The sequence below is a fragment of the Paramacrobiotus metropolitanus genome, unplaced genomic scaffold (assembly GCF_019649055.1).
Source record: "Paramacrobiotus metropolitanus isolate TYO unplaced genomic scaffold, Prichtersi_v1.0 Parri_scaffold0000001, whole genome shotgun sequence".
In the NCBI taxonomy this organism is placed as follows: Eukaryota; Metazoa; Tardigrada; class Eutardigrada; order Parachela; family Macrobiotidae; genus Paramacrobiotus; species Paramacrobiotus metropolitanus.
In genome coordinates, this window is record NW_026570221.1 from 1,357,412 (window position 1) to 1,428,896 (window position 71,485).

The 71,485-nt window shown below is 47.0% G+C and overlaps 2 protein-coding genes and 1 long non-coding RNA gene across 3 annotated transcripts; 2 read left to right on the forward strand and 1 right to left on the reverse strand.

Moving 5' to 3' along the window:
* Window positions 1-14,996: 14,996 nt before the first annotated feature.
* On the forward strand, window positions 14,997-20,389 carry LOC129584475 (uncharacterized). The gene is made up of 5 exons (XR_008689898.1): window positions 14,997-16,958; window positions 17,129-17,275; window positions 17,342-17,608; window positions 17,669-17,848; window positions 17,946-20,389. It is a non-coding gene; the product is annotated as an uncharacterized LOC129584475 (long non-coding RNA).
* Window positions 20,390-29,142: 8,753 nt separating this feature from the next.
* LOC129581046 (uncharacterized) lies at window positions 29,143-48,028 on the forward strand. Its single transcript, XM_055471898.1, has 4 exons — window positions 29,143-29,763; window positions 36,297-36,393; window positions 45,000-45,674; window positions 47,629-48,028. Exons 1-4 carry the CDS (start codon window positions 29,736-29,738, stop codon window positions 47,786-47,788), a joined length of 960 nt encoding a protein of 319 aa, XP_055327873.1. The 5' UTR covers window positions 29,143-29,735; the 3' UTR covers window positions 47,789-48,028.
* Window positions 48,029-68,509: 20,481 nt separating this feature from the next.
* Window positions 68,510-70,753, reverse strand: LOC129592328 (tyrosine-protein phosphatase non-receptor type 23-like). The gene has a single exon (XM_055488375.1). It carries the CDS (start codon window positions 70,751-70,753, stop codon window positions 68,510-68,512), a length of 2,244 nt encoding a protein of 747 aa, XP_055344350.1.
* Between the last annotated feature and the right edge of the window lie 732 nt (window positions 70,754-71,485).

A 71,485-nucleotide genomic window follows, 5' to 3' on the forward strand; every position in this document is an offset into this window, starting at 1 on the left:
CATAGTTCCAAAAACGGACACCGCATTTCCCCGTTGAATTTCGATAGACAGACGCTGGCGTAGAAATTCATGTGATCGCGGTTCACCAGTGTGCTGCTGCAGTCGCTTGCCGATTTCCTTCACTAGAGCGGATGCCGACTTTCCCCATGGCCCGAGTGTTTCGAAGGCCAAGGGCGCGAAAATGTATCTGCCGTCAAGGTACGCGTAAAGACTGGTCTTCCTGTCTTCGGCATGGGCAGCGGCGGATCCAGCGGTTGCCGAAGTGGACTTGATGTGCGATGGGGCGACAGTGTCGACGCAAGTGACGTCCCAGGCTAAACACATGCCACGTTTCCAGGCGAACGTCGTGCACCCGTCCGGGCGACGATCGGACGTGTGGGATGTGCCGCGGGGCTCGAGCTTCGCTGGGATACCCGCCGAAACTAATGATCGGCAGACAATACTGTTTAACCCGCCATGGCGAGCGTGTCTACCGGCAGAGAAGGAGCATGACAGCCCGTGGTGGCCATAAACGTCAACTGGTTTGCGGCATTTTGCACATGAGTGTGCTTCACAGATTACTGCGCCCAGCCTTAGACCGACTGAAATCTTTAAAGTATCGTCATCGAGGAGGTTTCCAATGTGTGCCGAAGGCAGCGCATTCAACCAAATGCCGGCTTCTGGTTTAGACTGGGCAAGCAGGCGGGCTCTGTTAATTTCGTCGTCGCGAAAAACGTTCAACAATGTTGACAGCGACGCATTGCAGAGCGGTAGGTCCCATGGTCTCTGAGACTTTTGGAAGTTGAGTTCGGGGGGATCTGTCTGGCCACTCTTCACTTTCCACTGTTCCCGTGCAACAGTAGTGTCCACTGCAGCGTGATTGGGAAGAAGCAATGACATTAGCGCAGATGCGGAATGAATCGAAGCCAAGTAGGCTGGGAGAGCTAATTCTTCCGCTCGACGAATGCCAATACCACCTCTGCTCACGGGGAGAGACGCTTGCCGCCAACACGGATAATCATTCTTGTTGGTGCGCACATTGCACAAGGTCTGAAAACACTCGCGCGTAACTTCGTCAAGCTGGTAGAGCTGTTGCGGTTGCTTCCACGCGTTGCAGCACCGTAACATGTACACAATCTTAGGGACGCCAAGGCAATTCTTCAGCAGGAACAACGCGACATGGGCGGGTAGAAGCTGCAGTCGCTCGCATGCCGACTTCAACAGGGTGGATTTCTCAACAATTGCTGGGCCGATAGCATCATCCAAAACTGGCGCGCCTAGTAATGAAAATGTTGACCTAGTTAAAATCCGCAGTTTTGGATGTCTTTCAACAAAATATTCCACGACTTCGTTCTGTTGTTCCACCGTTCCCCCACCGACAAAAAGTTCACATTTCGCCTCGTTGACAACCAAACCAATAGCCTGCGCGCGTTCAATCACTTGATCAAAGGCTTGGGCCACTGTCGCTGGCTTGCCGCCCATGGTTCCGTCGTCCAAAACCAAGCGTTCAGCTCTGCCTTGAGATTGGTCACAACCGGGAGAAAAGCAAGACAAAATAATAGTGGGCCCAATGGATCTCCTTGCTGTACGCCGGATTCCGACGACAGGAGAAAATCTTCTAGGAAAAGCGACGAGTGGTGTCCGTATGCTAACTGGAGAAACTTACTGTACTCCGGGAGGTGTTGCTTCCCAGCATTGAGCACGGCCTCCCTAGATACCGTATTGAAGGCGTTTCTGAAGTCCACTTTCAAAATTACCGTAGGTTCAGCTGTACATGATTCCAAAAAAATTCTGGTCGCGTGTACTATGGCTTCTGCCCCGCCTCGAACATTGAAGCCGAGCTGCTGTGGCGATAGGATGGCTGTTACACGATCGGCCACTCTGGAACAGATGATTCTGGCTGTCAACCTGCGCAGCGTTAGTCCAACCGCAATCGGGCGCAGGCCTCCATCCTTCTTTCGTAAAGCGAGTAACTTTCCACCAAAGAAATTAGGACGGACATCGTCAGGTAAAGTTCCATCGACAACCAGGTTAAGTACAGCGGCTAGCGCACGTCAGAATGTATGTACGGCAGCAAAAACCTCGGCCGCAGTAATAGGTGGCGCTGCATCTAGTGGCGGACCGAGCTGAGGCGGTAATGGCGGGGGTGGGCATTCTGGATGTTTCTCCCTTAACTCTTGTAGCACATCAGGAGAAGCGGGAGCGATGGCATCCGTCGACAAATGAGACGCATGGCCCCGAGATGCAGCCGTCATCTATCTTTTGACCAACTCTTCGAGCCAGGTCTTCACTGTGAGGCCGTTTCTTTGCGGTGTCAGGGGGTGGGGTAGGGGAGAGTTCGGCGTCCCGGTCGTACAACTCCAGGTTTCTCTTTACCACAGCTACCAGGGATTCGCTTCGCTCAGACTTTGCCTTCGTCGGGACACGAAGCGTAGATGGGGCGAAGGAGAGCAGCTTTAGCCAGCAGGATTTGTCATTCTTTGTGGCGACCCGCTGGAGAACCTTCTGGAACGACGTTCTGGCGGCAGGCCGTGCACCGTGTGGTATGCGCCGCATAACACGTTCTCTCGACGGCTTGAAAGGCTTGTCCGACGGGGGCGGAGTCGGTGCAGCTCCTGCGGCGTTACCGGAGGATGCAGTTAGGACGGGAAGACCAGATGAGCGAGACTAGCAGGCCTTCATGTGGTTTTTGATGCCAGCCCCTTTCGAAAAAAACTCTTGACAGTGGGGGCATGGTTGATCACGTGGGAGAACCATAGTCAAATGCCAAATGGGAGCGACTAACCTGATGGGTTACAGAGGACGCGGGATGCCAGGAGGATCAGGCCCGCCGGACCCGTAATGCGGTGCGATCATGAATTGAATATCGTTAAGTATTCGTCAAAAGTGAGACAGTCAGAAAATGGCAAGTGTGCGAATTTATTTCACCTTGGGTCACATCTGCTGGCAATCTCCGCGATGCTTGAAATGCCCAACCAAGTTTTGCTTAAATTATGAAATCGTTTACGCCCGGACCTTGCATTATGGGCAAGAACAACAAACAGGACATAAAAAAAAGGCTATTGTCACGCGGGTACAGGATATAAAATTGTACAATACGGCACGCTACGTGCCGCTGAAATAGACTGTTTTGCCTTGCACTCCAGCCAGTCGTGGCGTCTTTGAAAGCAGCTTTAAACGCCTGGTTTCTGGATGACGGAACCATGGGCGGTAAGCCAGCGACAGTAGCACATGCCTTTGCGGAGATCATTCTGAAAGCCCGTGAAATCGGCCTAGTTGTGAACGAAGCAAAGTGCGAGCTTCATATTTCCGGCGGAACCGAAGAAGCCCGAAACGATGCTGTAGCATATTTCCAGGAGATGTACTCGAAACTACGCATCCTGACAAATGCCGACTTCCTGTTGTTAGGTGCACCGGTTTTGGACGATGCCATCAGTCCAGCTGTAGCCGAAAAGTGCGCAACAGTTAAAATGGCGTGTGATCGGTTAGAGTTTTTGCCACGTCACCAATCACTCTTCCTACTCAAAAACTGTCTAGGGGTCCCAAAAATCATTTATATGCTGCGCTGTTGCAATGCATGGAAACAACCGCAACAACTCTATCAACTGGATGAAGCAGTGCGGGTGTGTTTTCAGTCATTGTGCAACGTACGCACGTCGCACGACGACTATCCGTGTTGGCGGCAGGCGACACTACCAGTGAGCAGAGGCGGTATTGGCATACGCCGGGCGGAAGAATTAGCTCTCCTGCCTTTTGGCATCGATTCACTCCGTATCCGGCTTAATATCACTATTGCTTCCTGATCACCCTACTGTAAATGTTTCGGCCGATTCTGAGTTGTGGAAAGTCAACGCGCGACTGGCAGAATGGCAGGACTCCCGGAGCAAAATGTCAGAAAGGTACAACGATCATGGGACCTTCCGCTATGTAACACATCACTATCCACACTGTTGGACATCTTTCGCGATGACGAAGTTAACCGGGCCCGCCTCCTCGCACAGTCGACACCGGAAGCCGGCATATGGTTAAATGCCTTGCCCTCGGCACACATCGGCAACCTCCTGGACGATGACACCGTGAAGATATCAGTCGGCCTGAGACTGTGAATATCTGTGAAGCGCACTCATGTTCTAAGTGCCACAAGCCCGTTGATGTGTATGGCCACCACGGACTGTCCTGTGCTTTCTCAGCCGGAAGACATCCACGCCACGGCGGCTTGAATAGTATTTTGTGCAGATCGTTAGTATCAGCCGGCATCCCTGCAAAATTGGAGCCGCGAGGTACATCCCACACATCGGACCGTCGCCCAGATGGCTGCACCACGTTTGCGTGGCAACGCGGTATGTGTTTGGCGTGGGACGTGACCTGCGTGGATACTGTTGCTATGTCTCACCGGAAAGCCACATCAGTCACTGCGGGATCCGCCGCCGCGCAGGCGGAGGATAGAAAGGCGGGACTGTACTTGTACCTACAGGGCAGATACATCTTCGTACCGCTGGCTTTTGAAACTCTCGGACCATGGGGACAATCAGCTAGCCGTTTAGTGAAGGAAATTGGCAAGCGACTTCAACAGCATACGGGTGAGCCTCGCTCCCATGAGTACCTCCGTCAACGTCTGTCGCTGGAAATTCAGCGAGGCAACGCTGCTTCCGTTCTCGGTACAATGGAAGGAGCGGCAGCATTAAATGAAATTTTGTTATTTTGATTTACTGTTTCAAAACTGTGATGTTACCGCATTTTGTGAAATAAAAATCCAAGACGAGAAGAGACTGGCACAATGCTCGCCATTATTTTTTATGCCTCATCCAACAGTCTTATTAGTAGTTATTACTACTTTAGACTATTATAACTTTGATTAGTGTCAATAAGTTATAATGCACATAGTACTACATGTTAAAATGCACATACTGTTATGATATTGATGACAGTAAACAATCGCAAACAGGATCAACAAAGCATCCTACAGGTATGAGGAAAACTTACGTGATTCTACTTTTTGCTGTACTGTAAATATTCCGATTACATTGCACTATCGTACTCTTCTGCAATGGTTAATAAGCGCTTCTATGTGGAAATATCTGTAATGTGCCAGAGCGAAAGGCATCTAAAGTGGGACTCGGGATGAATCCAAGGGCGAAGATTTCGACGGAAAAGATCCCGCTTAGTGAGCGATGCTATAAGAATTGCGAACAGTACTACAACACACGACGTCCGATAGCTACTGCAAACTTTACTCTCTGTTGACAAGTGAAGACTCTCAGCTAGCGGACTGCACTCATATCCGCATTCACATCCGCATTCGCCACGTAGTGAGCGACTGACAGACAGAATCGGCTCTAAAGCCGAGAACAAAAGACCAGCTAGAGACAGCACAGACAGAATCCCAAGCGAAGCCGCAGCCGCCATGGTGTACGGAGTACAGCCATCGCTCACATGCCTCTGGGTGGGATGCCGAGCTCCGTTGAGGCTCAACATCCGCCCGAACCACGATGAATCCAAATCGTTGGCTGTCTGTGTGCTCTGCTGCTAATAAAGACATCAGATTCTCTTACTTCATTTTATCACATCAAGTCTATAAAAGACAGTTCCAAGTGTACCATGTGAAATAAAAGATTCTTTATAAAAATACTATCCAATCAACAGTTAAAAACAGAAAAACAATAAGAGATCAACAAAAGCAGTAATCAAATGTAGACTAGGATCCTCCATTAAACTCGCATAGGTCACCGGTCCTGTCCACCGTTTCCAGCATCTTTGGCCAGTTCCGCTCCATTGAGCAATCCCGCTCCGCTTGAGCACTTCTGCGCATATGTAATGCGACTTCCGTCACATGAGATCCGCTTGAGATTAGATGCGTATCGAATGGGCCAGGGTCAAAAAGAGGGAGGAATTTTGTGAGGGAGGAATTTCACTGTGGTCAAAAAGAGGGAGGAATTTTGCTGTGGTCGAAAAGAGGGAGGAATTTTTCGAAGTCGAACTAAAGTACTCGGAGACCTCGTACCCGGCTCTCCGAGGTCGCCAATGCGATTTTAACTGTAAATATACAGTTTGACATGCTGAGTCGAACTGAAGTATTGGGGGACCTCGTACCCGGGTCCACGAGGTCGCCACTGAGATTTTCACGATATATATGCAGTCACAAGTGCTAAATCGAACTGAAGTATCGGGAACTTCCGACCATGTTCCTGACCATGCTAACAAAACCAACATTACTAGCATGCTCCGACGAGTGATGTCCGGTAGCAGCAAGTATATTTCCTCACACAAAAGAGTGCTGAACTTTTCTGGCATTTTATTACTTGATTCGGGGAACAACGCAAATTTAAAAATTGTTTTTGCGAACAGAATACGTTTCTATTGTGGGAACTGGTGAGGTGCTCATCGCCTTCGTCATGGATGAATAGCTGGTTAACGCAGTTGAGTTGACCCTTGCCTTATTGTTCGGATTGCAAAATTAAAGAAAGTGCTGTGCAATTCGACAGACTTTATAGCGGCTTCATTGTTGCTGCCGTAGCCCTGTATACAAAATCTTAAGAAACATAAGAGTCGTACGAAAATCTAGAAAAATATAATTTAATTTATATATAAAAACATTAAAACATAAGAAAACAAGCAAACCAAAGGCAATAAAAATATAGGAGTATATTTTGCTATGAACTTTAGAACCTTTTCTTGCCAAAAGGCGATCCCCGTCCGACTCAGTATAAGCACCATATGGGATGAGGTCATCCGGATCACACCGCCTAATATGATTATACCGAGAACTCGTCACTGGTAACTTTCCAAAAATGTAGTGGAATAAGTTCGATGAAAAAACGGCATTGAAATTTTGAAACGTTGCGGTTGAAAGTGACCCTCAGAGTGTGGGTCTTGGAACGGGCATTGCAGTTTAGTTGGCATACAAGTTCACTTTGCCGAGATTTTGTAATAATATCGTAACTATTGTTTACTTCTTTTAAAAAAGATTTTAAAAAAGTATGAGCCATTTTTTCATGCGAAATCTCAAATTTATTGTAGAACGAAAAGAAAAGAAACAAAAATGTTCGCAAATTTTTTGCATTTGCATCGAGGGTAAGCAGTTATTATCGAGTTCGCTTATTCTTGAAGCATGCAAAAAATTGCTCTTTTGTGGTAGATACTGGGCATGCTGCGATGCTGAATCTGTGACTGAACAGAAGGCGGGCATTTAATTACGGTTAGACTCTTCGTTTATGTTAAATAGGGGCAAATTGGCATTATAAACTTGTACATCACATGAAGTCAAGGGCGAAGGCTTAAGTTACTAACGTAATGAAGAAGCATCGGAATCGGACACGGGATTTGGCTACGGTCATTTACATCTTCACTATAACATACAGAAATCACTGCTCTGCTGTTGCTTTGTGCTTTTTCTTCAAAATTGTTCCACTGCATAAATTTTGAAATTACTCAGTAACAAAATTTACCCGTCAAATATCCACCAACACATAAATCGCAACGTCTTTATTACAAATCAAGTAACTCTAAGTTCAATCTTTGAAGCGATTATCCTTTTTAAAAACTGTGATATAAAAAATTGTGATATAAGTGTTTTTGAAAATTTTTGAACTGCATGAGATTCAAAAAAGTTTTTTAAATTTAGTGCTGTGACATTGCAGAAAGTTTTAAAAATTTCTGTAGCGGTCCAGAATAACAGCAAATTCCTTTTTTATTTGCGTTGTGAGTTCAAGGTACCGGGTGGCTGGACTAAATGGCCGTCACCGTTTTTCGTTTGACTTTAGCGAACTACTTGCCGCTCCTGAAAGTGTTCACACCCATTCGACAGACAGTTTTATCGACTCCTAGGAAGGCTACAGTTTTCTTTTTAAAATTCACACACTTTTGTTATACCCTGTATCGAATAAAATTGTGAAAAAAGTTTTCGTGTCCCAGTTCGGAAGATTCGAACTCTCGTGGCCTTTCGTCGCCGTCTTCGTTTACAATTTTCGTTAAAAAAAACAGTTTGCGCGAGATCCTTTCGCAAATGTCGGTAAAAAAGTTTCTTACAACAAAGATAGTTTGCGGATTATTAGAGAATTCAGGGAGCGCGGTCGGCGTTCTACAATTTTTTTGCCAACCGACGTCGCTAAAATTTTGTTCCTGCAGTAAAGAATCAAGGAACATTAACCCTGCTCGGAGTAACATGACATTAAAAACTCGGCTTGGCTGATAAACAGTTATTTTTATTTGGCAAGGGTGAATTCGAATTCTTGCATTCGGATCATCGTTCAACTATTAGGTGTTACGACTAGTTTCGCAAAGCAGTTCATAAAAAAAGTAAAGATTTTTCAAAACGTCGAACTAACTGAACTTGTATATGCAATAAACATTCCTTTTCGAGTAAAACTAATATGGAGCCCTTCAGCGAGGTCGATCACTTCGGCCGCGTTACGTTTCGGCCGAAGCTCACGTCTGACAACACTCATTTCGGCCTCCGCTCATTTTGGCAACGGCACATTTTACCGCCTTCGGTTTCCCAAGTTTTCCCTGTTTATGTTATTTTCTTAGCTTTTCTTGGGTTTTTAGGTTTTTTTGGGCCATATTTCTTAGGTTACTTAGGTTTTCTTAGGATTTCCTAGGTTTTCTTGTGTTTGTAAGGTTTCTAAGGTTTTCCTGGGTTTTTTTAGGTTTCTTAAGTTCTCAGCTTTCTTAGACTTTCTTGGGTTTCAGAGGTTTCTCAGGTTTCTTATGTTTCTTAGGTTTTCTTGGGTTTCTTAAGTTTCAGAGGTTGCTTAGGTTTTTTTTTAATTTCCGGTGTGTTTTCAGGATTTTTAGCCTTCTCTCCCGCGATGGTAGGCTTCATTTGATCTCGTACGTGTCTAAGAAACCTGAGAAAGCTTAAGACCTAGGAACCCAAAGAAACCTAACCTAAGAAACCTAACAAAACTAAATTTATCATAAAGAATCTTAACAAAACTAAGAAGCCTAACAATAAGAACAATCTAGGAAAATCCTAAGAAACCTAAACAAAACCGAAGCAACATAACGAAAGCTTGGGAAATTGAAGATGACCAAATGTCCTTTGCCGAAATGGGAAGTGGCCGAAATGACTGCTGCCCTAAGTGAACCCCGGCTGAAATGAACGTCGGTCGAAGTGATCGCATGCGGCCGAAATGTATCGCAACCGAAGTGATCGGAAGCGCTGGTGGCGTGCTAGCGCGACCGAATTTTGTATACATGAACCACGAATTCTGAAGCTTTTTAGTTTTTAATAATCATTTCGAGGTTATGTGGAACATATTTATAAATGTTTTAATAAAATTGAACCGCTAACGTGATAATTAAGCGGATTAGTTTCGGTCACTGCCGGATACGACTGCGAAACTGCCGAAATCTGTCATGAAAATCAAGAAAATTAAAATAAGTTTAGAAACACAATTCGGAAAACAAATTCAGAAATCAGTTTGACAAATGAAAATGAGTCAGCTGACTTGAGGAACTGAAGATTAAAGATTACAAAACCTATTGGAAACTACTTTAAAAACTGAACTTAACATTTCAAAATGACTCGGAGATCACAGGGAAACAAATGGTGACATTTACGAGACAAATCTAGTGACTTCAGAGTCAATGTCCACAAGCTTTGATGCCGTCCTCATGAACCCGGGTTCGAGGTCCCCGAGTACTTCGGTTCGACTCAGCACGTCAAACTGTATATATATAGTTAAAATCGCACAATGAAGCAGCTATAAATTCTGTCGAATTGCACAGCACTTTCTTTAATTTTGCAATCCGAACAATAAGGCAAGGGTCAACTCAACTGCGTTAACCAGCTATTCATCCATGACGAAGGCGATGAGCACCTCACCAGTTCCCACAATAGAAACGTATTCTGTTCGCAAAAACAATTTTTAAATTTGCGTTGTTCCCCGAATCAAGTAATAAAATGCCAGAAAAGTTCAGCACTCTTTTGTGTGAGGAAATATACTTGCTGCTACCGGACATCACTCGTCGGAGCATGCTAGTAATGTTGGTTTTGTTAGCATGGTCAGGAACATGGTCGGAAGTTCCCGATACTTCAGTTCGATTTAGCACTTGTGACTGCATATATATCGTGAAAATCTCAGTGGCGACCTCGTGGACCCGGGTACGAGGTCCCCCAATACTTCAGTTCGACTCAGCATGTCAAACTGTATATTTACAGTTAAAATCGCATTGGCGACCTCGGAGAGCCGGGTACGAGGTCTCCGAGTACTTTAGTTCGACTTCGAAAAATTCCTCCCTCTTTTCGACCACAGCAAAATTCCTCCCTCTAAAAATTCCTCCCTCTTTTTGACCACAGTGAAATTCCTCCCTCACAAAATTCCTCCCTCTTTTTGACCCTGGCCTATCGAATGTGCGTCTTCCGAATACGGCTTCAGCTTCGGAATGGGTGCGTATGAATTGTGCGACTTCGTAATACTGAATTCCGTAAAGGTCATGGAGGGACGACCGAAGACAAACATGATTCGCTTCCTCCCTGGTAAGATCATCTTTTGACGAGATGCGACGCCTTTATCAATCCAATTTTTTCTAGTTTTGTGACTCTGTTGGGCAGTGATGATCCCAAAGGTCATCCAACTTCTCTTCGTTACTTCAATTCAACTTCCATTAAAGGTCATGGAGGAACTTAGCCGTTTTTGCGTTGGCTTCCAAGCACTTTCCGCTTGACTCCATGGTAAAGTCCATCTCATCGCACATCCCATTTCAACATGCCTCGAGCGGCCATAGTGCCGGCAAAGTTCACCGTCGCATCTGCGATGGGGCCGGCTGACTACCGAATTAATTTTACCCCATATATCATTTCCACATGAAATCTTTCTCTTTTTCGCCGCTTATGGCCCACGTTCGTAACAAGAGATCCGGTTGATTACCGTAGTTTCTCTCGTCTGATTTTTTGAACACTGAATCGCTGAAACAGGGGAGCCGACTGTAATGCCGTGACAACTCCGCTGGGACCGACTATTAGACCGAATCAATTTTATCCCACATATTAATTCCACATAATCTTTTCCTCTATTTCTGTCAATTGTGACCTTCAACATTCTTCGTGAGAGTTTGCCGACTAATCCGCTGTAGTATCTCTCTTCAATTTGACTTTTCCTGCAATACAAATGCTGCAAACAACAAAACACAAACGACAGTTTTCGATGATATTTCACGTGACCTTTATACTTAACCATCATATTCGCTTCTGATGAACTTTCGTTACTTTAACCTGATGAATTTCCAGTCACATTATTAAGCTCATTCGCCTCATTCTGACGTAGTGACCTTTCAGGTTTTGACATTTGCTCCAGTTCAAGTGCTCCGTCGATAGTCAAGCTTTCAATATAGCTTCTTATCCGTTCCCCATTTTTTCGATATTCCGTTCTCCCAACTCGTACTGAACTGCCATAGTATTAGAAAGGCCATCCCATGACACTCCCTTTGTTCCACCAATGCCAGGTATTGCCGCGTCGGTGATGGCTATCGTTGAATTCAAACCCATCTTTAATCGTGACGTACGCAGCAGTGCTGGAAGATCCGAGCATGTAATCTGGTACGTCGGTATCTGACGGCTTCTGGGTGGGTGGCGAGTCCGACGTTTCCATACTATTATCCTAGTTTCGACGATCGTTTCCATACTATTATACTAGTTTCGACGATCGTGAGTTTTGCCAATGAACTCGATGACGACAGATCCGATGGCGAATCTTCGCGCTATGCTTTTCCCTTCGGGGTCACTAAACGTTTCGGTTCTAGTGTCACTTGACCTTCCGGTGCTTTCATTAGGACATGGTCTGGAGTCTGATGACCTTTGGCTGTTTCTGCTTTCTCGAAACTCTTGACCTTTCGATTTTTCGTATGGACTTCAGTCGGAGTTAGTTGACCTCTCTGTTTTTCCAAACTCTCCAAAATCTCATGACCCTCAGTTGACTCACGCTTTTCTGCTGTTTCTGTATTGTTTTTTTGTGAGTTGATGTGGCCTTTCTTTCCTTGAATAGGCGCTTCGCTCTGATACGGGTGACCTTTCTTAATCGCAAGCAGACACATTGCCGCAATATCAAGAGTGTTTCTTTCTTCGTTCTTTTCATGGCAGCGGTGACCTTTCTTCCCTCTTTCCGTTATGTACACGTACGCTGTCGGTGACCTTTTATGCTGGTTCTGTAAGCTTTTTCCGTTTCTAGATCTTTTTGGCTCTGGCTGGGAGTCGAGTCCGTCGAGGTGACCTTTCTGATTTCACTGCATGGTCTGTACTGATCTTCCGTGGTGGTCGAAAATCTGTGTCCAGACCACGTCACCTAACGAGATCGTCAGCTTTACGTTTGCTCCCAAGTCTTCTGATCTTTCTGTAAGGACTTCTGCGAGCATTTTTCCCATCGTTGGGACATCGTTCCCTTCTGCTTCGGGTATCAACTGAATCAAACGCTGCAAGTCTCTTTTTGATTTTTCGGCTATGTCTGCCATCTGTTTCTCTGTCAAAGGTTCAATGTCGACGGCGTCCGGTACAATTTCTCCAGTAACGGAAAAGGATAGAGCCGGTTCCAGTTCGCAGTGGCATTTCGAAATGGCAACTCTTCCCCTGCTCTTGTACGTTACTGTAGCTGAGGGAGGGGTGTCAATTGTGTCCCTTCTCACGCCGTACTGCAAAAGTTGCTTGTTTTTGTGCTTATTTGTCGTCTGGAGAGCCTTGTTCTCATCTTCGAGGCGCTTATTCTTTACGGCGAGGTCATCCTTCTCTTTCCTTAACTGTTGATTATCCTGATTGACCTTTTGCATATGATCATGCATTTCGAAAGTTCGTTCCTTCACGACTTTTTCCTTTTTAGTCTGCATCTTATTGATGTGTTAGGCCAGCTGAGTCATGTTCAAGTTGCTGATACTGTTCAGCTTCAGATTTCAGCTGAGTTCGGACCTCAGCCAACTCATCATCTTTGATCATTGCGGTTCTCGTCATTTCGTAGATTTCGTTGTTAAATCTTGCGTTTTCCTGCTTCTGTTGAGCCACTTGTTGCTGCCATTCTTTACCTTCAGCTCCGATGCCGTAACCATTGTATCCAAAAGGCGTGCTTCCTTCTCCCACTTTAGGCCTTCCTTTGTGACCTTTTGCATGTCTTCTATGATCTTCGTATTTTCTTCAGTGACCTTTTTGATCTCATCTTTCAATCGTTCGCCTTCAGTGGCTGTGAGATCTTTCAAGTCCCGTGCCACTCGAACCGCTTCATCTCGTTTCAGCTCAGCCTCATCTGCACGTTTTTGATGACCTTTTGATTCGTCCTGCAGAGTTCTAATGTTTTCCATCTCGCAGCTTTTTTTTAGATCGTTCCTGAGCTTAAACGTCTCCGTTGCTAACGTCGTTAATCACTGTGTTACTTCTGCGAAGTTGGCCGCATACTCATCTCGTTTAGCCTCAGCTTCGGTGACCTTTCGACGCAGTTGATCACATTCATCTTTCAGTTTGGCTAAGTGTCGTGACCTTTCAACTGATTCTTCGGACATGCTGTCGTTAAGATCACTGACTGGGAGATGACCTTCTATCTCTCTGTCATCTGCCATTTTCAGGTAATCTTCCGCAACTTCTTTTAGTCGCTCATATTTGATTTTCCACTCATCCGCGTTGCTTTTTAGGTCACCCTGTTGCTGTTCCAGTTCGTATAAGCGGGTTTCAAATGTCAGCAGTTTGTCTCGATATTCCTGTTTCTTTTTCGTCGCCTGGCTTTCTTTGGCGCCACGTTCGTTTTTCAGTTCTGTACGCGTCTCCTCAAAGTTGACGTGGGACTGTTCGGTGACGGAGATCGTACATTGATGAACTTTCCCGTCCGGGTTCGTTCTATTAAATCTTCAGGTATTTCTTTGAATGGTGTTCTTTCTTCTGCTCGGTCAGCATCCTTCATCGCGGTTCGGAATGACATGTTTATCGTTGTGTCATCTTCGGTGAGGTACGACTCGTTATCTCTGCGGTTGAACATCCTTTCTTCCATTGTTTCGTCTAGCGACATCGGACTTTCCCAGATGTCGTCTCCTGTGACCTTATCATGACTGAAAGTTCACTCACTTCAGCTCATTGATATCCTCCTGTGTGACCTTTGGATTATCGTCGTGTTCCGATTTAATTAGACTAACGTTTTTATCCTGCTGAGTTATAGCAGGGCTAGCTATTCCATCCTTTTGCGATGTCCCAGCTGCTTCCGTTGTTCGTACAGTGGCCGTTCCTTTTTTGGTGACCTTTGATTGGTACACCTCGTTATCTCCCGCCGCAGACGCTTTGCTTTGGTCCGCGGGATCCTTTGCTTCCCTGACTGCTGTTAGATGTCAGTTCCGCATTATCTTTGTCCATGATGATCGGATAACTTGGACGCTCCTGTCAATGTATCTCACACACACGTTATAATTTAATCGTTCAAATTTGTAAAGGTCACTTTTCGATTGACAAATTTCGTCTAAGTCCCGTTCTAAAAGTCACTTTTTCGTTAAAAAGTTCGAGAGATTTGCCCGTTCAGCAATGGAATCCTTCAGTTACTGATGTTACTGTGCTGATAAAAACCTCAACTTCAACAAAGGAGTTCAATAAAGTTCAATAGAGTTCAATAAAGGTTACCGTTTGGTCAATTTTGATCTTAAAGGTTACTTTTTGGATAACTCGCTTCGATTGAAGTTGGCTGTTGCAGGTCAGTTTCAATGGAAAATTCCTAATTGCACTGTTTACTGCCTTACTATTAGACAGATAGCTCAATTAAATCAATTTAGATTTCAACCAGTCACAGCTTAGATAACCGACCAACCAGGTTCTTTCGTTAAATATTCTGATCAGCCTGACGTCACGGTCAACGAATAGACGAGCGCACCGTGTGCAAATACTCCGCCTCTAGCTACGCTCAGCTCAGTACGGACCAATGGAAATTGCGCTTTGTACACTTTAACCAATCCGTTAATTAATTACGGTATTTTACCTGTTTACCGTCCGTTCCACGAAAAATGATCCAAATAATCCAGGTGATCCAAATTACGATTTCTTCTTCCGATGAACACACCCAATGTGTCGATGGCGCCTTCCTCAACGACTATTCAGCCTTCTGCTATGCTTGTCAGACAGCAGCAGATCGCTTTACACCTAATTTGGTGGAGCGCGTAAAAACTGATCCGGGCACCTCTTTCGGTGCTGCCACTTGTGGCTTCTCCGCGCTGGTGCCCCACGGCCTCGATCCCTTTGTGGGATTCTAGTCGCGTAACAGGGGAAACAGCTCAAGCTCTCCGTTTTGAGAAACCTGCGCCGCAGCCACCTGTCTTCTGAGACTCTTGTACAGCAAGGGTTACAGCACAGGAGCAAGTTCTCCGTTTCGAGATACCGGACTCTGTACCGCCGCCAATGCTGGATCCGATCGATGAAGGAAATCACACCGCTTATGGTGTGTACAATGGAAAACCAGTGCGTTACTGGTGCAAACTAATCGATAATGATCCAGATCGATCACAGGCCGTTTCGCCTGACAGATAAACAAATCAAATTCAGAAACCGTAGGTACGGCTCTGCTATCATTCAAAGTGCGATTCGCGGTGAATCCAAGGGCGAAGATCTCGGCGGACAAGATCCCGCTTAGTGAGCAATGCTATAAGTATTGCGAACGGTGCTACAACACACGACATACGATAGCTATTGCAAACTTTACTGACTGTTGACAAGTGAAAACTCTCAGCTAGCGGACTGTTCTCATATCAGCATTCACATCCGCATTCGCCACGTGGTGAGCACCTGACAGACAGAATCGGCTCTAAGAGTGTGCACAGAAACGGAAACTGGGATTTTGGACATGCATCCATGCATTCTAATAAATACGAGCGTATTCCTGGCCGGCCGGAATGGAAACAACTGCTTTTCAGTGAATCTTTTGTAATGTTTGGACGCATCCGTGTGGTATCTCCGGCGACAATTGAAGTGGTAGCCGACGTCGTAGTTGTTCGTAAGACTACTCCGCTTAGTTCAGACTGGATAATAAAACCATGCCTAAAGAAACGGTTACGCGTTTAATGGGTTTGGATAAATTCGATACCACCTTTGCTTTACAAAAGTTGTGGGACACAGATCCAGCGATGTGTCACTCTGCTACAGAGAAGATGGAAGCCCGATATCAGTCTATCGTTGCAGAATGCAAAAAAGTCATTGGAGATTTGGAAGCGGAACAGGATGCTGCATTTGTATTTTGTGGATACGGACAACTGGTTTGATGAGAACGGAGACTAAAGCACTCAGCGACAAAAGTAATTGCTGGGTATTTTCCGATTTGTAACAGAACTGGTGGAACACACACTAGTCAAGCGGGAAAAAGCTATGCGCCATTCTGACGGCTTGCTGAGATTTTGCGGAGTTTTTAAGAATATCTCTACGGCTGCGTATACTTACTCTCGGAGCTTCTTGTTTGAAATTTTACCTCACATCAGTCACTTGCGGGACTGTGCTTCGGCTAACTCCATGAGTGAAGGTATTCAAGAAGAAAATATGCTGAAACTTAAGACAATTTCCGAATCCCTCGACGACAAGCACCTGGATGTCGAGCTGATTAGTGGCCAGACATTCACAGTTGAAAAACTGGAGTACCGAGGAGGGGAAATAGTCGGAGTTGCAGAGAATCAACAGGATGTTGTTGCAGCTAAATATGGGCTGCTATTGGTTTTGCAAAGCTTCACAGGCAAAGTCAGAAAGATTTTGACATACTATTTTGTGAAAAATTTTGAAGGCTCGGAAATGGCAGAAATTCTTGAAAATTTGCTGATCCTGCGTACAAGAAGAACGAAATTTCGGCCTTTGGTTTGCTCATCTGACAACGGCGCCGAAAACATGGGATGCCATTCTCTTTTTATCAGTAACAAAAATTAGTTTCCTTGGAGATTTCCAAATCCTTGCATAGAAGGCGCATACATTTATATCCTGTTGTACATAATTCATTTGTTGAAGCGGATTTGGACAAACTGTGTTTCGAAAAAATAACTCTTTTGTCATCGAAGTAAGTAATATAGAAGTGTAAAAATTGTGCAACATAATGTGTAATTGTGTAACGTAAAGTGTAATAATAAATATAAATAATATACAGGGGCAATAATTTTCGGTTCTTTTGCAACGTATATTAAAATAGAGTAAAATTTAGCACTCTTGAAAATTTGCTTTATTTTTCAGGCTGGCATTCATCGGGTGGATTTGACGCTGCTTTTCCAGATTTACGAAATAGAACGCGGTTCCGTGATTAAGAATGCTCCAAACCTCACAGCAAAGCTGTTCTTCCCAAACGGATTTGAGAAGATGGATGTTTCTAACGCCAGAAAGGTGATAACCGATAACGGTTATGCGGCTCAAACTGATAATTTCTTTATCAGTAAAATTGAATTGCAGATATTCTGTTCGCACCGTACTCTGGGTACATTAAGGATGTTAACTGATAATACGGATCACGGTTTGCTCACAGAGCTATCCAGGATATGTGGAAAAAATCAGGAACAATGTGCTAATGATTTTAACGTGCTGGTGTGGTTCATCGAAACCGTGCGGAAAATTGTTATGCCCCTTACGGTGTTGAGCCCTCGCCAAGCGGCACGGTTAAAACAGCCACTGTACGAGGCAATTACGAGTACTATGGAAAATATCGATACCGTATTTTCTGTAAGTTTTATATCATGCTGATTCAAAAATTGCAAATAATACATTTTAAATAATTTTCAGAATATGAAAGCAGCTCTTGCTGAACTTTGCTTTTCCGCTAACTGGAGGAAATCACTACCTAAACCGACGTGGACTGGTCTGCACGTTACTGTATACGGCTTTAAAGTTGTAGCAAGGCACTTGCTGAATTCTCGGTTCGATTTCATCCTACCCGGGAAAATGACTAGCGATCCAGTTGAGGTAGTAGCAGGTGCAGCATTTCCCAGTTTAATTATAAGTTAGTTTACCTGGTCAAAACTCTAACTGATTATCGATTCCAACATGTTTCAATTTTCAGAGAATATATTTTAAACATTTAAGTATGGTTCCGGTAAAGTGACTGTCGTGAAAGTCAAGGAAGAAGTGAGAAAACTGGAGTCGCTGCAAAATTTGACGGGTACGACAAACGTGAGCCGATTGGGGCGTCAAAAACGGAAAAACAATGGTCTTTCTTTCCATACGTCTCCGCTGGAAAAGAGGCGCACGACTGGCCGATCGCTACGCAGAGCGGTATTTGATTTTGGAGCAGATCTTGAGAGTTGAGCTTGTGCGGAACTTCGGAGATGTATTGTTGGCTTTGCGTTCAGAAAATTTTTTGGAGCTGCAGAAAGAAATCCCTACGTTATGGAGCTCACCAGAAATAGTTGAATTGGTTTGTAAGAGCCCGCAGAGCGTCCGTAGTACGTAATAAATTAGGTATACCTTGCATTTGCTTATATGTACGCTACGAGGACACGCTAAGTACGAGGAGAAAGCTAATATCTTCGGTAGCGCGTTCAAATTCCTGAGACTCTTCGAACACTGTGGCACTGACTGTGCGCATGCACGATTTGACTAAACAGTCAACCGTAGGAGGTTGCCAGTCTCCGTTTAGCTAGAACGGTGTTGATTGGCGCACCTATCCACGGCGGACGGTCAAGTTAAGAGGATTGACAGCCTTCTTCGGTTGGCTGTTAAAGTCAAATGTGCATGGGCCAAGTGTTCGAAATGACTCGGGATTTTGACTGCGCTACCGAAGATATTAGCTTTCTCCTCGTATACGTGATAGACAGCGAGAATGGAGTGATTGGTTTAAGCCCTCGCCCTCTATCCCCCCGGACGCAAACTACGCACTACGGACTTAACTAGTGCTAACAAGTACCACTTTGGTACACTGCGCATGGTCAAGATATTGGGTTTTTTCACTTCGCGAATGCATCAAAATGTATGGCAAATATATCTCTTTTATACTCCAATGATGGCGTACTAGGTGTTTAATATAAAAGTTTCGTGAAATGTTCGCCATAACTTTGCTCTTACTTGACTACAACGCCTCAGATTCTATGATACTGGGTTGGCTTGGCTCAAGCCATGTTTACCCAGTAAGCGCTATGGCAAAGTTCACCGTAAAGGCGTAAACTGCCGCACTTTAGCCACGCCCCAGCCTTTAGCCCCGCCCCAACGCGTTAGACCAATTACTCCATTAATGATAACCATGCCCTGCTCGTGCAACGCGGGCAACCACCCAGGTTTGCAGTTGCTTGTAAACACATAAAAAATAACTGACTGAAAATTATGCAAACTTCCAGCGCTCATTTCTCGTGCACTCTGGAATAGGACTACTCAACCAATATACCAGAAGACGCAGCAAAAAATAACGCGATTTTTGATACCAAATAAGTGAGAATATACGCCGATCCAAACAGATTACAGCTAGTTTCGTTTTCTCATAGCCTTAGCATAGAATCCACGCTCAAGGGTTCCCCACACAGAATCCTGTGCTATGTCTACGAGAAACTCAAAAAGGCTATCATCTGTCTTAATCGCTATGAATTGCAACTTGTTGGGTATCAAAAATCTTCTAGATTTTTTCTGCATCTTTTGCTACATTGGTCAAATAGTTTCGTTCCATAGTACACGAAGAATAAGAGCTGGAAGTTAGCATACGAGTCTATGAAGACGAGATGTTTTCTACACAGTACGTGGACCGCCAACCCTTGGTGGCTGGGTGTGCTGCACAACACGTGATTGGTTATCATTAAATCTCGCTGGTTTTTTTGTCTATCACGTATACTTAGCGTGTCCTCTTAAGTTTTTGTTCTTGTCCTTCTAAGTTTTCTTAGAAATCGTGGCATTCGGTTTGACCGACGTGGGTGGATATATTGTTTCCAAAGTCCAGAAACGAAAGTTTCCTCGTCCTTCATGCAAATCTGGTGTCGGGAACGTATTTGGGGTTAGCTTCGCGGACAACGATGACTGGTTGTAGCAAGATCGCGTGTTGACTTCGGCGGCTTAAGTGTACCCTCACAGCAGATTAACATGCTGTTGCAGTATGGATTAGGATTTTTTGAACAATTACAAAACATCAGCGGTTTTTACAATGGAGGTCGGCATTTGGAAAGAACATTGAAATTGATTTTGTCGTCAATGGAAATTCATGGCTTTCATCCTTTGAGTTATATCTGTGTTTGTGGGTTTGTGGTTCTTTAGCTATTTAGAATACGAGTGTCTCAAGAGATTTTTTAATACTGCCTTTAAGAACGATGTTAGAGAGTGACGAGCCGAAGCGCTGAAGCGAAAATATAGGGCTTGGAAGGCTGTACCGATGATATCAGATCCTGGTAAACTTGAAAAACTGAAGCAGCTCCAGAAATTTTCCAAGTTGTTTCCACAGATATATATGTAAATTCGTACTCTCGTAAAAGTGAGTAACCTTGCAGTAATAATGTGCACCTTAAAATCACATAAAAAATCGGAGGCAGTGATCACAGTCCATCCAGTAATACAATTTTAACTAAAGCAACGAAAGTATAAATCAGACCTGGGCAGTTATGAGATTTCGACTCATAGTTAGAATTAAGAGTTAATCGCAGCTCGCGAGTTACGCTACGAGTTAAGTTAGCCGCAATAACTAGAGTTAACTGGAGTTAACTTCTAATAAAAGAAATCATGATTTTATTAATCAACTTCAAGTAGTCTTTTATGCATACCGATATCACTTTTACCAGATTTGAGACACAGACCAATTATTAATTTTTTTCTTAAAACTGATTTTTAAAATTCATGCTTTTTCTAATGTTCCTTTTTCATGTTTTTCCTGAGGGAGAGAGCGAGAGACACATTTTTCTTGAGGGAGGAAGATAAAATATAAATGAAACATAAGAAAGAATAAGAATGAAACAAAAGAATGAAACATATAAAGAAAACATGCTTGTGTTTTTTGTGTTTTGTTCTTATTGTGTTTCCTGCCTGTTTTCTCTCACCCTCAAGAAAAAATCAAACATAAGAAGTTCTTATCTGACAAAATTCCTCCCTCTTTTTAACCACATAAAAATTCCTGCCTCTCAAAATTCCTCCCTCTTTTTGACCCTGGCTTTTGGGGCCGAGCGCCGGCAACGCTGAACTTTTTTACTAATATTTCGCTTCACATGGCTACCGAAGTTAGTGTAGCTGTTTGACAGCGTTGACCGCATTATTACGCTTCTTTAATGGGCAGGTAGCGAACAATTACAGGTAGCAGGTAGCAGGTAGCGCACAGACGATCAGTTCCCGTGTGATTTTTGTGCGGAACATGATTTGTCCTCTCGTTGACAAAATTTTGCTCCGCAAAAAATTACGTTCTCTGCACGCTGTTAATTGAGCTCAAATTGAACGACCACACTCACCGTCAGCATGGACTCTCCGATGCATATTCATCGACCGAAGCGTAGCGAAGGCAGATTAATACATACTTTCGTTGATTTGTGTCCGTTACGAAAGGTCGTTACGAAAGGTTGTCACGAAAGCCATTTCCAACGAGTAACTGGAAGTCTATGCTTATGTTCCTAAGTCGTTTTGCAAAATAATATAAAATTTCATTATTCAACATATACAAATAGTATTAAAATACTTAAATAGTTTGTAATATAAAATGTAGTATACTGTACTCAAAGGAAATGCTGCGCTCAGGGCTTTCAAATGCACATTTTTCTTAGTCTAGTCAATGCCTTGGACGGTGGTAGTGTACGTCTGCTCGAGAAATTTTGTACACACATACTTTTGTAATTATGGCAATTTATGCGATCCACGGTTAAAATAACATTTTTTCTGATATTTTCTATTTTTTAATTTCATTTTTGCTTTCAACTGAAACCCCCAGAGTTACGTTAAACTCGAGTTGCGCTATATTATTTTTGAGTTGCGCTAGAGTTAAGTTTTCGTCCCGGCGAGTTAAGCTTCAAAGTTAAGTTATAAATCGTTAACTCGAAAAAAACTCGCGTTAAGTTAAATAGTTAAAATTAACTGCCCAGGTCTGGTATAAATTATAGAATTTTATCAAGAAAGAAGGCGAAAAAAACCCTATCGTACAATTTTACAAAATGCAAATTTGAATTTAAACGGGTAGTCGGGTACTGAAAACTGAAAAGTGATGAAGCAAAAGTGTCAACGATACGTTTATGGCACGCCAAAATTGTTACGTACGGCTTAACAAAACTTTGCCAGCATGAGAATAAATTCAAGAAATAAGAATGGACTGATCTGTAAATTCACTAATTAAATTCCCATTATTTAGCTGAATGAGAGCAATACTATTGCTCTCATTCAGCTAAATATTGGGACCATTCGGCGTCATCGAATGCCGGTTCCGGTGTGAAACCGGTGCAAAATGCAAAGAGCCTTTACCATAATTATGGCCATGGAGGATATGACCATAAAGTATCCGCGACTATACCGGAAGACGGAATTATACTAAATAGATCTGCAAATTAAAGACTGGGAATGGACTTTACCTTCAAATGTTTCCTTCTGCATGGTACGGAAGTGACCATTTTGACAAGCCTGGACTTACCATTATATTGACATCAAGTGAGAGTTTTTTTAAGTCATAAAGAAGGTACTGTCGAACTGAAAATTGTCTTGAATTAAGATTTTTTCTTGACGTTAAAAGCTATAACCAGCCGCTGATCTTCAACTAACCAAAATACGAGTATTTACATTTATTCAGTAGTTATGTCTTATGTGGCACTTGTATGTAGGCTAATGTAGCTAAGACGTCTACGCAATAAAGGTAAATATTAGGCCAGGTGCTTATGGCGGGCACCCCCCTTGGCGGGTGCGATGAGGCGGGTTTTAACCATAAGGCGGGCATTGCAGAAATGCATTTCCACAGCGCACTTTCCCACTAGAGCGCATCCTTGCCGCCAGTGCAAGTCATATACACTATATTTGCTCACGCTGCTGCATGCTTTATAACTTTGAGACCTTCAAAAATCACCCCTTGCAACAGTGTTTACAAAAAAATACGCAGATCTTTCTAAATCGTTTTGTTGGGCAACTTGGTTGTAATTTGAACAAATGCTTAATGCAAGATGCAGGTCATGTCCCAGTGATTGCTACTTTGGTAAACCACTTATTTTAATGGCTTCGAGAGACTCACTTAAGTTGCCAGAGAAATTTTATGCCTCTAATTTCAGAAAACCTATTTCTTTTGCACGATTGTTGCCGTAAAAGGTATAGTCGCAAAATATTTAAATACATATAGTTTGCCTACATAAGTTACCAGCCGTGTGTGAAAGCGATTAAATCTATGACATTAAAACAAGTAGTGCAAAACTACTAAATAAATTCAAAGCCCGCATTTAAAAGAGAAAGCAACTTCAGCTGACTTGACCACACAAACCAATATCCGACTATTGTTTGCAACGACATCCTGTTAATTTTGCCTTCTAATATAGTTGTCCACAGTGCTGTCAATTTTCAGCATTTACGCACTGGTGAAAATCATTATTACCATATAGCAAACCATAACACATGCTCTTATGTTTGCAGTTTGTCTTGTAATTTAGTGTCTAACGCTGAGCCCACTAAGGACCGATTTTTAATTTATTATAAGTCTCAATAACATGCAAAATGAAAAAACAAGCAAATGACATGGTTTTTTTAGCATATAATTTTAGCATGTTTTTAACATGCAGCATTCATCGCTAAAGAACAACAAAACTATTGTACCGGTATTTGGCTAAAAAAAAGAAGCGATAAAAGCAACAATTAAAAAATGGCAACAGTTTTCGATAAAGCCGAAGAAAGAAGTACGTCGACAGTTCGACTCACAAAGGGTATCTTACTTCAGCTTAAAGGTAGTCTCACCGTTGAAAATTACATATGCGGAAGAAAATAAGTCGTAGCTTCTATTGACACAGAAAAGGAAAAGCTTGTAGTATACCGCAATAAAATAGGCTGCAACCTAAATTCAAAAGATTGTTTTGGAAAACAATAAAATAGCAACTTAGGCTACAGCCTAAATCAATAATTATGTTTTGATATCAAGGAATGCATACCAAATAATTCTTTCTTATTTCGCTTGTACTCTGAGATAGAATCAGTTGGGAGAAAGGTTTTGTGAAAGAAGTGAACGGAAGTCAGAAAACTTAGGCTGTAGCCTCAGTCAATAAAAAAATCGGAAAGTTACAGCGACAAATCGCGCTTTACTCACCTCATCTAATTCATACAGATGGAACCTTCTTTTATTTGTGTTTCGAAACCATTTTGGGTGTAATCCGAGTTGTATGGGGACTATTGGGTATCGCAAAAACTACATATTATATATAAACTGTTAATAGATCGATTTGCGTTTTTGGTTTGCATATCACTGACTGTTCGATTGACTGTCCCGCAGATTTTTACGGCATGGTTAGAAGACCTCTTAAAGTTTTCCTATTAGCAATAGAAAACTGAGATTATTAGAGAAAGAACTCCTTAACTCCGGCATTACGATATTGACGAGATTCGAAGAAAATACGGTCAGTAGCTTTTTGAGCATTTAAATGCATTATGCTTGATAAATTGCTAACATCTATAATATCGTGCTGTACGTATTGCGGTTAATTTACGGTACCTACTGTTATGTTTAAATGTGGTCACTTTTTCTGATCTGCGTGACTTACTATTTTTAATTTACCGTTAATTTTTCACAAATGTTCTTTTATTTTGTTAGGTGCTTTGGAACAGATAAAAACGGCTGCTTCAAAAAACTGGGATGATGTCAGGATATGGTGTCCTTCGTGCTAACTTTTTGAAATCTTATTTAAAAATCTGAAAGTGTAAAGCGATCTATGTCAAATAGCTTTACATCATTTTCCGCCTTTAATCGGTCTTCTGCGTTAACGTAAAACGTGTATGAACCTGCTCCCTAGATGTGTGAATGTCAAGAAATGTGTAAACGTTCGTTTTTATGACTTAAAAATTGAAAAAAACTGTACAGCCACGAAAACCAAAAGGCGAATACACAAAGCTGTTCAAATCAAAAAGGCTCGTGACACAGTAGAAGTGCACTAGCGATTAGGCAAGTGCAGCGCAACTGATGCCTCAGTGCAGTGTGCAATTCGTGTGTGCCCGCCACTGATATTGAAGCCCGCCTTATCGCACCCGCCAAGGCGGGGGCCCGCCATAAGCACCTGGCCAAATATGGCCAGGTGCAAATAATTATACAAATAATAATTATACGTTAACGTTATAAATAATTATACGTTAACGCATGGCGGTACTAAAGAGAAGGCGTACGCGCGCCGTTTGTGACGTCACAGTAAGGCAAGCAGCCCGCTAGCGCAGTGCTTTAAGGCTCGTAGGCTCCATAGACTGCTATGGTGAACGCATTTCACTTCCCGTGCTGTGGAACCACCGAGTTATAGCTCGAAAGAAAGAGAAAAAAATTTCATAAGATGCAAACGTCTTCAGTAATAAAAGCTAGGTGAGATTTTTGGAACGTCTCGAAAGTAAGACGAGTTAGCGTAAAAAGTTCGGTCCAGGTCGGTCCAGACCGCGCGACCGTTGTGTGCTAATTGCATACAATTTTATACCTTTTTACAACATGTAATCGAAAATCTGAAAATTTTTTTCTCTTTCTTTCAAGCTATTGCCCGCTCATTTTAGACTTTTAAAACTTAAAATCGCTCAACATGGCAACCAATGGAGCCTACGAGCCATAAAGCAATGTGCAGATGGCTGGCTTGCCTTCTCATGACGTAGCACCGGGAGTAGGCAAGTCGCGCTAATGTCTTCTATTTAGTACTGCCATGGTTAACGTTATCTGTAGGAAAAGTGTTTCGAACTTCAACGGTGGTGCTGCTGGAGCTGTAGTATCCTCTTTATTCACCTGTGGTACATCGTATTGTTGCATGATAAAAAAACATCACAATTTTACAACATTAAAACTTCGTTTAACTTTTCTGCTTCTTCCATTGTTCCCAAAACTGAGGCCGCGTTCCCCCGTTGTATCGCCAACGACAATCTTTGACGTAGAAATTCATGGGAACGCTTCTCCCCAGTCTGCTGTTCTAGTCGTTTGCCCAATTCTTTGATAATGGCGATGGCGGCCGGTCCCCAAGGGCCCATTGTTTCAAAAGCTATCGGAGCAAAGATATACCTGCCGAACAAGTACGCATACAGCTGCGCCTTTTTTTATTCCGCTTCCAACGCAGCTGCGCCTGCATTTGCCGCCGTAGATTTAATGTGGGAAGGCGCAACAGTATCCACACAAGTGACATCCCATGCTAAACTGCCTAAACACATCTCTCTCTGCCAGGCAAAGGTCGTGCAGCCGTCAGGGCGCCGTTCGGAAGTATGTGACGTTCCGCGGGGCTCTATCTTCGCAGGGATTCCAGCTGACACTAACGAGCGGCACACGATGCTGTTCAGTTCGCCATGTCGCGGGTGTCTACTGCGGAAAATGCGCACGAAAGGCCGTGGTGTCCGTACTTATCAACGTGCTTATGACACTTCAAACATTCATGGGGTTCAAATATCGCCACTCCCAATCTCAGGCCAACTGAGATTTTAAAAGTGTCATCGTCCACGAGGTTGCCAATATGAGCGGAGGGCAATGCGTTTAACCAGATGCCAGCTTCTGGTTTAGACTGAGCAAGAAGGCGGGCTTTGTTAAGGTCATCGTTGCGGAAAACATCTACAGTAGCAGCGTGGACAACGACACGTTACACAAAGGCAAGCAAAGGAGCTGTAGTTATGCATTTTATGGTTTTCAATACAAATACTATAGTAGTTTGTTTTTATGCAATACTTCACAATATGAAATCTTGTGGCATCTTACTGTATATTTGAGAATTTGCTCGAAGTGAAAAAAGTGGGTAAAATTTGTCTGTACAAGTTTGTCTCGTAATTTCTAATGCATAAGAATACAGCGATGATGCATGCCAAATGCCGATATTACAAATAATAAAATATTAACTTTTCTCCGTTGTAATAAAGAAGTAAATTTGTCCTTTGTCAGAAAATGATGCCAGTTCGATTTTTTTACACTTAACACTGTACAAACAAATGGCTATTTCTCTATGTTATTCAATAGGACCTTTTTTTAATTACAATGGACGACAAAATTTACTTTACTCGGGACCGTGAGCCGTTGTCGGCTAACAGCGCATCAGATGAATGAGCGCCGTATATCCGTCGCTAAAATTTCCGTATATCCGTCGGTAAAGTAAATTTTGTCGTCCATTGTATTTTGTACAGACTGTGCTTACCTGTACATGCAATATTTTATTGTGTTGGCGTAATTTGTAATATAAACTATGAACGCAGGTTCAGAAAAGCAAAAAATTATGACGATCAAGCATGCATGGCTTATTGAAGATCCCATCATCATCCCCATAAGGCAGCCGACAGCTTGGCTACTAACACGGATAACCTCATATATTCCGAAAAAAATTTCTCGATCGCCTCAGCCGATCTTGCTGAGAAATGGGCATTTGGCGTTTGAGCAGCCACTGGAATGGAATCTCATGTCGAAATTGGTTATGTTCAGAAAGCTGATAAATAGCTAAGCCAAGTAAGTCGCATTGTTTAAGCAGTGTTGAGTAGTTACGTTAATGTTGCACAATACTTCTGTTGTGCACGATACTAAATATACCACGTTGAACTACGTACATTATTTTCTGTTGCGTTGAATTGTTTAGTCCCAGAGAGCGGCACTGGTCAAGCACGTTTCGTCAGTGAACTGCTGCTTAAATTTCAGTGCTTGCATGATTTGACTTAGGTTACTCTGGGCTTGACCTTTATTCACCAATCCCTAATTTAATGCTACGGGAGTCTCAAAATGAGTTGTGATGCGCTTTTTATGCCGAGGATAATAGATCACGCCCACGAGAAGTTGTTCAGCTTTACTCCTCGGCAAAGAGATTCAGCGAAAGCCGCTTTCTTCCCAAGTCATCCATGGATGGCGGTATTCGGTAGTTATTAGAACCCGGTACCCGGTAGTTATTATTATTATTAGTTATCACTATATTAAATTTTTGTAAAGATTCGGAATCGAAGTTGTTACTCAAATGATTCTTGTTGGTAAAATTTAAACTCATCTAATATCGAACGTTTATCAAGATTTATGTGTATCAAGGGTCAGACCTGTGATCTCCTAAAAATTTTACTGCTGGTGTACGAATAAATGGCTACGAATAGAAAAATTTGATCTTTCGATGATGAGGCAGGACAATATTATACTGTTCTTGAACAGGTGCATAGCTGTCAGGGCTGTGAGTAATGAAATTATGCTTGGCTACCTCCGAGCATTCCTTTCTCTAAGCTTACGAAGCATGAATATGTGCCTCCAAGGATCGAAATTTCTTCTCTGAGTCTCTGACCCTGATCTATCTGCTTTCACACTTATATTGAACACCTATAACACTCATCATGCGCCGCGTGGAACAGCCTATTCTGTCCATTTCATCTGTGCCTGCCCTTTAATCCACTTAACTACGGCTACGGCTTAATGTAGTCCTTAATGGATTCTTGTGAACGATGGGCAATTTAGGCTGTATACTGTTTTGCCATGTACATACATGTACAGTACTCGTACAAGTCCAATGCTATCGAAGAAAAAGTTTGCCATGCTGCATAAGAATTTACCACAGTTTCTGATACTGCAGTCAGCAAGCTAAGACAATGCGGTTGCGTAGTGCGCTGTCTGCCTGTCGTAATTCGCAGGAGAAACCGTTCAATTGAATCTTTGAAGCTGCTCATTATATCATCTCCTCAACTCCATTTCGTTAGAGGTAATTACACTTTTGTCCTTTAACATCGACAAGTTACAGATAGAGCGGCATACAGAAGAAGGCAGACTACAGCCACAGAAAGGGAAAAGCTACAGCAGCAGACTAAGGCGCTAGTTAAGAACGGTTACGTTATGCACTGTATGTGCATATACATGTATAATGTATTCCGAGTTTTACTGGTGCTTCAAGACCGTATCGCTGTGCTTCAAGACCGGCGCTATCCCTGTGGTTTTAATAACGTTCAGTAATTTCTCGGAGACTTTATATCATTCAGCATGGCGGTCCAAAGCAAATATTTTTCGCGAGGACTTTGCTCTGGCAAGCATTATAATCTGGCAAACACGGTACTGGTGAAGCTGGAAGAAGATGTGTTCTGCTTAGGATACCTTCAGGATATCCAAGGGGAAGACGTTTTTATTGATTTTGATTGTACCGGAATGCGGCCTTCATGGATACACACACGTTTCGTATGGTTGCATAATCTTGTTGAGGAGAACCATGGTTCAGATGTCCTGGTTGCTCTACGGAGCACAATCGAGCAATGGAAAGGTGCGTATATATTCCAACGCGCCAGAGAAGCCGGAAAGTGTGGATTTTCTAACCTATACGTGTGCTACATTACAACGGATGCACAAGTATTTGTCAAACGAAAAGCAAAATTTCAAGTCGTGCACCGCTGGCAGATCGTGTCAGAACTGCCAGACAGAAATCACCCATCGATTTTTGACCAACGAAATCAAATCCATCTCGTAAAGCATATTATTCCTTTAGCCAATTCGCATACAGTGCCGGCATTCAACGAAACAGATGTCGTAGATTTTTTGGACACCGCATTCGGGAAATACGACGACAGCAACACACAATTTCCTGACACCCGCGATCGGTTATTTGTAGGACTTGGGGCAGAAACAATCACCGTTATAATTTTAGACATTTCGAAATTACGGCAAGGTCAACACAATGCAACGTGGTGGACGGGTGGAATTCACGAAAAACTGGTAGCTGCGGAGAAATGTTTACTGAAAAGAGGCATCTCGTTTTATTCATATGGACCCTCACCCTGTGAGATACAGATGTTCGACGGCAACCCTATAGAAAACGGTAAGCGCTTTTACTGCCCAAGACTCTACCGCGATATCCTTTTGATACGGGGCGGCGCAGGGTTAAACTTTGCGAAAAGTATAGCGCGAGGTCCCCGGCGCATATTCATTTTGGGGATTTATAGCTATTCGTAACATGCATGGAAGCCTCCTCCACTACTTAGAATATGGCGCTACTGTTATTTACAAAGTACGCGAAAATTTTGGGGGACGCAGTGCACCGTAGACTGTATGCTTTAACAAAAACCGCGCCTACCCAATCCTGCTTACTACAATCCAACCAATCCGAATTGCGCACAGGTTGTCAGTACTCTAGAATCCAGATTATTAATTGCTAACGTAGCCTAAATCCTACTCGGGTTAAGTCGGGTAGCGTTTATTGCTTGCGACATTAAACTAAAATAAAATCGAAATAATACATTTTTTGGATAAGTACCTAATATTTCACTAGCAGAGATGAAATATCAGCATAACTGCTTTCACATTTTCTAACAGCTGAAAAGCGGCGCGATGAAATAATTTATGCGAAATATGCGTATTAATTGAAAATGTTTTTATCTACATCCGTAACCACGTATACACGATTGATAATGTAGCCCATGTTTGGGCGAACGGCTGAACCGATTTCGACGCGGCCAAGTGCGTTAAATTCGTCTCAACGGCGCGAATGTTCTTACGCTATTGCGCCATCGATACGCCCCAAAAGGGAAGGAGTAGCCCCAAAAACAAATTGTTGCCATGGGCCCCCATAGACATACATGGTAAATACATTGTCTGTTTGCGGACCTTTCGAAAAAACCGAGACAGACCGCGGCCTTCGGCATCGGCACGTTACAAAGTATTGAAAATTTAAGAAACATGTGCAAAAATTAATCGCAGTCAATCCCACCAGCGTGATCGGTATACCTCGTATTCTTTCATATACGATATTTCTTAGATACCTTAGGTTCCTTAGGTTTCTCAGGTTTCTTAGGTATTCTTAGGTATTCTTAGGTTTCTCAGGTTTCTTAGGTTTCTTAGGTTTCTTAGATTTCTTTGGTTTCCTAGTTTTCTTAGGTTTCTTAGGCTTTCTTAGGGTTTCTCAAGTTTTCATAGATTTTCTCTTTCTTAATTTTCGTAGTTTCCTTAGCGGCTGGGACCAATGCGATCAACCGTTGCGAAGTGTGCATTGCGTAATAAACTTGCGCCGCAAAAGTTTGTGTACGGATGTAGATCCCGTAAACTGGTTATATGATATGAATACTAACTACGTAACCTGGGTCCTCGACACTTTGCCGTTGTAACCAATTTTCTCCCGTTCCACACATCCTATCTGCACGCTCTAAAGTGCTACAGAATCCTCTCAGTGTCGAGAGTGTTCCTGCGTCATAAGTTTTTTGCAAAGCCCAATCCCCACAGTCCAGTGGTCACTCGAAAGCTTGTTGCCATGGTGGCCATTAGCTTAACATGGGCTGTTTGTATATCCCCAGATTATATTACATTTATTGTTATTACATCGAATTGTCATTGAAATTAGCGAACTGTGAATGAGCAAAATAAGTAACAGATTCTGCTCATGCCTGTTTATTTTGTTCGTGCCTCCTTAATGTAGTAAACATCGTGTCGTTATTTATTACATATGTAATTAACCTTTTAACATGCTCGAAATCCTAAGACATTATCCATCCGTGCTGGGCTTGTTATTATGTACTTAATACGGTATCTGTACGAGTATCGAATTTAGCAGTCATAAACCAGGTGATTCGCACATAACGTACTGCAGCGCACTTATCCAGGACAGGTCTCCAAGCGTGGTACTCGTGCAATCGTGTTCATAATAATATTGGTTAATCGGTTCGACTGCCATTGTCATGGAAACTAAAGGTCACTTGAATTTTGAAATAAAATAACAAGCACGATTGCATCCAGTGTTTTCTTACACTCGTTACTGTAATTACTCTACTTGGAATTCAAGTACAGTAGTAGGCAGTTTTACTGATTAAAAGTCTTAAGGACTGAACCGCCGTACAAGATTCGACAATCCGAAAAAGTTTCTAAAATAAATTTACATGCAAAATGAAGAATGTCAGCTTTCCATACCATTAGCAAATCATGATGGGAAAAAAATGAATGTAGATCTTTCCAGTATCTAAACATTTTAAAAACATTCGACCCCTTCTCGATTCAAACTAGGAAAAATACATATTCGGTGTGCATTCGGTAGACCGGAGCGTAGCAGCTTTTCGCTCGTGCGAGTGATAATTCATTCTTAATATCCTGTCAGTAGCAGACAGTAGTACTCTTAACAGTTACTTTGCATAATCGACCGGAGCGTAGCGAAGGTCCTCTTAATTCAGCTCCAATGCAAAAATGTATCTGTGTCCGTTACGAAAGGTTGCTACGAAAGGGCACTACGAAAATGTTGCTGGCTACTTATGTTGCTAAGTTAAAATTATTGATTATGTTAATTGTTAAGAGTGCTACTGGTAGCACGTTAAAAAATAGTTATTCGCACAAGCGAAAAGCTGCTGCGCTCCGGTCTGCCAACTGCCAACGTGCATTTTTCCTAGTTATTATTATTAATTCAAGCTTAGCAATAATACCAGTCAGCAACAGTTTCGTAACGACTTTTTGTAACGACCTTCCGTAATGGGCAGAAATCAACGGAAGCATTACTTCGACGTTTCTCAACAACGGTTCAACTATACTGTACACTGTGAATAACGAATCACCGCACCGCCACATGTGGCGAATTACAAATCAACTGTGCTGATCACCTCATCGGTCAGCTCCATACGCTGCTACGTTAAACTCAAATACCCGCGTTGCATCAACTTGCTGGGAAATCTTCTATATCTATATAAATAAAAGGATAAGCCTTACCGAAGTTGCGGTGTGTCATCGATTCATTAGCGCTGCACTCAACCAAACTGTAATGTCTATAGGTCGTTCGATAGCCCTTAACGTACAGATTTGTCAGCTAAAGTCAATTTCAGAGAAAACCAAACGTTTTAAAGAAAACTTACAAAGAAAGCCTATGGGAAAAGCTAAGAATCCACCACTGCAAAACCGACCATCCCACCACGGTCTCGACAGCCGACTTACAATTCACCAACTTACAAGCTAGATTCAGGAAAACTTTGTTGTGCTTGAATCACGACCACGTGTTATTCCGTGGTCTTGAACGAATTTATAAATTGTTTATCAGTATTTGGCTTCGAGAAAAAATGATTTGAGCAAGAAGACCTAACAAGGTCACTAAGCATGGAAACTGCTCAAAACTGTTTCCCAAGGAGCTTTTATTCGCAGTGGTTTGATCGGTTTAAAGTTGCCACGCTTCCACGAGTGGTTGCCATTGGTACTGATTTGCTATTGGAGTTAAAAATTTACAGACTTGTGAGTACTTTTAATTTTTTTTCTGCGGAAAATTATGTTCGAGAAAGGCGGAATTCCGTGTTTAGGGATGATTTAAAGAGCAGCAAGCTAGCAGCTGCACATTTTAGCGATTGCTTGGGGCAGTCATTAGGCGAGAATTGCAGTTAAGGGATTTGGCCCAGTACATAGTACTAAATTCGTGTACATTGACGGGAATATTTGCAATATCGCACACTTCCAAACACTTTTTTTTGCTTTTTGACACAGTGTAGCCAAATAATTTGTATACATTGGCGTGAGATCCGTTTTCGCGCGCAACATCCGGTTGCAAAGTTATGAGGGTAAAAAATTCCAAAACGTTTAAATGCATTAAGGTGTACCAAAAGTCTCATTATGGACCGGCCCCTTTCTAATTTTGCATGTAAATGCACATAACCATGAAGATTGTTTTTACACCTAACCACCGATACACCATTTTGTTCAAATTTTAAAATTCATTTTAAAATGTGAAAATAATGCCAGAACTGTGGCTTCGTGTAAAAACCATCTTCATACATATGTGCGTTTACATGCAAAATTCGAAGATCGGTTGATGACGAGACTTTTGGTACACCTGAATGCATTTGAACCTTTAAGAATTTTCATACGGCCATAACTTTCCAGCCGGATGTTGCGCGCTCAAACGGTTTTCACGGCAATGTATACTTTATAAATCATCTGGCTGCAGTATGTCATAAAACAAAATACAAAGCAAGAATTTTTGGGAAACTTGAAATACCTCCGTTAGTTTGTCATAGAAGGCGGAGCCGCAGGCGACGCCGAACTGCTGCGCGAGCAGAGCTCGGAAGCAGCAAGCATGCAAGAAATTTCGAGTACAAGTCCTTGATTTTAGAAAGAGCTAACAGCGGAGAAGGAAATACAACGAAATGCTTCTGTCCTTATTAAATTAAAGTGGCTTAACTTTGTTCTGTGGTCACAGTAATAGCAAAAAAAGATTATTACTGCTTTGATTTATCCCTTATTAGCGTAATGATTGGTGAAGGGCAGCAGCAGTGGTGCATTCTGCATTCAGTTAAACGGTCAGGGAAATTTTCCAGTAGATATTACCATCAAGCGACATCAACTGTGCAGTGTGCAAAGGACATTATTGTGTATTTCGTCATTTTTGTGTATTATAGAATTCTACGCTTCGTTCCTGAAACCTGCAGTTAGGAGTTTACATATATTTACAAACCTGCAGTTATGAGTTTTATTTTTGCGCTGAGTTGTGATCTGCTCTTTGCATTATTTACTCCGCGCAATTTGCGCGGGGTCTGCTAGTACAGTATAACTGATCCGTTATTGAGAAAAGTCGAAGCTAATGCTTTCGTTCATTTCCGCCCATTACGGAAGGTCGTTACGAAACTGTTGCTGGCTGGTATTATTGCTAAGTTTAAATTAATAATAATTACCGTATTTAAAGGAACTGTTAAGAGTGCTACAGTCTGCTACTGACAGGATGTTACAAATGAATTATCACTCGCACAAGCAAAAAGCTGTATAACATGTGCTACTAATTACATTTGCTTCTTATTGTTATTAAACTATGTTCTGAGAAGTGCTTTTCAAGAAATCCGTAATAGTTTATTATTTTGTATCGATTTTCTAGTAATTCCCATAGTAAAAACGCCCGTCGGCTTCGCGCCGAAGTTCACCTTTTCTATAGACTCTGAACCATTATACAGCCTTTCTTCATGCCCTTTAGCTATCGGTGTAGAATTATTATCGGTGTAGAGCGTACTTAAGTACATTTAATTAACTGCAAGCGTGCATTACGCCGAAACATGCGCGTAGCGTTAACCATCATATCAAATTATTATCTCTTAGTAGAGCACAACTGGGACCAGAAAATATAAACTGGGACCAGAATTCTGTATCTATTAACACAGTGTAATTTTGATTTAGTTATACTAAATGAAGCGGTTGTGAAGAGACCCCCGGCCCCCAAGGGGCCATTCACATTTCAGGAAGGGTAAAAAAAATAATTTAAGTTTTCGATTTCCGCGATAATTTGTTTTATTGCTTGGATTCCATTTCCAGGCAACTGTACCAGTGCAAAGTATTGCAGTTCCAATAAAAACGGTTGCCCGAGACACTTCGTTAACAATTTGGGGTACTTACCAGCTGTGCGCAATTCGGATTGGTTGAATGGTAGTGTGCAGGATTGGGTAGCCGCTTGATAGGGCGGTTTTTCTTATATTATAGAGTCTACGGTGCACTGGGTGCCCAAAATTTTCATGTTTAACAAAGTTGCTTTCGTTAAAAAAAACAATTTATATCGTTGGTGTCGTAAGGATAAGCGCTTTTCAACAGAGGGAAAGCTGATTCAAGTTATTCGGTTGCTATGAAGAATATGATCACTGATAAGTCATTAGATATATGACGCTGCTTAAGACAATCTGGGTTATAAATTCGGTTTTTTGGAGAGAACTATAGCCAAATAAGCAATTGTGAAGTACGGCTGTGTATTTTTTGTCAAAAGCGATGGAAGGGATTTTCATATGTGGCTTTTGTGAGAGCGGCTAAAGCAAAGCCTTCAGAACTGCCGGGCCTTTCATTCGCTTTGTACAGCGTTCCAGTTCAACTTTCTGTGGTTTCTCAGTTTCTCTTTTCTCAGACAACGAATCATCGTTACTGTAAATTCTGAAAAACGCCGGATTACCACGTATTCGAAATTCCCTGATAGTTCAAGAGTTTCATAATTAACGTTTTTACATAGTTTCTAGTTTCTAACTTAAATCTTGCCATCACACGCAAAATATGCAAATAATACAAGTCCTGCTCTGCTCTCACAAACTCTTCCTAAATAAACCGTCTTACGGGATATGATGTCGGTATGATGTCGTCAAATTAATTTTTTCGTCGGTTGCGGAGCTGAATGAAAATATTTTATTGCCACATAAAAGTCATGAAGTCCTTCGTCCACTGCTTTGTACTAGTCTTTTTCATGACCTTTAAATTGCATTTAAAACTAACGGATGGAATAAGTTGTTTTCATTCCGCCGACTGTTTGTTTCCATATCGCACATTAAAGTCCGACTACAATAATTATTTGTATGTAAGATAAAACTAAGCTAAAGGTACCATGAAGCTCATTGTGCGTTACAGATTCTGGACGTGATAGTTTGCTTTTCTTTACAGGGAGGAGGTTTCAGATGTCGCTTGCTGTCTTGACTTTGGACGTCACAGCAGAACTTCTGGCACTTCTGGATGTTCATTCTCTTGCCAGAGCACGACGGTAAGACCGGCTTTGTGGTACACCTGGCATCTGAGCTTATCAGGCCATCTGTACATTTGCCAGTCTGAATTGGCCTGCACAGTACTTACCACTTTCTGTCGTTTTTTTTTGTGGAAATTTGTTTAATAGTTTATCTGTAATTAAGCTGTCGTCAAGTGATGCTCTCTCCATAGCAGAGCATGCAGACATTGCAGAGCACACGTATGATGTACATGTAGTCACAAAAGAGCGTCACGCAACACACTTGCCTACGAGATGAGCCATTATGGTAACCCACCATTTGTCGACCGTCACTTCGTCGAACAGATAAAATATTGACCGATAACGACGTCGAGGTAACGTTTAACTAAACCATCTCAGTTTTCTTAGCTTTCTTGGGTTTCTTAGGTTTTCTTAGGCTTCTTAGGTTATTCTTAGGTTATTCTGAGGTTTCTTGGGTTTCTTGGGTTCTTCGGTGTCTTAAATCTTTTAGGTTTCTTGGGCTTTCTTAGGTTCTTACTTGTCGCCCTCGTGACGGTCGACGTAATGCCGTCGACAATGTGTCGGCCGAAGAAGTGTTAGTCGAAGAAATGTCGGCGAGCCCGAGATAGTATACGAGTATGTGGAATTCCACACATCGATTTCCAGATTTCCAGTGGGTGTATACGTACGATACGTATACGATTATACGGTATAGTACTGTTACAACCGCGCAAGGGCTGATGCAGTGTTCAATTGGTACTGGAAAAACGTAGCAGTTCCTAGTGGGCTATAACGCTCGCGCTCGACGATGTGGTTATCAACAACCATTAGGTAAATTTAGAAATTGAAGCAGCAAAAATTTCTATATAATAATCGCGTAAGCCTAATAAGGAAAATGCCCTGGTGCAAAGTACAAAGGGTCAAAAATTGGATACAATCAATGAAACTTTCGCCAAAGTGTATATGGTAGACCCTATCCACCTAAAACCAGGGCGCTATCCACTGGAAACCGAGATACGGCTGAAAAAGGCGCCGATGGGGGAATCGAACCCCAGCTACGTCGTTAGATCCGCGTAGGCAGTACCACTGCACCACGGCGCAATACGTTGAAATCCTTTGAAAGACTTTATCGCTGTACGTGAGCCGCTTCTCCGCTCACACCCTATACACCGTGCTTTCGCGCAGTTTGATTCACTTTATTGTAATACTTTATATCATTCTAAAGTTTTTAAATCATTCTGGGCGGTATCTGGTTGAACGCCCTGCCTTGTGCGCACATCGGCAACCTGCTCGACGACGACGAGATGAAGATAAGCATCGGCCTCCGTCTCGGCGCCACGATCTGTGTACCTCATGACTGTGTCAAATGTCACAAACCCGTGGATGGCTACCGGCACCTTGGGCGGTCTTGCGCCTTTCCGCCAGAAGGCATCCGCGTCACGGATGGTTAAACAGCATCTTATGTAGAAGACTTGTGTCTGCAGGTGTCCCGGCGAAACAGGAGCCGCGCGGTACTTCTTACACAGCAGAACGTCGCCCGGACGGCTGCACGACATTTGCTTGGAAACGCGGACTGCGAATCGCATGGGGCGTAACTTGCGTAGATACGGTCGCACCGTCGCATGTTAAAGCCACTTCCGCTACCGCGGGAGCGACCGCTGTGCAGGCAGAGGAAGAGAAATCCAGATTGTACTCCTATTTGGTCGGCCGCTACCGTCTCGTTCCGATCGCTTTCGAGACGATGGGGACGTGTGCTTCATCGGCGATCGCAACGTTAAAGAACTGGGAAGAAGACTGCAAGAACACACCGGAGAACTACGTTTGCATGAATTTCTACGACAGCGCTTGTCTGTAGCAATTCAACGAGGATATGCGGCGTCAGTGCTAGGCGCGATGCACTGACGCCGCATTCTCGTTTATTCCGTTTAGGTTGAAACTATTAGAACAGACACTCAAACTACAACAGAAAAATTTGGTTTAGGTTGAACAAACTAAACGAATTTTCCTGTTGTAGTTTGAGTTTCTGTTCTAATAATTTGTGTATTGCATTTTGATATGGCCAATAAAGACGAAAATGCCAAAAAAATCCTAAAGCTAAACGATTTTTATGTATTGTTCCGAAAACCGTTTGCGTGCGCAACGGTTGCCGGAACAAGGCGTACTAAAATGGGCGAAAAGTTTAAACGAAAATGGGCGAAAAGTACAAATGCAATTGTCCAGAAGTCTGGCTATTACCCGATCGTTTTGAAACTCTGCTGCAGAAGGCACATGGCCATAAAGTCGGAAATGAACCAATGCAGATCCACAGCATTTTTTCCGATTTTAAAATGAATTTAAAAAATTTTAGAATTCATTTTAAAAATATGGAAACTTCTGTGATCCTGAAATTGGTTCCCTTTCGACTTTATGGTCAGGTGACCTTTGCAGCAGAGTTTCAAGATCGGGTAATAGCCAGACTCTGGGTACACAACAATGATTCTCGGCAACCGGATGTTGCGCGCGCGCGGTTTTTAGAACATGAAAGTTTTTTTTAGTTTTTAGAACAAGAAATCATTTAGCTTTAGAATGATATAAAGTACTACAAAAAAGTGATTCGGAGTGCGCGAAGGCGAAAGTTTTAGTGTATGTGTATGTATCTTCTTTTGACAAAAAGTACCGGGCCATTTCCCTTAATCTTTGTTGAGTTCGGCAGCTTGATACGCTGAACCAAACTACCATGACTATGAATTACTCAATAGCACTTGAAGTGTAGATTTACCATCACAAATCAGTTACTGGAGAAATAGATACATGTACGTTTGAAAGAAAACTTTCAAAACCTTTAACATACAAAGTCTATGGGAAAAGCTGGCAGCCCACCACAGGTAAACCGACCATCCCACCACTATCGCAATAGAATACATGCCTTTTGACAATTCCGCTGCAGCTGGATGGAACTACGTTCCATAACAAATTATTCCGTCGCCGTACTTGCTGTTTGTTCATTTCTCATCAAAATTCGGTACCTGAAAAAGAAAACAAAACTGGACAAATATGACCGAAAAGATTCTGGGACTGGGGGACGGTTCGAGCAGTTATACTGCAAAGTGCCTTCACGGACGGGCGCGGTTGCCTTTCTGGCTGAACTGCCGGTGATTTGTAAAAGCTGATTTTTTGAAATTTACCGCTTTCCAGTTTTCAGTAGAAAAACCTGTTCAAGAAAGGCAAGTAAACAACTTAGCATCTTTAAGCGGAGTTTCCACTCGTTTGCACCCCTTTTGCTAGAAAGAAAGCCATGAAGAGCTCGTAAACAGTTCTATAGTGTACGGTACTGCTTTCAATTCTCAGAACATTGAACTACACCGATTTAAACCCAAAATGTGCGCGCAATAACCTGCTGCTGTGTTATCACCGGAAAAAGTTTAAGAACAGCAATCTGTTTACTCCGTTTGGCATGTGGTGTTCGAGACCTTCTGATACATATAACTGCCCTTCTAGAAACTTCACGAACCTGGATTTTTAAGTGATCTTTTTTGGAAACTGTATAACTACCCTAAGGGTGTTCGCTACAGTTCAACAACTCTGCCCTGCGCAAACAGTCCTCGAGGTAACCTCAAACCAAAGTTTGTCTCCCATAGACTAGTATGTTATGAGACACCCGCTGAAGGACGCGGTTGCCTAGTGAACAGATGTGGATGATTTCAAGTTGACCGTTTCCATGGGTAAAACATGGGTCAAGTTACATGATTTTAATGAATCGACAGCTATCTACCACACAGACGGGAAGATGCAAGTGCCGGACAACTGGAAGAACAACCTAACAAAGCAGCGTCTTAAAAATGTTATGATAGATATCATAATTCGTTGGGACGAAAGGTATTGGGGTTTTTGTGGAAACGAAAAACCTAAAGCAGACGCATAGTCATCTATAAACAAGATTTTATTAAAATTAGACACCTACGACCGCTCAGGGTTGTACGGCGAGCGCCCGAAAAAGGTCATCCTAAATTTTGACGGTGCCCACAGTAATGCTGCAAAGGTCACATAGTACTGGTAGAAACAGGGCTGTATTAGGCACTATCCGCAAGAGAATTGATTGGTAATTACCAAGAAATTAAGTCATCTAGACTAGAAAAGGTGTGGAATTTTTAAACGAATTGTGAATTGGGAGTTGCATCCCAGAACAGATGGGTCGAGATGTATGTATTTCGAAGCGGGTCCGTTCTAGTTTCGACATCACTGAAACTCGAGGCATGATTTCAGCGTAAAAACTTTAAATGCAGAAGTTGCTGGACACATACGCCGATCATACAAAAATCATTTTAATTCTTAACGGGTCACTTGTGATAATTTTTCGAGGAAAGTGTCCGAACTTGGCGTAGCAGGCCTGTATGCTATGGAACGTAAAGTTCCATCCAGTTGCAGCGAAACTGTTAAAAAAGCATGTTGGCTGTTGAGACAGTGATGGGTTGGTCGGTTTAGCAGTGGTGGGTTCTTAGCTTATCCCACAGACTTTGTATGTCAAAGTTTTTGAAAGTTTTCCTTCAAACTTACTTTTTTCTTGAAAGCGAATTTCTGATGGCAGATTTACGCTTTAAAGTCTATCGAATGATACATGGTCACCGCAGTTTGTATCAGTGCGTCGAGCTGACGGACTCTACAAAGATTAAGGCTTACGCGATTACTAAATAGAGTGACTCTAATTAGTAATTAGTAATAGAGTGAAAACTGCTTGTTACCTTCGCGCTTCGCGCGAAATTTGTCTGCTTGTAGCGAAATGTATTGCCAAAATCCAAATGATTAAGACTGACGTGCAGTTGGTGCACTGTGCAGTGTGCACTCATGCCGTGCACCGAGTAACTTTCCTTGGCAAAACAAGGCCTCGTCCCGATTTCAAAGCGAATCTCGCTATGGTACGGTTGCTCAACCGCGCGAGGTGGCTGTATGCAGTGGCCACGCCTTCATATACGCTACGCGAAGCCACCTCGCGGGGTGGAGTTGCTGTATCGCAACGAGATTCGCTTTGAATTCGGGACAAGGCCCAAGTTTCTTGATGAAATTTTCGGCTGGCAAAAAGTGTTACTGAGTATTACTGGTTTACTTAGAAAGTAAATTTTGAGGCGAACAGTAAACAGTAAATAAACAGTAAAGGTTTTGGCAGAAAAACAGTAACAGTAAAGTAAGACAAAAGTATGCGACACAGCGACAGTAAACAGTAAGAAAAGTCCCAAAACTGACAGTAAAGCAACACTGATAGAGTCTAGAGATACTGATTGTTAAACTGGGATAAAAAGGGCAGCAGTGGTGTTCGTGGTCAAACTGGAATTCAAAGTTGGTAAACTGTTGTCGGGTAATCTGCAGCTTAAAAAATCGCAGACTGACAAAAAATGGGATGGGAGAACAAGTTCTAAAATGACTTACAAAGTCTCTATGCACCAACTGCACGAATTTTAACTGATGGGTGACTGAACTTGAAATAAAGAAATAAGTCGAAAGCTAATGAGAAAATTTGTCCGTTTTTGGGAAAAAATTTTACATTTCGGATCATAATTATGTTGTCACATATGCCGGCTACCGATCACTTCGGCCGCGCTCATTTCGGCCAGATTTTTTTGGCCGCCACTCACTTCGGCCGCCATTCACTTCGGATGCAATTCACTTCTGCCACAGTACATTTCGGCGGAAATAGGCTTTGCCAAAGCATTAATCTGCACCGTGTAATCGAAGTTCTCGTTATGGCAAAACTTTGATCAGTTTCTATTTCATTTTGCACGCAAAATCAGTTTGAGCTATTTTTGTAGTGTTAAGTACTGTAACCATCATGTCACCCTTTCAATGACACGAAGTCACGGTCACGAGAGAGTACTGAGAACCTAACCGTATCACACAGAAGAAAACATGAAAAGTGAAAAACAATCTTCATACCAGAATCATCTTCACAAGAAAACCTAAAGAAAACATAAAAAACCATAACAAATCTAAGAAAACCTAAAAAAACTAAAAAACCTAAGAAACCTAATGTAAATAAGAAACCTACTTACTCTACCAAACCATAACAAAAATTTAAAAAACCTAAAGAAAGAGACCTAGGGAAGCCAAAATACCTCAAAAACCTAAGAAACCATAACACATCTGAAAAAACCTAAGAAGACCAAAGAAAGGTAAAAAACGTAAAAAACCTAATAACCTAAGAAAACATAATAAATCTAAAAACCTTAAGAAAACATAAGAAACCGCATATATAAGAAAATTTAAGAAAACCTAGAAAACGTAGGCAACCTAAGAAACCTGTGATGGCCGAAACCTCCAGTTGCCGAATTGAGTGTTGGCCGAAGTGAGCCACGGCCGAAATGAACGTTGGCCGAAGTGAGCCTGTGCGGTCGAAATGTAACGCGGCCGAAGAGATCGGACGCGACACCAAACGAACAAACTAAGAAATCTAAGAAAGCTAACAAACCCCAGAAACCTCAGAAACCTAAGAAACCTCAGAAACCTAAGAAACCTAAGAAATCTAAGAAACCTAAAACCTAAGAAACCTAAGAAATTTAAGAAAATATACGAAAACCTAAGAAAGTCTTAGAAAGACTAAGGAAACCTAAGAATAAAACCTAAGAAAGCTAAAAACAAGGCTAACAAATCTGAATACCTAGTGAGAATTAAACGCGGTGAATTATTTTACGACGACTTGTCGCATCGCTCGAAAAGTCCCAAGATGAATTGTCCGCGACCCGACATCTTAAGTCGAAATGTCACAAAAGTAAAATGACGGGAATGCGAAAACAAGCTGCCGTTTGAGTGCAAATTTCAATATACGCCCAGTTGCAGCGTTAATTCAATATACGCCCAGCTTTTTCAAAGCAGCTTCAATTTTGTAGAAGCAGGCAATTCTACTTAAAAAAACCCTGTGCGTATGAGAAAATCCAAAGTTGAAGGTGAAGTTGTAAATTCAAACGGCGATATTCGTAATTGCAAGACGGTAGTAGGTGAGCAATAACACAAACACAATCTGAATTTCGGACATGTTCGGCAACAACCCCCAGCGTCCCCCCACACCCCAAAACGATGTTGCCAAAATTTTAAGTTTTTGGCAGCATCACAAGCTGCTTGCCAGAGCCATGCTGCCGAGCAAGACATGATTCCAAACGGGACGAAAAAGGCTAGCCAATCACAATCGTTCAGTGACGTCATGAATTTTTAATTTCCGCCGGCAGCATCAAAAACATTTATCGCCAGCAGCACGCCCTGAGTTTTCGCATTCGCATCAATGTATCAAAGCATGCTGTCCCAAACCGAATTGTCCCAGCGTCTGAATGCCGGGCGGCGAAAGGTCTTCGCAGCGAAAAGTCGGGCGTCGAGTTTGAGTGCGGCGAAATGTCACACTCCCAGCTGTCCGGGTGCGCACTGCGCACATTCTCGAGCTCATAAAAGCTATAACTCAAAAAATAACATTAGTTTATGGGTCAAATTACATATTATTGTAATTAACGAGAAATCGAGATTCAGGATCTCATAACCTAGCGCCATTGACTCGTTAACTGGAACTTATTCTTAGTTTAGTTTAGTTTAGTTCAATCACTGAGCAGATAAGCCTTTAAATCACTTGCAACTTTCGTCAACTTCATACATTAACCGATTAACGCAACATAGAACAGGAAAATTTCTATTTGGAGAACAAACAGATAAGTTTTAAGTGAGCCACAGCCGAACAAATCGTTTCCGCTTCGCTTTTTTTAAACAAATATTCTACTTTTCAGCTGTCAAACCTCATTGATAGGGTAGTTTCTCCAGTTTTCGGCTTCGCTGCTTGTCAGTACTTCTAATCATTCTTTCCGCCGAAATCGTACCTGCTACAGATGTTCTCAAATGGTACAGTTAAGGTAAAGGTATCCACATTTACAGATAAGTATATCAACATATAATTATACATAATTGAATACCCAGACTGCTTACTGCCGTTTTGGACTGCAGTGGCAGGCCGCTCATGGACCGCCTTCACTAATGTCTTGCTTAAGGTTCATCACGAAGGATGTGTGATTGGGCAGCTTCGGGAAACCGACTCACACCCTTTTGCCTCACAATCGTTTGCATGAAAAACGTGAGCCTTGCAGCATGCAGTTTTGTTCTACAACTCACAACATTAACTTCAAACGTGCATCAAGCCGAAGTGTGTGGGGGGACTTCAGTCACTTTACCCGTACTGTATCACGGTAATGGTCATTTGTGTCGCCTTGTGTCGCATCATCAGCTTCTCGTGCACTCTCAAGAAGCTGCTGACCATTTCAAAAAAATGTACAACTCTCAAATTTGGTAACAAACCAGAAAGGTTAACATGCAATAAAAATAAGTACGGTACTGTTCATATACAGATACGTGCGTAAAGAAGAATGCAGACAGACCAGCGTCTGTAACACTCAACTTCAAGCAGAGAATCAGCACTGCTTTAACGCGTGGTAATGCTGCTTATGTACAGGAAATGTTCTGTATTGGTAAGAGGTTCGATGATGTGTGATTGTGTATTATGTGCTGAAATGATGTAACGCGTAATTTTGGGTTTATCCAATGTTCACGTGAATAATTCAATAAAGCTCCTATCGTGCTTTTAAATGTACGCCTTGTGGAAACATTAAACATAAAAATGCCCGACCGAATTTCTTTACATTTTTCAGGGTATGTTCGTTGTGGGACACGCTGGCAAACGCCAAGGGATTCTCATCCATAATAATAATTGACTTCAATCACATCTGCACTGAAAGGATGATTCGCTGGGACACAAAAGGATACTGCACTGGCTTTGTACTGAATCAGAACATCAAAGGTCATACGAAAGTTCTTGTGCTGCTCAATATGATAGAAGAACACGAAATGTCCGCGATGGAAAACGTAATTTCCAGTTTCCTGATCGTGAAACGCAAACGTTTATCAACTATCGTTGTGAAGAATTATTACCGAAAAGTTTGTTTGCCGTTTTCTGCTGGGTTGCAATCTACCCCAATAACTATGTGGCTGGCAAGACGCTGCAGAATATTGATACTGTTGAACTTCAGTGTTACGATCCCCAACAGCACCCGACCATATTATTTTTATAAAATGCCAGGCTACCGCCAAGCGGACGATAGCGTGCGCCTTTTGATCACCATTCCTTTCATAAAAATTGATGGTGTGCACGATGATATTAAGAACATCGTACGTCGGTTTAAAGCCGCGTTAAACGAACACTGTCCGATCTTGGATGATGTGATCGCAGATAAGTTAAAACAACTGTATGCCAACTGGATTCGAACAGTTCCGCAAACCCCGCCGAATGACGTATGCTGGGGAGGATTTAAATCTTATCTCGCACTGTAAGTCGCTTAATTCGACGATTAAAAGTCTAGGATAGTAAAATTGAATAGCAATTCTATCGAGGTGATTCTTTGGCGACCGAACTTTTCCGTCTCTCATTACAACCGCAACTACGCAACCTGCTTATTATAAAAGACGGTCGATTAACCAGAGCGCAATAAGTCATACTTTGTGCGGCCTTATACTAGGTCCATACTTCCCTCGTAATTTGGAGTACAACAGATAGAGCGGGGGGAAAAGGTGGCAGTGACACCTGCCACTGGCAGGTGTCACTGCAGGGGATAAAAGGTGGCAGGTGCCACTGCCACCTTTTATCCCCTGCCGTACAATAGAAGTCTATGTAACAACAGTCGGAGAAAAACTATGGACGAAAATCAGTTTTGTTTATAGCATTTCCTGCTGTAGTTGTCAGAGATGTTTCAATCTAGACAGTTTTTTTTTAATCAGTGTTGCAGGAGGGAGTGATTTTTTCCGTTCTTACATTTGAAGCTCCATGGGTACATTTTATAAATTAAAAACAATGCCGTTAATGCTGCTTGTTATTAAAAAAAAGCAGTATATCTCCACCAGTGCTTCTGTTACAAGATCCTAATTTACGTTATTTGAGCGACGGTTGTTGGCGACAAAAATTAACAAGTGTGGTTGGATATGGTAAGAATCGCAGTTATAATTAATGAAGGTGGAATGCTCTATTACGGTTTACGAGTGCTGAAGGACAAGAGATTTCGGGAATTTGCATACTTTCGTTAGTTAGTTTCTAACGGAAGGTAGAGCCGCAGGCACGTACGCCGAGATGAGGCGTGATGAGATGAGCGCTTAGCAGCCTGTGCTGCACTTCGATTTAACGAGAAAGAAACGGGATTGTAAAATGCCTATTTAATTTTGGTAATTTGCCTTTGCGCTGTAGATATAAAGCGGCAGGAAACCGATTGAAAATCACAAAGTTTTTGATCAAAAACCTTGCGATTTTCAATCGGTTATCATGATAACCTGATTGTTAAACGGGGCAAAGGTGACAGTAGGTTTGACTGTTAAGTCCCAATCAGTTTTTCCTATAGGCTGCAGGTTAATTTCAATTCTCATGGTAACGAATGCCCTGAAGTCGGGGCGACTCGACGAGATAGGGAAATGGTCAACGAAATGGCAGAAAATAATATTTCAAATCCGTTACTGAGCGGATAAAATTACTAAGTGAATTTTCGCTACTAAGTGGATAAAAAGTATTTTTAAATTTATTCCTTCGCTTTGGTCAGGCAGTGCCTGCCAGAAGCGAGTGCACTTTCCTAGTTGTACAATTCGCTCTTAAAAGTACTACTCGTACTTAGATCTGTATAACTCGATCAATCTGTCTGTGTAGATCTGTATAAGTCGTACTAGAGCTGGCGAACCGTACTGAATTTCAAGACGGTTACGTACGGTTTCAGCTTATGCCTCTACGCTTACGGTAGAAATAACCGGATTGACCATACCGTATACCGTATACGGCAGTACCGTATACGGTTCGCCCATGCTAAAACCTGAATTTTGGCTTACGGTTACGTACGGTAAGTCATTTACCGTAGCTGTCTGCCGTTTCCTATACGGTTACGTACGGTTTTACCGTACCGTATACGGTAGTACCGGGTACGGTTTGCCACCTCTAAGTCGTACGTTACGCATTTTTGCAATAAGTTATCCATCGCTTATCTAATCCGGGCAATTTGCGCGGGCCGGGCCAGGCGGCGGCGGCCTAGTGATGGAAAAACTAAACTAAACTAAATTTGGTTAAACTCCCCTTACATGTTGAAGCAGCGAAATAAAGAATTTGTTGAATATGTTGATGCAAACTGATAAAATGTTGTCAGCCTTTACTGTCATAATGGTTGGTACGGTTACAACATCGTCGATAAATTTGCGTAGTTCACAGTTTCACGTAAATGATCGAAACAAATTCGGTACTGGTATTCTCTGCAGGTTCGACTGCAACGATACACCGGATAGCGTGTGGGTTAACTTTGACCCGAGCAACTTCGATGAAAGGCTTTTTGGAAACGTGCCAAAAGCGATCATGGCACGAGATTATTTGGGATGGTCACCTTCTGGGCAAGCCCCTTGTTTACTGGACTGTCAATGAAACAAGGAGCTGCTAGGCTTGTTTGATCGCGCTTTCTTGTTGCTGAAGTTTTGGCATGCATGTCAAGAACGTCATGGAGGCTAGAAAAACGTTAGTTGCGTCTTTGTCGAGCACTGTGAATTGTAACCAAGCCTCTCCTATTGTTATGCCTTATGCGATGAACTGTATTAGCTTTAGTAAGGTTTTTTTTTGTTAATTCAATTCACCAACAGGTTTTACCTTTTAATTACATTAATTTGTTTTTTCGGGAAAAAATATAGAAATACTAAAGATACAGTTTTCTGTAGTAATAATAGATTATCATAAATTATTCATGTGCAACTTGTACCGTATACAGCAGTAAAATCAATGTCCAGGTCGTGCACACGTGATTATGTTAAGTTAGGTTGCCTGATAAGTTTGAACTGGGTACGACGCGCCTAGTTCAGTAATTTCAGTGGACTACTATAAACCTGTTTGGACCACTATACTAACCAGTGTGACAGCTGGCGAACAAAGGCTCACGATAGTGAGAGAAGGCTTTATTGTGATAGCAATAAAGTGAAGAACCAACATACAAAGGTTCGAGGTGCGAGCAGTATCGTGAAAGTATAGTGAATGATAATGCTAGTGAACAAAAGTGAACGGCATATCGAGCCAAAGCATGGAAAAAGCCTAATGCGGCACTGGGCAGATCCAACACGAGCGAATCGAACGCTGATAGGCCGAGATGTAGAAGTGGGGCGTGGCTCCGCCTACATCGAGGCCGATGATTGGCCGAGACGTAAGGCTGGGCGGAAAGCTGCCTGAGTCGAGGCCGATCTAGCGCTCGACAGCGAGTGCGACTCGGTGTGAGTCAGCACACCGGAAGCGGGACTGTCGCTGGCTGCCATACTCGTAGGCTGCCATAGCGACTGGCCCAACATGCTTCTGGGCGGGAGTCCGAGCCCCTGCGAAGGACCGGCCTCATACCGCTCCAGTGCCCGCTCCGCACACGACCCTATTGGGGTCGGTGGCTGCGCCTCGGAGGTATCCTATGGTGGGGGTGTCTCGTGCCGCATTCTCCTCCGGACCCGTGGTGGCGATACAACTCACGGCCGAAATCCGAAGGTCGGTCGGTGGTATTGTTGGACCGGTGTAGGCATCTGTTGGTGGGGTCCGTAACGGCGAAAAAGTAAAAAAGATAAGGTATTATTCCATCTGTCTCTCTCTCTAGTAAAAATAACATCACAATTCCTGGTGAGCAGGTTAAAAAAAGATCAATAAAATGAGAGCATCATTTCGAGATTAGAAAAAGTAAACTCAAAGTCTTTGGTCCGGGGCTTTGGGCCGGGTGCTTATTCCGACTAGAGCTCGTCCGCTTAACGGGGGCTCCAGTCCACTGGAAGTCCGGTCATCTAGGTCCGAGGCATCGGTTCTCGGGATACCCAATGGTACCGGTTCAATTCACCGAGGGTCGGAGGTTCGACCCTATTGACTTCGGGTAAAGGGTATGGATCTCCGGTGTCGGGTGCGAAACGGGCGTGAAACACACTTTCCGACCGGGATCCTCCGGTAAAAGTTTGATTGGAACCCACTTTGCCGGGTAGGACAGGTCGTACTTACATCCAGCCGAGGTTCGTCGGGTGAGGTTGATGGAGAGGCACTGTCGCATGCGTGAATACCATAAGGTACCCTCTCTGGGTGCGAAATAAGGCCTATTGGGCCTTTGAATCGTTGGATCCTCCGGGGAAGTCCGGTGATCCGAAGTTTGATCCGGGCAGAACCGTAATGTTGTGTCCTGTCACACTGCACCGCGCGGTGTAAACTACGTTCTGGTCCGAATGGTGAAATGGCCTCTGTGCGGGAGTCCGACTCTGTGCCCGGTTGGCTTCAAGGTTTTGAAGTCCGATGGTAGCCTCGGTGGCCGAGGGTCAGCTCCGGTTGCAAAATTAGAGTCCAAGCTCAGCCTCGGTTGCTGAGTCTAAGTCCATTGGCAGCCTCGGTACTCAAGTTAGAGTCGGGGTTGTACCCTCGGCTGCGCTGGCAAATAGGTACGGTGATGTTCCGCTCGGCTGAAAATCCTAAGTTCGTCCCTTGTCACCTATTGGGTAACTCGGAGAGGATGTTCGCCGGGGTTCGAAGGGTCGAGGCAGCCTCGGTACTAGAGGTAAAGTCCCGATGTACCCTCGGCTATGATGGCAGGTCGTGATTACGCGATGTGCTGGGTGTTCTGTCCGGTCAGGAATCCCAGATCCCTCTCTGGTTACCTATTGGGTAACACGTGGAGGGTGGGTTCCGGACTTTGAAGGTTGAAGTCCGAGGGTCCGAGGGTCGATTAGCCTCGGCTGATTGGTAGTTGACGATCTGATGGTCGCTTCCTCCCGGCAAAACCCTTATTAACGGTGTGGGTCGCCTATTGGGCAACTCTACCGAGGGTCTCACCGGTAAGATGAAGTTGCTACCCTGGGCGACCTCCGTGTCCGGGGTAGCCTCGGTGGTGAGGTAGTCAGCATCTGGTAAGGCTGGTCCTAAGGCATCCTGCCCGGGCAAAACCCTTTTTTTAAAGTCTCCCGTCACCTGTTGGGTAATATGGAGAGGGTTAATGCCTCTGGACAGGGTCCGAGCAGGTATCCGAGGGTCAGTTAGCCTCGGTGTCTGGGGTCAATCGGCCTCTGGACAGGGTTCGAACCTCGGTAACGAGACTGGCCCAACATGCTCTGGTGGGAGTCCGCTTGATGCTGGAGATGTCCACCGGGTAACTAGCAAGAATCATGCAAAAGAGGCTCCTCAGCGGCTGTATAAGACCTAATTGGGTCTAAGCCGCGAGACAGACACTCTAAGTGTTAAAGACGGAGTCCATGCTGGTCCGTTCCCTCGGCTGATCCCGTGCTTCCACTTAGGCGGAAACACCCGGGATGCCGGAACGATGCTGGGACTAAGGGCCTATTGGGCCTCAAAGGGCATCTTTGCCGAGTTAGAGTCCGTGATTAGCCATGGTCTTCGGTGGGTGAGGTAGAGATCGTGGTTCTACGCGATCTGCGAAGGCTTGCATCCTCCGAGGGTCCTTCTGCCGGAGGAACAGGCCGGTGGAGCGAAGCGGATCGCGCCGCGCAGCACCGTCCCGTAACTTTTTTGGCGGCCTATTGGGTACCTTACCTGGAACCTATTGGGTTCAAGGGGAAGTTATCGAGGGTTCATGTGCCATATTCGACTTCGCTTCAAACCGTCCATTTCCGGAGGGTGAAGTCCATATTTTGGTGGTCCTGGCCAGAGCGGTCAGGTTCCAAGTCGGCCAAACCTCCTCTGGCCAGGGCCTGAAGGTTGATCAGGCCTAGCTGAGCACTTGCCCCGGAACCTATTGGGTTCGCAAGGTAGTTGTTAAGCCTTTCATGGGGTGGGGTCCGGTCAGGTCCGCTTCTTTGGACTCTGTCTTTCGATCCGAGGTATTTCCGTTCCCGCGATGTAGGTACCGTTGCTTCCCGCATCGGAGGAACGGAACTTAGAATTTTGATCCACGGGTGGAGGCCTATTGGGCCTCGTACCCCGGAGCCTTTAGGGTCCGGTGAGGTATCGAGCAATCTCCGTATCCCTTATTGAGGGTCCGGTGAGGTAGCTGATCCTGGTTAATAGGCGCGGTCTGCGTTGGTAGCTTGTCGTGGTTCGAACTGCGGGATGGTCGGCCGACGATCTGCGGCTCCTCCGATTGGGTTCCATCTGGGGTATACGTCTCTATTGGAGACGTCGCCATGTCCGTGTGACCGGTTTTGCGGTTAGCCTAACCCTATTGGGGTCCAGCTACCGGTCTCTCTTATTCTAAGTCCACGTTGACCGGGGCTCCACCACCCAAGTGGGAGCCTTCCGAGTCATCATCCTTATCCCGTCGTCCTGGGTGGTTTGAGGATGTAGCCTCCTGGGTACAGGCTGACTGCGATTCCGAGGCTTCCTGTCCGGGCTTTTCGGCTTTAGTTCGGCGGGCTTTGCGTCGTCGGCGGTTCCTGCCCGAGGATGACGAACCAGGCCACATATTATACCTGTAGGATGACTTACCCTCGGGCATCGGTGGAGATGTGAACCCGGGTGGCAAGTGGCGATGGGTCCGGCACCATTCCGAGAGGGTCGACGCCTCGTCGACATCCTTTTCGTCGTCTGGGTGGTACTGGTACTCCTTGTGCCATCGCTCTGCTGTCAGCAGGAAGTCACGCAGCCATAATCCCACCACTGTGTCTCTCACTGGCGTACTCAGCTGGGCCACCGCCGTCCGTAGTCGGGGCGGGATGTTGTTGTTCCGGTACGCACAGTACAGAGTGTAATGGCTGTGATGGTGGCCAAGTCGGGCCGCGAAAATCAGTCGCAAAGCCGTCTGGAAAGCCATCGGAGCATCTCCCCGGGCTTCGGTTTCAATGTTGCCAAGGTATTCAGGCAAACCCTGGGCCGCTCTGGCTGCAGTGATCACCATGGCTGTTTGTGCCTCGGTGAGTACGAACTGCGCCACCCATTCCGTATGGTCCGTGACCTCTCGTTCCGAGGCATACAACGGGAGCTGACTCAGCTGAGACCAGTCAAGATGGTCGAATGGCAGTCCCAAGGTTGCTGGGTCGGTCGCGCTAGGCAAACCGTTCGTCCGGTAGTACGGGAATCCGATGCCATAGGCCAACCGATCATTCATCTCAAAGTCCTCCGACAATTGCCGATGTTCAAACATCTGTTGGTATCCGGAGCGGTCGAGGAAGGTTCGAAGGTCGTTGACCAGGTGCCAGACTTGGTTGCGTCGGTCTTCCCGGTACTGCATGGTTCCCATGATATAATTCGTCCGTTCCGTCAGGTGTGGGATTTCCACCGCAATGCCCTGTCGGCGTGCATGGTCGTACCGAGGGTCATGCTGGCCTGGTACTACCGGGTCCGGGTCGGGTAATGGACGTTATCCGGGGCTGGTAGGTCGGACTCGTCAGTGTCGACGTGATGGTCCCACATTTCTTCCTGGGGACCCACGGCTAGGTGTTTAGCCGAGCCAGGTTCCAGCTGGTCCGACTCATTGAGCCTCCGCTTGACTGGGGTATCTTCCATTTCGATCTCCGGGGATGCCGAGCGTTCTAAGTCCCGGTCCCACTGTTGGATGTTGTCAACCATCCGCTGGAGAAATGGAGGAAGCGAAGAGACTGTCGCTGGCTGCCATACTCGTAGGCTGCCATAGCGACTGGCCCAACACAGCTGCCATAGCGACAGCCCGCTTCTTCTGATAGTCATCGCCCATCTGCTGCGCAATCTCCTTCATCCGTTCGGTGAGGTTATGGTACTCACGGATGGTCTCGTTGGAGTCGTTGTCAGGCAAATTGTCGCGGCGACTCTTGAGGGCGTTATAGTAGTTACGCTCCGCGCTCGCAGCCCGATTGATACAATCATCCCTTTCGGTCATGGTCAGGTCCTTTATGGAGTCCATGGCCGGGTCATTATGGTACTGACGATGAGTCTGGTTACTAACCGCGGGCCCTAATTGGGGCTGCACAGCCGGTTGTACCTGACGCTCAACCGTTACTTCGGCTGCTATGTCCGGCACCGAGGTTGACATCGATGCTGTGCTGCCCGGCTCTTTTGCCGCTATCTCCAGTTTTGCCGGAGACGAAGTGTCCCTTCGTTCTTGGGAGGGTTGCCGAGGGGTCCGTTTCGGGGAAAACCTCGGTGTTGGAGGCTGGATAGGGGTCATACTGGGTAACCGGTTCGGTTGAGACAGAGCCCTAGTTGGGGACACCTGTTTCACCGGGGACCTAATTCGTCCACTCGTTGACCGAGGCTCGGTCGAGAGCCTTGATGTTACCCGGAGATCTTCCAACAGGGCTTGTTGCCACTGTCGCTCCTCGTCGCTATCCTCCGCACCATAGACGTTAGGGTCATCATAGCCTCCCGAGTTGTCGGGTTCGGTTTCGCGGACAAGGTCGGTTTTGACTTGGCCTTCCTCCAGGGGTGGTTCACGGATGTATACGGCCGGGTTAATCCTTGGGTTGCGTAACATCTGGACATAGTCCAAAACCACCCTCGGTAACTTCTGTTGGCGAAGTACCTGCATGCTGCTTCGGAAGGCCATAAGCCTTCGTATAATGGTGTCTCGATCGGCTGCAAAGTCCAGGATCTTCTGGGTTATGCGGTTCCGATCTCTTGACGACATTTTGTGCTCCACTTGTCCTCCCGTGAGTTCACCCTCTTGGATGACTTGGTAAAATTCAGCCTGTTTGATCTGGTCTACCAGTTGATTGTGGTAAACCAAGGCTTCTCGTTCCGTGGCGGTTAAGTCCGGTTGGATGACCCGCAATACTAACTAAGGCTGGGGGGCCGTCTTGTGGCTCTCTCCCGGCGTCGGTCGTACCTTCTGACGGGACTTCAGTGGGTTTGAAGTCGTTTCCCGCATCATGATCTCCCGGACCTGTTCGAGGGTCCGGACCTGTCTCGGTGGTGATGAGAACAGCTTCCGTTTCGGGCCTTGATCCTCATTCCGATCCTTTGATCGAGGCTTCCTCGCGAATTTAGGCGAATCTGGGCCTCCGGGCTGATGGATAGCCCTACCATCCGGGGTTCTCTCCGGGTCATCTGACTGTTCAGTCGGACGACAAGCACCTGTTCCGTCGGATGACAAGCACCTGTTCCGTTCGTTTTGGCCCGGCCGAACCGCCTGTTGGGGGTACCGGCAATGTTGTTGGCCTCGGTGCCTTACTTGTACTCGGTCGCTCCGGGGTTAAGTCTCGTGTCCGAGTATAAGCTTCCCGTTCCGCTGTGGAGGGCTCGAGGTTCTGTTCTTCGCCTTCTAAGGGTGGGACATCCATGGGCTCACCGGGCGGCGTAGCTGGTTTGGCAGATGGCTTAGTCTGTTGGGCTTTTCGCTCTGCAGCCTCGCGTCGCTTGTTACGGTAGTAACCCTCGGTGATCCGCTTTATATCTTGCAGCGCCTGAATTAGGGTCTCCTCGGTGTCCGAAGATCTCGCTGCCGATAGAGTAAGTATGGTGGCAATGGTTTTTCGGCTTGTGTCCAAGGTATTGGTGTCAACATCGAGCCTTGCCGCCCTAGGGTCCCAGGCGTTCATGGCATGCAGTTGGGCATGCATCTCATGACTGGCATCCTCGGCTCGCTGAAGTGCGCGCCGAATGGTTTCTTCCATTCCGGGTACTGCCAGTGGCCAATTTCCTGACGGTGGGGTAGCCGTTGAGGGTGGCTTGATGGTCGGTCTCCGGGTCGATTGGACAGATTTACCCTGCTCTGGGGGTTCGATCTGCCTGATCCGAGACTGATCCCTGGAGGCTCGATCTGCCTCTCGCTGTTCTTTAGCCTGCTTTTCTTCCTCATAGTCCCGGATGAAGCCCGATAGCCAAAGCACGCATGATTGCAGCTGAGCCTGGTTGTACTGATGCTTCGGAGTTTCCGGGTGTAGGAGTATTCGGGTTGCCCGGGTGTGATTCTCCACTTCGGTGATGTCACCATCCAATTTGAAGAATTCCGCGCTGTGACGGTCGCAAAAGCCTCGGCGAGTCCGCATCTCAGTCAAGATATTATTTGCCCGAGTCATGGCTTCAACTATGTAGGGTTGAGCGTCGGGCGGCAGGACTCCCGGGTCCGATATATTTTTTATCGTCCGCACTACTGAGCGTGGTGAAAGACGCTGAGACGGTGCAACCTGTTGGGTCGCTACCGGCCGTTCCGGTTGCTGCGGTGGATTCGCAGAGGCTTGGGTCGGCGGGTTGGCCGGAGGCTGAGTTGCCCGGTTTGCCGAGGCTTGGGTCGGCTGAGTGGCCGGAGGCTGAGGTGGAACCGTTTTGCGGTTCTCTTCCTCATGCTCCCTTTTTGCCAATGCCACTTCCAGGTCAGCTCTTAAGCTCTCAAGGTCCATTGTGGCCATCTTATGCTGGTCTTGGATCCGCTCCTTCAGCTTCTTCTGAGCCGGGGTCCGATCCTCTAATTGGTTAGCCTGGACGGTTAAGTCCCGGACATAGCCTTCGTTGAGGGCTATGTCGTCACGGATGATTTGGATTTCCTGCTCCGTCGGGGCTGGTTCAGGTTGGATTGGCCCTAGTGGGTTGGCCTGTAAAGGTCCAGGGTTCCGAGGTTGAGCCTCCTTGTGGCTTCTTTCCTCTAACTTCCTCCGGAGTTTTTCGGCGTGTCCACGAGCTATATCACGCTGTTCGGTGGTGGTCCGTCGGGTAACGTCGTCACCCGGCTGCAGCGTGGCGATCCGCTGGGTCAAAAGGTCCGCTGTTAGCTCGGTTTCGGCTAAGTCCCTCCGCAATTCTTCGGTAGTTATAGTAATACCGAAGTCCATTTCCGGCGGGTCATCGAACATCTCGATGTCCGGTGAGGGTATCGGTGACGGAGGTTCCGACATCGGTGATACACTTCGGTGTGAGCCAGGGCCGGGGGTCACTGTTGGTTCCCCTTCTCGACTGTGGCTTCGGCTCGGGCTGTATTCCGAGTATTCGTCCGAGTCCAGGTCACCTTCTTCGGCGATGCGTCTCCCGAGGTATCCGAGTAGCGCATCTAATTCCCGAACGTCGGCCGGTGCTGTTGGCATTCCGGCCTCAGTGAGCCTGGCGACATGGCGGAGGTTACTCTCCAGGTTACACCGGTCGCTGAACCACTTTGATTGTTCTGGGTCACCGTGGTAGGGCTTTCCTTGCCATTGATCTGACCGTTCCAAGGTGGTCTTGAGCTTGTGGCCCTTTTCTAAGGTCTTTCTGATCTCTTGCCACTTCCAAAGTCTGGCTTCGGCTTCGTCGGGCCGGTTTGATGGATCATCGGAGACGACTATGCCGTAGTTGTCGGCGCGTCGCTCGATGGAAGACAAAAGTCTCGGGAGCTCGCGGGTTTCCCAGGGTCCTGTTGGGAGCCCTTCCCATACGAGGCCTGTGATATCTGCAGACTCCCGGTTGACCTCGGTGATAAGGTCGGAGACTCGTCGGGCCGCCTCTTGTCCGTTGAGGCTATAGGCCTGTTCACGGCGTTTCATCAGCATCGTTATGATGTTGTCGTTGAGCCTCCTTGCTCGGTTGACTCTTTCCCAGAGTGCCATTCTGTCTCTGGCTCTGTCATACGCCTGGCGGGTTGCGGGACTCGGTTGTTGCCCTTCCGGTCCGGCTCCCTCAGTTAGATTGAAGGTCGCTATTTGTTGCTCTACGTATGCTACCGCGCCTTCTAAGATCCACCTGTCACGGAATCCTATTGGGATTTTGTCATAGCTCAGGCGGTGTATTTCTCCGAGCTTCAATTGGATCTCAATAATGAGTTTCTCAGTTTCTGCCCACTGTTCCGATTCGAAGGGGTATCGGTCTTGGCGCCGACGTTGTTCCGTTAGGAGCACGAGTCCTTGTTGCCGAGTTTTGCGGATGTCTACCAGTGCGTCCGACTTGGCTACGTTGCGCGGGGTCGGTGACGTCGGGTTTTGATTGTCATCAATGATCCTGCGCAGGTTCCGGAATGCTTGCCGGGACTGCTGAATCTGCTGCGGGGTCAAGTTAGTGACTTCGGTTGACCGTCGGAGCATGTAGGAATCGTGCATGATACGGTTGATGGCCAATTCCTGGTCCAAGTATCGAGGGTCGGTTGGCAAGGTTTCACGGTGCTCGCGGTTGAGACGTTCGGCCAAGTCGTCCGACTCCCTCAAGGTTGCGTAAACCTGTAGCCGGCTTGGGCTCGCATCCCGATTATCCGGGGTTCTTGTTGCTGCAGCCGAAGCCCCCATAGTTGTGGTTGCGACGGCTGATCCCCATTCTCTTCCGCGGGCGGTTGATCCGGATACATTATCCGCTCTCTGAGGGGGTACCGCTTGGGATTTTAAGGTCCAGTAATAGTCGGAAGCCTCCCACATTTGGGAGTCTAAGGTCCGGTAATGATCTCGGAGTTGCTGAAGTTGGTCTTCCGTTAAAGGGGTTTGTGCCACCAGCTTCCGGAGTATTTCGACTCCCGTGGTTAGGGTGTTGGTCCACGCCTGTATATCTCGTCTCGGTCTGTTCCCCGAGGCTTCGACCTGGAGCAGCCTCTTGTCCTGCATTTGTTCGATCACGGCTCTAGTATGTGCGAGTAATGCGTGTACTTCGGCCGTCGAAGGGTGGGGAGGAGGGTTGGTCGATCCAGCCGAAGCCCCAGTAGTTGCGGTTGCTAAGGCTGGCCCTCTCTCCGAGGCTGGGGTTTCGGAGGTTGACTTCCGGGCCCGGGTATGGCCCGGGTATCCTGGATGTATTGTTCCAGCTCCTTCATCTCCGAGTTCAGTCGGGTCAATTCCTGCGCAAAGTTAGGGTCGCTCAACTTGAGAGCTTCTATTTTGCGCTGGACGATGGTCCATTCACTTTCAGCTTCCATAAGACCCAATGTGAGTTCTTCCGAGGGTCGGATCTGCCTTCGCGATCCGGCCGAAGATGCGGCCGAGATCGGTTCAACCGTGATTGCGGCTGCCGAAGGTCTGGCTGTCGAGGGTCCGGCTGTCGAAGGTCCGGCTGTTGGTTGTGCCGGGGTTACTTCCGCCGATGATGTTGGAGGCTTCAGTCGTTTCAACATGTGGACCAAGAAGGCCTTCGTTCCGTCCTCGTAGTATCGAGTGAACGGGGATGGCGTCCGTTGACGTTCCGGCCGAGCCGTCGCTGATACCACCGGAGGCATTTTTGTGCCATCCTGCCGTGGCGCCGCCGGTAATGTCGGCTGCTGCGAGGCTCCAATGGGTCCAGTGACCAAGGTATATCCCATCAGAGGGTTGACCGCGCCGCCTTGTGGCTGGTTCATACCCATCTGGTTACACCATTGAGTGAACATGGCGAACATTTGGTTCGGCATGGGGTTTATCCCGGCTTGAGTCATCAGCGGCCCTATTGGGGCCGGCTGGATGCTCGTCACCGTAATCGGGATGTATGGTACCGTGGGTGGCATAACTGGTCCGGGGATGAATGGTCCCGGTAGAAGTGGCGGGCGGATCTGACCTATTGGGTCGATCGGTACTGCCGGTGCATTCTGACCAGTGGCCGCGCTCACATTCACCAAAAGTCCAGTTTCGTCGAGCATAGTGCCCGGTGGCAAGGTCTGGAGGGGGATTGTCCGGGGTTGAGTGACCATCCGTGACCCGACCGTTAAACCTGCCAAAGAATCTGCCGCTATGTTCGCATGCGGATTTGTTACCTGTGGGATAGGGGTCTGGGTGGCCGAACGCGTTTCTGCCCGTGAACCCGATCGGTTGTGCGGGTACGGCTGGGGTCGTCGGTTGTCGCGTCGGCTACTGTTCGATCCACTCGATGGAGGGTCTCGTCGTCGGTCAGACATCGTGATAGGAGGCTATTAGGATAAAGGAGATACGGCTCGTTAGCATTCTGATAAGGCCGAATAAGTTCAACTGAAGATTCCATGCACAACTGAAGAGGTTCCATTCCGACACCAAAGGTCCATTCTTAACTATGTCCTAGCTAAGTCCTAACTTATTCTAAGTTAACTATGGCCCTATGTTTGTGGTGTGGTGGGTTTTGTTGTTTTGGGCTTCTTTGCTGGTTTGGTCGATTTGACCGGTTCTGCCCTTCCTTCGGCAATTCTGTCGAGGATATCTTTGTGTGCTTCATCTTCGGCCACTTGAGCTTCTTCAAGTACCTCCTGCGCCGTTAACTTAGGCTTCTTGGCCGTCCCGTACTTCCGTTTCGGAGCCGGGGGTTCAACCGCATTGCTGGTTGATGCTGCCGGGACCGGTGTGTCAGGTCGCTTCTTCACCGGTTTCTTCACTTTTGCCGGCTTTTCCTTTGGTGACTTAGGCTCCTTAGGCTTGGTTGAGGTAGCCTCGGGTTTCGCGGCTAAGTCCACCGCCTTCTTCGGGTTAGCCTCGGATGATCCGGCCAAGTCCTTAGGCTTATCCGGGACAGCCTCGGGTTCATCCTCTATCACAGCCTGCTTCTGCAATTCCTGCAGGGCTGGTGTCTCGAAGTCCGACGGGGGCTTCTTCCTCGGTCGACCACGTTTTCCTTTCGGTTTAGGAGGTTCCTCCGGACTCGGTTTGTCGGACGGACCCTTATTGGGGTCCTGAACCGACGTTAAGTCCGGTTTCTGAGGCTCCTTTGCCGGTTCCTTTGGCTTTTCTTCGGCTAGGTTTGCCTTGCGGGCCCGGGTGTTGCGAGCGGGCTGACCCTCATGGGGGTACGGCACCGTTGCAAGGTTATTACCCGGGGCTACCTCGGCTTTCTTCTGGCCGTAAGATCGCGTGATCCGCCGACGCTTGTTGCTTGGATGATGTTTGCATCTATCCACGGCGACGACGTCCTCCTTTCCGGTCTCGACGTTGCGGAGCCAAAGGTTGTTGGGTCCCTTATAGTTGAGTACCGTCCATACTCCGTCGTACCGTTCCTTCCTGGTAGGATCCTTATTGGGATACTCTACCAGGACGAGGTCCCTCTTCTGGAAGTCCGGTACCGATTTCTTCTTGTTGTAAAGTTCGGCGGCCTTTTCGAAGGCTTCATCGATGTTTGTCTTCGCGATGTCGTGAGCCCTCTGAAGCCGTTCCTTCATCCTTCTGATGTATTGTTCCTTATCAGTGTAATGTTCCGGTGCGTTGGTTCCGGTGATGACGTCCTGGGGTATGGTCATCTCACGTCCATACAGCATGTAGTAGGGCGAGAAGCCGGTGGTCGCGTGTTTTGCTCGGTTAATTCCGCACACTACGTACTGTAGGTTCCGGTGCCATCGGTGACCATCCTTGGCGTCGCATTCCTTCCGAATTCCGTCCCAGATCGTCTGCATGGAACGTTCGACTTGGCCTTGACCCTCTGGGTGGTAGGCTGTTGCTTGATGGTATGCTTGATCCCGAAGATCCTAGCCACTTTGGCAAAGGTCTTAGCCGTGAAGTGGGATCCTTGGTCGGTATGAAGGTGGGTTGGCATGCCGTACTTCAAGACGACATCCTCCACGAAGAATTTTTCGAACTCTTTCGCCGAGTTAGTCTTGGTCGCTCGGGCTATGGTGAACTTGGTGAACTGGTCGTTGACGACCGCGATGTACTGGTAGCCTTTCGACTCAGTCCGAGGTAAAGGTCCTTTGAAGTCCGCGTAAACTCGGAACCAAGGTTCACCTACTTCCAACTTCTGGCGTTTACCAGGTGGTTTAGTCCGGGGCTTGTTCACCAAGGTACACCGGGGGCAGTTATCCACATAGTCGTGAACATCGGATAGCATCCGGTCCCAGTAGTACCGAAGCTTCGCTGCCTCCAGTGTCTTCACGCAGCCGAAATGGTTACCGGTTTTTCCGTCGTGAAGTGCTCGGATAATGCCTTTTCGCATGAAGAGCGGGACCACGAACCGTCGTCCCAACTTGGTGTTGTGGGTGGTCAGCCGGTACAGTATACCTCCGCTCATCTGGTAATGTTCCAACAGCTTGGACTTGTGGTCAAGCTGGTCTTGGTTCTCAAGTTCATCGATCAGCTTCCGAAGGTGAGGGTCCCGGAGTTGCAGTCTGCGTAGCTCCTTGTTGGACTCCACCGGTTTCTCCTCTTCATCCTCGGGTTCGCCTTGTGAACCCGGAGCCTCCGGTCCGTTGACTTCGGTAGTCCGTACCTTTGCGGTTCCGACCCTCGACTCGCCTTGTGAGCCCGGATCGTCCGGTACGACTACGTTGATTACCCGTACATCTGGGGTGGACAGGTCGTTCCAGTCGGAGATGACCTTGCATCCAGGCAGCGGAGTTGCTTTCAGAACGGGGCGACGCATATTTGTGGTCTGCCTCCATTCAGCTGCCACTCGGAGAGACCTTACTTTAGCTTCATCCGTCCATCCTCCGGCTCGAGTATGAGGTCCGGATGTCTTCGGCTCTTTTCCTTTATTTCATGTCTTTGTACCCGGAGGGACCTTATTCTCATCTCATCCTTGAAGTCCTTAAAGTTGGGTACCTGGTCCAATTCTTCATGGGGGTCATTATCATCAGGTCGTTCAAGGGGCCACCGAGACAGAGCATCCGCATTGTCGCAGAAGACTCCGGGCTTGTACTCGATGGTGATGTCCTTCCCTTGCAGAGCCAAAGCCCACCGAGTTACCGAGTTAGCCGGGGGTTGATGCCGGGTCTGTTGGACTCACACCGCATCAGGTTCTGCAAGGCTCGATGATCCGTTCTAACAGTAAAGGGTCCATGGTCAATGAAGTGTTTGAACTTCTGGACGGCCCAAACTACAGCTAGGCATTCCCATTCGGTGACTCCGTAGTTCTTTTCGGCTCCGTGGAGAACTCGGCTGGCAAATGCTACGGGGTGTCCTTCTTGCGACAACACCGCGCCAAGTCCGGCTCCACTGGCATCGCATTCGATTACCGTCTTCTTGGTCGGGTCGAACTTTGCGAGTACCGGGGCTGTGGTTAAAGCCTCTTTGATGCCGTTGAACTCCGCTGTATGGTCGTCCGTCCAATCTGTCCGGATGGAATTAGTCTTCCGAAGGAGTTCATACATCTTCGATGTCCGCTGAGCGTAGTTGCGGATGAACTTCCGATAGTAGTTGGCCAACCCGAGGAACGACCGCAATTGGCGTTCTGTTCGTGGGGGTTGGTGTTGTGCAATAGCCGCTACCTTTTCGTCGTCGGTCTGGACTCCGGCTTTGCTGAGGACATGTCCGAGGAACGGTAGCTTGTCCGTTCCAACCTCACACTTCGAGGGTTTGATGGTGAATCCGGCCTCAAGTAGGCAGTCCAGGGTGGCTCGGAAGGCTTCCTTGAATTCTTCGAAGGTCCGGCCGAAGAAGATGATGTCATCGATGTACGCAAAAACACCTTTCTTGCGGGCTTTTGCGGTTATCTTATCGACATGCATCTGGAAGGTTGCAGGTCCGTTACAGACTCCGAACGGCATCCGGTTGAATCGATACATGCCTTCTGGCGTAACGAAGGTTGTCACATCCTTCGAGACTTCATCCATTGGGATTTGCCAAAAACCGGACTGGCAGTCGACCTTGCCGTAGTATTCCATCCCGGCGCACTTATCCAGTAGCTCGTCCGGGTTCGGAAGGGGGTAGTTATTCTTCTTGGTTACTGCGTTCAACTTGATGTAGTTGATGCAGAACCGTGTTCCGACGGAGCCGTCCGGGTTTTTCTTGGCTGCGAATACCAGGGGGAAGCTCCATGCTGCGTCGGAGGGTTCGATGACTCCTTGGTCCAGCATCTCTTGGACGTGTTTGGAGATGAACTCGCGACCCTTCCAACTGGTTCTAGTTGGGTTCATTTTTATGGGCTTTGCACCTTGGACATCGATGACGTGGGTTACTCCCTTGACGTCACCGTAGGGTCGCTTTGAGGTTGGAAAGACCAGCCGATACTCCCATGCGATGTCCCGTAGAACTTGTCGCTGCTCGTCGGTTAAGTTCTCTCCGAGCTTCATGGAGTTGATGGCTTTCTTTTGTTCCTCGACGGTTGCCGGGTCTTCGTCACCTTCTTGGGTAAGTCTGACCCGGGCCTTTCGGTCGTCCGTCATATGTTCATACGGCTCGACTCGACCCATTGGGGTTCCTTTCCGGATGGTTATGTCCTTATTGGTGTGGTTTGCCACAAGGATGGTGGACTTCTTCCCGTCATGTGGGGTCGGACCATCCTTCATCTCAATACCTTCCGCTAAGGCTTCCTCCGAGCCGAGGTACATTAGGTACTTGTTCTTAGCGGGGTCGACTTCTATGTCGAGGGTTACCGTAACTTCGACGATAGCCCTGGGAAGTAGCTGGACCTTCTGTTGGGTCCGTACTGTAGTGGCGTCATATTATGTCGCCCTCGGTAAACTGTATGGTCGGTCTCCGTGTTGTGAGACTCGGGCTACTCCCATCGGGATTTCCCATTCGATCCCTTCGTTGTCGGGTTCGAACCCGTAGGTGTCGCTATAGTGCATGTATCCGATCTTCGCACCTCTTCGGAGTATCTGGTTGTACTCGGTCGCGTTCTGGACCTTGATCCATGCGGTATCGCAAGTTGGTCGGATCTCGATCGTGTCTTTGATCGGCCGAACTCCGGAGTGCTTTCGCCGGAAGGATTCAAAATGGATATCCCGGTGAGGGGCCATGCTCTTAAGGGTTCGTACCAGTACGGCGCAGGTTGAGAAGGGTGATAGGGTGCACTTGTTTTCGACAAAAACGGGTTGTCGGTCTTCGTCCTTATCCTCGGTATGAAGCTCAAGACGATTGACGGTTGGGCCTGTTGCTATTGGCTTCGGCCTCCGTACCCGTTTCCATGGGTTATAGACGGTGCTCTCGGACTTAGTCTGTCGAACCGAGGCTCTCTTCGGTTTAGCCGAGGCTCCGTCAGGACTTATATTTTTGTCGGGCTCAACGGGGTTACCTCCGACGAATGTCGCCTGTTGGGCAATCTGTGCGTCGTCGGTCTGAGATACCCGTTGTCCCGCCACACAAACGTCGTACGTGGGGCTTCCTTCCGAGGATTCAGCTTCGGAGGTATTAGGGTGATATTCTTGGCCCGTATCGCTGGACGTAGCCGAGGTTACTGGGCTGTCAGCCGGGTGAGAAACCGTAATTGCGGTTAACTCAGCCCGCCGTTGGCCCGAGCCTCCGTTCTGAGGTTGCTGGGCTTCCTTTGAGGGTTCGTTACCGGACGATCCACCTTTTGGGGGTTTGTCCGGGGGTGTGTCGATTCCCATCCATCGAACCGAAGGGTCGAAGCCGATATCGTTATCATCGTCGTCATCGGAAGTATCCGATGAGTTGCCTTCTGAAGGGTCTGATGGCTCATTATCGGAGTCTGTGTCCGGTGAATCGCTTGTGCTCTGTACATCCGAGGCTTCCGAATCCCAATCTTCGAATTCATTGGCTTCGCCTTCATCCGCTGTTACAGCGGATAGTCCAAGTAGACCGTCAGTGACCCTAATTGGGGTCTGCTGAGTCGGTCCTTCCCACCATCCCGGTTCGGGAGGTCCGGATGATGGTGGCCTACCATGCTCCCAGATTTCTTCGTCCCGAGTTCTGAGGGCTTGGACGATCGCTCCATTATTGTCGTGGCAGATCGGGCATTCCAAGGCCATATACTGTTGATCCGGGGCATGTTCCCGTATGTTAGCTAGGCGGCCCCCATTTTGTGGGTGCACCGCCCCTGCTAACCTTACTTTCTTAGCCTGGTGCCAGTTACAAGGCTCGATCGGAGGTTCGGAGTCCGGCACGACCCTAGTTGTGCGGATGTCTTCGCCGTATCGACTCCAAAAGGAGGCTGTGTCCAGGGTACCGAAGTGGTAGGGATCCCGGAAATGCCACATAAGGCGTCGGCCCAATTCATGGGACTGGACTTCCAGTATCGCCGGTATGGGGAGCTGGTGTTCCACGAATTGTGCGTGGAGTACAATTCGCTCTTCTTCCCACTCGATGATTTCCTCTTCTAAGGCTTCCGTTAGGTCGATTACCTCTTGGCATTCCTCTCTTGCGGCTCGGATCTGGTCGTCCGTCCTTGCACCAACTCGTTCGAGTGCGGTTCTGATGCCGACCGTTCGGGTTTCGAGGAGGTGACGAATGCCGGTAAACCAGGTTCGGTACCTTTGGTTGAGTATACCAGAGGCTGATGCCTCTGGTATCGGAATAGACTTTAGTATCCCTCGGACTGGTTCCAATCGGGACGTCCGTACTTTCGCCAAGTATTGTTCGATGGCGTTATGAATTTGCAGCTCCGTTACGAGGCTTCGTTCGGTGTCCGAGCATTGTGGGCAGATCGGGGGTCCGGGGTTTATCGGTTGCGCAAGCCGATTTATCCGAGCCTCACTCGCTGCCGTGCCCGATGCCTCTGGTATCGGAATAGGCTGCACTACACCCGAAGGTGGGTTCCGCTGACCCTCATTGGGGGTCATTGGCGCCCGGGTGAAGACAAACTTGGAATGCAGGTAGTCGCATCCAAGAAGTACGGGAACGTCCGAGTTATTAGGTTGGACGTGAAAGGTATGGGGGCTGGTGAATCCTTGCAGGGTTACCGGTACGGTACAGCAATGGGTTACCATAAAGGCGACTTGTCCGCCGACACCGAGTATTTTGGTGAAGTACCCCAAAGGTTCAAGTTTAAGGTTGTTGGCCCGGCAGAAACGCTCCTCTATTAGGGATGTTTCGGCTCCGGTGTCCAACATAGCCATGGTTGTGGCTGGTCCAATCTGAACTTCATGTGTCCATGCTCGGACTACCTTCGGTCGTCCGGTGGTCTGTAACGGTTCAATCGTTACTTCCCTGATGGTCACTTCGACCGGGATTAAAGGTATCGTTGGTCCGCCGGGGACACTATTGGTGTCTACACGCGGCGGTGATGAGATTCAGGACGACCTCGGTGGATCTACTCCGTCTTGTGGGTAGCCATCCGAGGGTCGGTGTGGAGTTAGCCGTTTTGCCGGGGCTGATAAGCCTGGTAGCCCGGGTGGAACTTCCTTAACCGAGTGATCCGCCTCCGGTCGGTTAGCTACTCCGTCCATTAGCGATTCGGCGGTTTCCACCGGGTATGTCCGGCTTGCTATCCGTTCTTCCATGGATGGTTGACCCTCCCGTAAGGTTGAGAGGTTATACTGCATCTTGAAGAACGTACGCGATCCGGTTACCGTTCTGGCCGGTTGTCGCTGGAAGAGGTCCGCTTCAAGCTTCGTCCGCCGCACCTGTGCCTCCAAAGGTACTGATTCCCAGTCTTCGAAGTACTCCGTTACTTCGTCGGTCGGAGCCTCCGGCCGTCTACTTGGCTGGCCTACCAAGGGCGGTTCAGGCGTCATTCTGGCGTCCTGTGAGATTGCGGGTCGGCGTCCCGATTCTCCGCTTAGCCCGTGGCTCGTAATGCCTAATTGGGCACTGAGCCGTCCGGGCGGCCTGGTGACGTTTCTCGTCCCGGCTGGTCGGATCCCGTTTCTCCGGCCGACATCCCCGGCTTCACCTTCTGGGCCTGGGGGTCCGGGCACATTCTGTGTCCCGGCTGCCGATCGGGTCCAAGTTCCTTGGCCGATCCTCCCAGGTACCTGTTCTGGTCCCTGAGCCGCATTATCGGCGTGGCGAGGTTCGGGTCGACTCTCCGAGTATCCGAACCGGGGATGTTCGGCGCCTAGTTGGGCTACCGTCCCCCCCGCTAAGATTCTAGCGGCCTCGCTGACCGTTGCGGAGGCTAAATCCTCGTTGAGGTTCCGAGTTGTGTCCAAATAGTTAATCCGGTTAGTGAGGTTATCCTTATCCGGTGGTTCCGTTGGATGACAGAGGTCGAATGAGTCATCGGAGCTCATCGACCTTAGGCGTTTCCCTGGGATGTACCCGGGACGGGTCCGCCAACTGACGGTTGGAATCCGCCCGGGCCCCTATTGGGGGCCGGGGACGGCGGCAGTTGCGGCCGTTGGGCTGGTGGTGGTGTTGCCAATGGGGGTCGACCGCCATTCTGGGGGTTCCCTCCATTTCCCTGGCCAGGCTGCCGGTTAGGGCTGCCTTGGCCGCCGAATTCGCCGGCATTCTGCTGACGGGGGCGCGGGGGTGGTACGATGTTCGGGAAGTTCTGATTCGCCGACCCTAATGGCCATCCGTTATCGTACCGGTACCTCCAGTCCAGGTACCATCTCCGGTTTGGATTGTCTTCCAGCCGGAGGTTGGCATAGCCACAACTCGCTTGGTTGTGGTTGCCCCATAGGCAGTGACCGCAGGAAAGCGTTCCGTCCTGGGTCCACTAAAAGAACTTGGCTTCCATCCGATCGACATAGGTTGCCTGCTGGCGAGCCTCCTGCTGTGGTGTCCGGGGCTGCCTTTGCACATTCTGAGCTGGGCCACCTCCACCCACGCGATTGCCGAAGTTTCCGCGGCCGCGATTCCCGCCGCCACGTCTTCCGCCGGAGCCATCGTATTGCGAGGCTCCACCGCGTGCATATCCGCCTCCTTAGCCGTACCCCTGATTCTGAGGTTGGCCGTAACTGGAGTTCTGGCCGTAGCCCTGTTGGGGCTGGCCATAGCCGGGACTCCGAAGCTGGCTGTAGCCCTGTTGGGGCTGGCCATAGCCGGAGTATCCCTGGCTCTGAGGTTGGCCGTAGCCGGGGCTCCGAGGCTGACTCGGTTGGCCGCTATTTCCATAGGCCGGCGGCGTGACCATGGTCCCTGTTGGGGCTCCATTCAGGTTCAACGCCGCCATCGCCGCCCAAGTCTGTTCGATCTGACCACGGGCTTGAGGGGGTGGTGTCGCCGGAGGGCTCTGTCGGTGAAGCCCCGGTTGCACGTTCTGGTAACCTGGCGAATTGGGTTGGATGTATCCGGGAGCCGGTTGGGTCACAGGGACAGGCGTCGTCGTTCTGACGGTGATGTAGTTGGTGGTATTGCCACCTTTAACTACCTGATACATCGGCTTCCCCGGGTGAAGTCCCGAACCTAGTCCCGGAACTCCCGTGTCGTCTTCGGCATCCTCACGTCCAAGGCTGCTCGAAGGATCGGTTCCGTTACGTTCGTCCTCAGATAGAAGACCGCTAGTTCATCGGTAAGGTTGCCTCGTTGTTTGAGGTTTATAATGGCGTCGTAGTACTGCTCGGGGGTCTCTTGCCCCAGCATGTACTTCCTGGTAGTGATGTCCGCGACAGCCGTGACCTGTTTGCCAGGGTCCATAAACCGGGCCGCAAATTCCTGCAGCCAGTAGTCGACGGTCCATCCGTTCTCTTCAGGTTCCAGAGCTGACTGGTTCTGGTACCATTCCAGGGCTTGTCCAGTAAGGGCGCCCTCCAGCTCCGTCATGAAGGCGACGTTTGTCATTGCGACATCGTCAGCCTCCGAGCGATAGATTCGCCGGATCTTTGTGATCCAACCTTCCACCTTAGCCCCGTCGCCGTTAAATTTCGGCAACTCCGCTCGGTTTTTTTCGAGCCAGGATCCGGTTATTCCGTTCCTCGTAACGGCGCCGGCCTTCTTCGTAGCCTTCAAGTCGGGCTTGGGCGATGTCTTGCTCATCGGGTGGTGGGGTTTGACGGGGTTGGGCCACCGGCGCTGCCTGTTGGGATACCGGAGGGTTCCAACCTATTGGATAGGCCGCTTGCTGGTTCTGCGCAGCCGGGGCGGGTTGAGGTGGGTACGGCTGTGGTTGAGGATAAGGGTTGCCAGGGGGTGCCGGCTGTTGCGGCTGTCCCGGTCCGGGCGGAGGATTCTGCGCTCCGTTCCCCTGGTTCGGCGGTTGGTTCGGTGCCACATACCCAGGTATCCGTTGGAGGACTCGGTTCTGATCGAGCCACATCCCTGGTGGTATAACCACGTATTGGTCAGCCTGTGGTGCCGGACCTATTGGGTCCATGTTGCCTTGCTGGGGCTGATAGGGGACATTGCCAACAGCGCCGGGGCCAGCCAGATTTATTGGGTCACGGTTATCTAGCCGAGGCTGCTGTGGTGCGTTATCTGGATAGCCGGGGCGTACCGGGTCAGCCCAGTTGCGCTGCCCTGCCGATACAGGTTGTACTTCGATCCTCGGCGGGTACGTGTTCTGGGAGCCCGAACGTTGTCGGTCCCGGTTGGAATTTCCCGAATTGGGTTGAGAGCTTCCCGCTGAAGCGTTCGTCGGCGGTCGAAGTCCCATGCCAGGTCCGGTTACCGGGGCTCGGAGGTTCGTGCCTCGGGGCTGGTCTTGTCCGGTTGAAGTCGATGCTACAGGCCTAGTTCCGGTTGAGAACATCGTCGTTGTGGATGTTCCTCCGTAGGCCGTAGTTGTTGTGGTAGTGGAATGGGTCGGTGCGTTGGGGTTGGCCGTCGAAGTATTTTGCTCCGGCTCCGGGGCTGACGGTACCATCGGCGGCCTGGGTCCCACCGACGGTTCAGCCCGCAGCATTCCGACGTGATAGATTTGTCCCTCGAGAGCCCCCGTTTGACCTGTTGGGTTCAGCAGGGGGTTGTCTCGGCGCAGGTAGTCATTAATCTGTTGACATTTATCCTGCTCTTGGGCAGTCCGGGAGGATGGAGGTTGCTCCGTCATAGAGTCCTCGAGGTAGGTCTTCTCCTCCTTCAGGCACGCGACCTCGATGCCCAGGTTTTCTCTTTCCTGGACCAGCTGGTTGTGCTTTTCGCACAGGTCGTTGTACTTGTTGGATACATCCGTGCCGAAGTCATAAAGTTCCTGTTGGTACTTTAGGAGACGGTCCTTGTCCGTCTCCCACTGGGTCTTCTCGGACTCTAACTGTGTGATCCGGGCCCGTTGAGCCTCGATGACTGCGAGATTCTCAACGCGAGCGTGTTCGAACCGGGCTGTTTCGTTCTGGAGATGGGTGGTAAGGGCAAAAATCTGCTGGCCAAGTTGGGCCTGGCATAGCCGAAGGTCTACGGCTACACCCTCCGGGCCATTCTGATTCTGCCGGAGGTTCTCGTAGGCTGTCCGGAGGAAGTCGAGTTCCGAATTTAGTTCGTCGATCTCTCCCTCCAGGCCGATGATGCCCTGTTTGAGGTGGTGGTTCTCCTCGCGGTACTCATCCACCCGGCCGAACATGTTGTGAAGCTCAGCCGAGCCAGCCTCGGAGTAGCCGAGGGCCTGTAACCGCTGCTCCAAGTCCTGGCGCAGGGTGGCCACTTCGGCCTGAGACTGCTCCAGCATGTCCTGGAGTCTAGTGACTTCGGCTTGGTCATGACGGCAGGGCTCCTCAGTTACTTGCAACTGGGCCTCTAACCGTTCGATCTCCTGGGTAAGGTCATCAATGACGGTGTTCGCACGTTCGAGTTCGTCAGTGAGCCTCTTGCGCTCCTGCTTGTGCGAAGCTACCGTCTGGGACAAAACATTCTCCGTCGATTCGACGATGTTTTGCCCGGCCAAGAGCTGGTTTTGCAGCTCGTATATCCGTTGACGGAGGAACTGTGGGTTGTCGATCTTCTCCGGAGGGGTCTTGGTCAGGTACCGTCGGGGTGTGTAGTCCGAGGCTCCGATGTGTGAGCCTGGGTGCTGCTTCGGTGACGGAAACCTGTAGCCCTTTCTGCTGTCCGGACGCTCGGTTACCTTATTGGGTAACACGGTTGCGTCGAAGACGTCATCGGTCGGTGATGGGGTTTTGCTGGCCCCGGGGTTCGAGGGTTCGAACATCGGTGGTGTAGCCGGAAGGTCCATGGTTGGCTTTGCAACCTTTGGTGAAGCCGATTTCGACTTACGGGCGGCCTGTGAGGCTTTGATCCGGCTGGCTCGGGTCAGCATTGGTTCGCTGCCGGGGGTTGTGGGTTTCGGGGATGACGGTCCGCCAGCCGAGGTTAAGTTAACCTCGGTAACCGAACCCTCAACCTCGTCCACGGAGGTTGCAACCGACGAAATCCGGAATTTTACCGGAGAAACGGCTTTTTTAGCCGAGGAGGTGGGGGTTGCCGGCCGGGTTTTGGATGTTCCGACCTGTTGGGTCGGAGTCCGAGGCCCGGTGTTGGGGGCCCGAGCCTCGGGGTCCGAGGCTCTAACCGACTGCAACCTCCCTGACAGTGATTTGGATGTCCCCGAGGTCGGCTTCGATGAGTTCGAAGTCCGAGTTGGAGTCCCAGTGAGGGTCCTCGCGTCCGATGTGGTCGCCTTCGGAGTCCCGTAGGGTCGTTTCGGGTCCGGCGGCGTCGATTTCAGACTGTTGTCCGAAGATTTAGGGTTGTTGCCCGTTGGTTTGGGGCTTCGAGCCAGGGTCGGTGGGGACTTAGTCGGTGAACCCGTCTTGTGGGTCACCCCCCGTGTCGGTGATGCCGTACCCTTCATTTGGCTCGGGCTCATCTGGCTTGCCTCGGTTTTGATCCCGCCATGCTGCCCTGTTGGGGCTGCACAGGGTCACCCATGTCCGGTGACACCTCGGAGCTACTTAGCACCGGGCTC

Bases quoted from the DNA above. Each gene is read 5' to 3' on its own strand.
- LOC129581046 (XM_055471898.1), top strand. From the start codon at position 29,736: ATGTTCGACGGCAACCCTATAGAAAACG. The intron at 36,394-44,999 runs GTAAGACCGGCT...TACATTTTTCAG, and splicing joins TCTCTTGCCAGAGCACGACG to GGTATGTTCGTTGTGGGACA. The intron at 45,675-47,628 runs GTAAGTCGCTTA...TATTCTCTGCAG, and splicing joins TTTAAATCTTATCTCGCACT to GTTCGACTGCAACGATACAC.
- LOC129592328 (XM_055488375.1), bottom strand. From the start codon at position 70,753: ATGGACCTTCCGGCTACACCACCGATGTTCGAACCCTCGAACCCCGGG.